We start from the raw sequence: 72,089 nt of genomic DNA on the forward strand, positions 1-72,089 counted from the left end.
TTTAGATTCATTGCACACCAACTGAAATATTTCAGGTCTTTTGTTTTAATACTGATGATTTTTGCATACAGCTCATGAAAACACAATATTCCGAGAAAATACAACATTTTGAGGAAAATCTAATTTTTTTTTTTTTTTTTTTGCATATTCCATCCGGCCAATAAAATAAAATTGTTTTTAATACAAAAAAGTCAACCTTCAAATAATTATGTTCAGTTATGCACTCAATACTTGGTCGGGAATCTTTTTGCAGAAATGACTGCTTCAATGCGGCGTGGCATGGAGGCGATCAGCCTGTGGCACTGCTGAGGTGTTATGGGGGCCCAGGATGCTTCGATAGCGGTCTTAAGCTCATCCAGAGTGTTGGGTCTTGTGTCTCTCAACTTTCTCTTCACAATATCCCACAGATTCTCTATGGGGTTCAGGTCAGGAGAGTTGGCAGGCCAATTGAGCACAGTAATACCATGGTCAGTAAACCATTTACCAGTGGTTTTGGCACTGAGCAGGTGCCAGGTCGTGCTGAAAAACAAAATCTTCATCTCCATAAAGCTTTTCAGCAGATGGAAGCATGAAGTGCTCCAAAAATCTCCTGAAAGCTAGCTGCATTGACCCTGCCCTTGATAAAACACAGTGGACCAACACCAGCAACTGACATGGCACCCCAGACCATCACTGACTGTGGGTACTTGACACTGGACTTCAGGCATTTTGGCATTTCCTTCTCCCCAGTCTTCCTCCAGACTCTGGCAATGCAAAATTTGCTTTCATCCAATAAAAGTACTTTGGACCACTGAGCAACAGTCCAGTGCTGCTTCTCTGTAGCCCAAAAGTGGCTTGACCTGGGGAATGCGGCACCTGTAGCCCATTTCCTGCACACGCCTGTGCACGGTGGCTCTGGATGTTTCTACTCCAGACTCAGTCCACTGCTTCCGCAGGTCCCCCAAGGTCTGGAATCGGTCCTTCTCCACAATCTTCCTCAGGATCCGGTCACCTCTTCTCGTTGTGCAGCGTTTTTTGCCACACCTTTTTTTTGCCACACCTTCCCACAGAGGTGCCTTGATACAGCACTCTGGGAACAGCCTATTTCTTTCTGTGTCTTACCCTCTCGCTTGAGGGTGTCAATGATGGCCTTCTGGACAGCAGTCAGGTCGGCAGTCTTTACCCATGATTGCAGTTTTGAGTAATGAACCAGGCTGGGAGTTTTTAAAAGCCTCAGGAATCTTTTGCAGGTGTTTAGAGTTAATTAGTTGATTCAGATGATTAGGTTAATAGCTTGTTTAGAGAAACTTTTCATGATATGCTAATTTTTTGAGACAGGAATTTTGGGTTTTCATGAGCTGCATGCCAAAATCATCCATATTAAAACAATAAAAGACCTGAAATATTTCAGTTGGTGTGCAATGAATGTATGAAAGTTTAATTTTTATCATTAAATTATGGAAAATAATGAACTTTATCACATTATGCTAATTTTTTGAGAAGGACCTGTATTTCCGTTTCGATTGTTAGAAGTTGTTAAGGGTACCAAAATCCTGTACCATACCACTTTTTTGTCACTTTTCTGTTGGGGTACCTAGCATAGTAGTGGGGAACCTAATGGGTTGAGCTAGAATCACTGCAGAACTTTGGTTGAGAGAGAATTTGTGCATGTGCTTTTTTGGCTGTTTTTCAATGCAGCCTGCAGCCTTGGCTCAAACAAAGCTTGTCTTCTTGTGACAAACAGCCACAAGCCAAGAAGCAAGAACAAGATACACCCTGCCTATCAAGAAAGGGTATTGTTGGTTTGGAAACACAAGCCAGATCAGGGTTTACCGTCCCAAATCATATCATACTGTACTGTACCATACCGCTCTGTGGAAACGAGTCATTAGATTGGCAGATAGCCCTTTAACCCACACTGTTCCACCGAAGGGCAATCATTTATTTTATATCTATTGTTTAATTAATCTTCATAAATTATATAACATTTGAAATGCCTTTAAGGGTTAGGTTACCCAAAAAAAACTTATAAGAACTTTCTTCATCTTTGGAACACAAATTAAGATATTTTTGATTAAAGCAAAGCTCTCTGAATCCTCCATAGACTTAAGTTACGAAGTAACAAGAATATTTTTGTGTGCAAAATGGCAAGCATCATTTCTCATCATTTCATCATTTTTTTTTGTACACATGGTATTCTTTTTTCTCATGCATATGTTACTACTATTTTAATTAATTTCTATGTAAAGCACTTTGAATTGCTATTGGGTATGACGTGATATACAAATAAACTTGCCTTGCCTTGGAGGAAACCAGGCACTGCTTTTCACCTGGCCAATACCATCCCTACAGTGAAGCATGGTGGAGGCAGCATCATGCTGTGGGGATTTTTTTCAGCTGCAGGAACTGGGAGACCAGTCAGCATTGAGGGAAAGATGAATGCAGCAATGTACAGAGACATCCTTGATGAAAACCGGGTCCAGACCACTCTAAACCTCAGACTAGGGCCATGGTTCCTCTTCCAACAGGACAATGACCCTAAGCACAGCCAAGATAATAAAGGAGTGGCCGAGCCAGAGCCCAGACTTCAACCCGATTTAAAGGGGGGGGGGGGGGGGGTGAAATGCTGTTTCATGCATACTGAGCTTTTCACACTGTAAAAGACTTGGATTCCCATCCTAAACATAGACAAAGTTTCAAAAAAATAAGTTGGACGTTTGACGGAGTATTCCGCTCGTTTTTTTTTCCGGAAAGACTCGGTACAGCCTATCTTTCTTTTATAAATATAATAAAACTAAAGATTTTTCTATAAGATATGAAGGATGCAATACTATAGGTACTCAAGATTGGCATGAGATTGACTGAAACTGAGTGTTTCACCCCCCCTTTAACATCACTGGAGAGATATGAAAATGGCTGTGCATGGATGGTCCCCATCCAACCTGATTGAGCATGAGAGGTCCTGCTAAGAAGAATGGGAGAAACTGCCCCAAAATAGGTAGGCGGGATAATTTTTTATATTGAGGGGGATTAATGTATTATATTACAACTAACAAACCAAAAGTCCTGACAAATCAATAATACAAAAAAACATTGCATTGTATTTTTTTCAGTTTATTGATCTAAGATGATTTTTGCAATAATACATGTTCTTGCAACTGCACAAATAAAGATAATCAAACATTTATGAAATAATTTTAACTCCAGGCACAGTAATTTGAATTGTGTTACAGCCATAGAAGAACATATCAGCAGTGTAATTCACACAATTCACCACACTAGAACCATATTACGATTAGGACAAAATATTTCTACTCTACATAACAGTCAAGAAGAATAAATAATAGATTACACAAAAATAGGATGTCTTTTATTTTATATTTTATTTGTGCGTTTTAACAGTTTTTGCTATGGTTCTATAAAAAAACACATCAAATATTTGTAAATGTGGTTTCTGCATTCAATCGTGATTTGTTTGCCTTTTAGACAGAATTTCACATATTACTGTTATTGCTAGTTATTTCAGTAATTCACTGTACATCATGTATATTTAACTATATATTTCACCACTGAATACCTCGAATATTATTTGTTTAGTTTTTTTTATTTAGTTTTGTTTTCTGTATGCACATATGTTTAATTTCTATCCAATTAAATTTCCATGCACTAAACGGGACTTTTATTTTGGTGTGATGTCATAAGGCTGCGCCACGCTTCAGTATCTGTGATTTGGCTGAAGAAAGGCTTGTGTTTTAAACATTTAAATCGATACAAAGCATTTAGTCTATTTTACAAGTGGTGTAAAATAATTAAATATTAATTCATGTAACACTGTAATGAATAAATTAAACATTAATTAACTTATTTTTTGAGGATAGCACATTCACAAAAGTAACAGAAAAAGTGCCTCTTTCTCTCCCTGTATCATGAATCAGTTTATCATAAACACGAATTTGGTCAGTGGAAAGTAGCGGAGAAACAACTTTTCATAACTCTTGAATCAACTAAAACAATTGTTTCCCAAAATTATTCAGTGATTCGAATTGCTTGAATCAGCGCTTGGTGATGAGACATGTGGCCTGTTGCACAAAGCTGATTGCAGTTACTACCCAGGTAAGTTCAAGATTAGTTTGAGCAAACTTCTGTTTTTTCGGGCTCAAGAAGGTGGATTGTTTTTTTTAGAAATGTTCATTACCATGGTAACTTGCACTAAATAGCTAACCTTCTCTGGAGTAAGTTTTGTTCTGGTTTGGAGAATGCAAACCCAAACTGGACCAATCAGCTGCAAAAGATGCAATGAAGCCACAACCTTTATCTCTCGTTTCAAATTAAAGCAGTTTATAGTGAAAATAAACTTTTGGTGCTAATTTTTTACTATATTATCTGAATTATAATTACCTTCAATTCATATAATATATTCATATAATTATATTAAGTGACAAGTAGCCTAATATTAATATAAATATAATACATGCATAGATAGTTCATTTAAACTTTAATATTATCTGAATTATAATTACCTTCAATTCATATAATATATTCATATAATTATATTAAGTGACAAGTAGCCTAATATTAATATAAATATAATACATGCATTGATAGTTCTTTTAAACAATGTGTATTCATTTGAGCTCTTTGCGAACTTCTAATTATTAGGCATAATTATTTGATTCATATCATGCATTGATCTAGTCAAATAATTCTTTCAGCTGCCTTCTCAAACTGTCGTTGCAGCAGCAGTGTTTTTCCCGACCTTGTAAACGCATTTATTTTTACATTCTCAATCTTCAGAAGTGAAGTGATTTGCGCCGTCTCTCTTGCCAGAAGTGAATCAAACGGACACTGTGATTGGCTGTTTGCAGCACGCATCACACTTTCAGGTGCATGCGCTTCAGAGTTGATCACAAACTCTGGATTAAACCTGAGTTGACAGAGATTGTTTATACCAAGCTTTGAGAGATCGTTCAACTTGATCTAAACCAGGTTGGATTTATCTGGATTTGTCAACTCTAAACCTACTCTGAAACTCAGAGTTTGGTCAACTACCTTCATGCAACAGGCCTCTGCTGGTCAAAACAGTGTAAATGCAAGGAGAACAACAAACAAAAATGACAACTTTCACAAACAAATAGCAAATGTTTTCATGAATGGCTGTTAAATGTGATATGGGCCATTCTACAGAATTGGTGCAAACTGCTGTCCTACATCCAAAAAACACATTTTAAAAGCATTTAATTACTCAAATCTTAGATGTTTACTAAGATCCTTCAATTATCTATTTAAACCATCAAAATTAGGCTCAAAATTATCTAAAATTGTCACAACCAAAACAAATCTTGACGTTTCGGTTGTGACATCATTGTTTTGGTAGTGACAAAAGGGAACGAATAATCCTTTATTTTGAGAATTAAACTACATTTTAGTACAGTTATGCATGCAGTTATTGTACTATGTTTTAGTAGTGGTTTAGTATGCAAGTTTTAATTCTGTAACCTCATCACATTACAATTACTTAAAGGTGCAGTCCATGATACTAGCGAAGGGTTGTTAGGTTGTTGTCAGTAATGTTAATATATATAATTAACTTGACAGGGAGAATTACATTTCTCACTCACTCACTCACTCACTCAATCACTCACTCATACACTTACACATACACTCACTCACTTACTTACTCACACACACAATCAATCACTCACTCACTCATACACTTACACATACACTCACTCACTCACACACACTCATACACTTACTCTCTCTCACACTCATACACTTACACACACACGAGCGGCTCCCGTTCGGAGACGAAAGGTCGCGCAGACCTCGAGCTCGCGGAATGCGACTCTGCGGGGGCCCCCGACTCATGGCCCCGAAGTGTGAAAAGCTAGGTCCTCCTGGGAAAAAGCTGGCCCTTCGCAACTAAAAAAGCCTCTCTCAAAAGCCTCTGAAGTCACAAGAGAATTAGAGGACCTTGTAAGAAAATGGAGTTAAAGGGTCAATTTAGTCCTGCTCCGTTCTAGAGCCAGGCGCTGTTAGTATGTCGCTCGGGGGGCCCCCAGGAGCCACCGTGCGAAATCTGGGGCCCCGGGACCCCTGTAGCAAAATCCAACTCGGCTATTTTCCCAATACGTTTGCCATAGCGGTTTCGCGAACGGCGCTTCGAATGGTCCGATCGGGTGGGGGGCGACGTTTTTCTTCTCGCCGCGGCCCCCCGAGTCAGACGGAAAAGTTTGGTGGGCCTTCGGCCTCTTTCAGGGGTCAAAAGGTCAAAAAAGGGAGCGAGCGCATGTTTTTGGAATATTCTGTGAATATCATACCTGCAAACTTGTCGCTATGTCGCTACGTCTCAGCGGCTCCTATCTGAATCCAGAGTTTCGAGAAGATCGGAGAAACTTGATTTTCCACCCCAAAAAATCTTTTTGGAGGGAAATTTTCAAGTTTCTCCAATCTTCTCGGAACTTTGGATTCCGATAGGAGCCGCTGAGACGTAGATAGGAACGCAAGCCTGGTGGCCCTAGGGCTTTCTGGGGGCGAACGGGAGTCGAAAACACAATGATTCCCAATTACGTAATGGCGTTCAAATAACTGACTCCAGGTCTCAGTGTTTATGGGTGATATTTCACATTTAATATACATTTTATGGATGGCCCTGGAGCCTTCCATAGCTGAACGGGAGCCCCGAACATAAAAACGTCCATTTTCAAATTTGCCTTCTCTATGCAAATTAAGCACTCAAATCACCTGAAAGTTAGATGAGTGTGTTTGTTTGAGTGTGCCCTGTACAGTAGAGGTGTTTTCATCCATAAAATGTATATTAAATCTGAAATATCATCTATGAACACTCTGACCTGGAGTCAGTTATTTGGCAGCCATTACGTAATTGGGAATCTGTACATCTTTGTGTTTAAAAAAAAAAAAAATTACTAAAAGTGGGAGGGGCAATTTGGATTAGTGGGCATTATTTGTTGTTCGGTGTCATGGCAATCAAGGGGGGCTTCTCATGTGCTCATTACTCACGCAGATTCATCCAATCAGGTAAAACAATCGATCATTTTAATATGAATTGCTTACAAATGTGTTATTATAAATGCCATCTTTGTAAATTTTTCAAAATCTGACTTTACAGTTTGGTTTAATTCACCAATATATGATGCTCATAAAGCTTTATCGTAAAATTATGAGTTATAAACCATGTATAAATATCTCGGCCTAATTGAGCCCACCCATCCAGGGGCCTTATTTAAGACCATTGTCACAGAATGTCATCCTTCCTTTGTTGACATTTCATACATTTATTTTCATTTAAATTGCACGCCTTTCTGCACGAACTTTCGCCAACCTTTATTAAAATTAATGTAATGTATTAGTACTGTGTGTGTGTGTGTGTGTGAGAGTGATTGTGTATATATATATATATATAATATATATATATATATATATATATATATATATATATATATATATATATATATATATATATATTCATGAGAATTTTTTTCATCTAATATAATCATCATCTTCTTCTTCTTTTTCATAGAAAATGCCATATCGAGACAATAATGCTGGTAAGTTGATCTATTCAGTGATTGTTTATTAAATCATTTTGTCTCATATACACTGTGTGTTCGAACAATTACTATCGTTTATCTTTTCATACAGCAGTCCGATGCCCCCTCTGCATGTCGTAGATCGTTGATGTCAACAGGCATTTGATTATCGTCCACGACATGGCAAACAGGGAGCAGAGACTCCTCCTCCTCCATTATGCGCGCCACAGAGTCAGGCTGTCCAGTTTGGACTGCCCACTCTGTGGCCGCTCATATAAGTATCCAGAAAAGCTCCTGGAGAGGGCTCATGGGGACTTGTCGGTAAGTCAGGATTAAAAACTGAAAGGATTGACAGAGTTGTTTAACATTAATGTATGAAACTGCTTATGTAAAAAATATTGAAGTGTTGATTTTATAATTTTGAAGGAGAAGGCGCGGTTAAAGGTGGTGAGGTCGCTGGGGAAGATCAGTGACCATAGGGAAGCTCCGGCTTCTTAGGGATTCGGAGCCAGCTGTCCCTATGGTCCCTGACTTTTCCCTGGCAGAGGCCCCACCTGATCAACCGGCAAGTCACCAGCTGGCGGTAGTCCGACCGCCAGACGGCGAGCCGGCGGAAGTCCGACCGCCGGACGATGAGCCCTATCAGGTGCCGGATGGGGAGGAGGGGGTGTTTCTCACTGCGGCAGAAGAGGAGGAGCTGTTTCAGTTGTTGAGTACGTTGATCATCATAATCCTATCTGTGCTGCAGTTACTCAATAAGTGAAACTAAACCAATTCTTTGTTTGTTTTTTCAGATGAGACTTCTTCATCAACAATACATTTTTTAGATTTTTTTTAAGTTTCCTTTTATTCTCTTTTTTCTAAATAAAAAAAACGTAAAATTTCTGAGCTGGTGTGCTTGTGTTCTTTGTTTGACTGCAAAACAAATTGCATAAACACAGTGTTCTGAGTCTAATGCATCCCAATGAGTGCACCGAGCATGAGGTGCACGGGTGGCCTAATCCATAAACGTTGAAACAGCATCTATAAACACTGTGGTAAGGGACAAATTCTAGTACCACAATAGACGGTTCCAACGGAGACGAGTGCTGCCAGGATAGCTTTATGGGGCCCAGAGACAGAGCCCCTTTTCTGGGTAAAGTTTAAAAATGTATTTCTCTGTAACGCAAAGGCCCCCTCGTTGGAAAGGTCTCGGTGTCCTCTAACGAACGCGACGCTCTGGGACTCTCGGTTCGGGAGCTAGAGCACTCGGAAGTTCAAAATTCGCGATCCGCCAGGGGGCACCCCAGAGGCCCGCGACTGTCACATTAAGGTCGTGGGGCAGCGGGGAGTTTTTGACTTAAATTTGAGCCCGATTGGGCTTCGCGTTCTCGAGCAATGAGCAAAAGTTGGCCGAGAATGGAGACCTGCATGGTCGCCGCCATTTGGAAACGCGCCGCGTGCTTTTTTTGGAGCTCAATCTCGGCTTGCCTTCCGAGATAATCCAGGTTATACATATGGGATTTTTGGACAAAAGGCCCTATATCTCGGTATGGGCGGGTCCCAGCGGCTTGTCCTTGGGGGTGGTGAGGGCTGCCCAGGGGCCCTCTAGGACCCTGGAGGCCTGAGCCTCTGGGACCCTTCCTTCCGATGCGCACCCTTTCCTGTTGGGCCCCGTGTCTCCGCCAGTGGGGGCGCTAGAAGCTCGCAACTTTGGATTCCGATAGGGGGCGCTGAGACGTAGAAAGGCACGTTGGTCTAGTGGCCCCAGAGCCTACCACGGCTGAACGGGAGCCCAAAACAAACATACATATTCCGGCTGTAATTAAATCAGAAAGTGTACCTTTTGGGTTTTCCGGCTCCCGTTGCCACCGGGAGGCCCCGAATGACTTGACCTCTTGCAAGGTGGCTCCTGCCCCCACCCCCCGCACGACATACTGAAGGTGCCTGCCACTAGGGGGCGTGTAAAAAAAAAAAAAAAAACACCTCTGTAAAATTTTGCGCTTCAGGGTCCCGTGACCTGTCTCAGCCTGTGGGGGCGCTAGAAGCTCGAAACGTTGGATGCCTATAGGGGGGTCTCCCCCCGTGTCGAACAAGCCCACCCCCGAGGTCAAGGGCCTCCCGGTTCAGGAGCTAGAAATCGCGCAATTTCTGGATACTGCCATAGCTTTGCCATATGTGGTAAAATCAACCCCATGTATTGGCCAAAAATTCACCCAAATGTTGGCCAAGAGTTCACCAGAAAGTTAGATGGGTGTGTTTGTTTGAGTGTGCCCTGTACAGTAGAGGTGTTTTCATCCATAAAATGTATATTAAATGTGAAGAATAATCTATGAACACTATGTCCAATGAGATTAGTTATTTGGCAGCCACTACGTAATTGGGAATCTGTACGTCTTTGTGTTTTCAACTCCTTTGATAAACGGCCCCTCAAAGCTGGACCGGAAGTGACCGTATCTCGGAAACTGAAGGTCCCATGAGCTGGGAACGGTGGGGTAGGAAGGGGTCCTATGGCTTCTCCAAGCACCAGAAATTTGGAGCTCCAACTCGGTTTGGTTTCCGAAAAACAGCCCCTCAAATCTGGACCGGAAGTGACCGTATCTCATAAACCGAAGGTCTCGGGAGCTGGGGACGGTGGGGTTGGAAGGGCCCCTATGGCTTCTCCCAGCACCTGTAATTTGGAGCGGTAACTCGGTTTGGTTTTTGTTGAACTGTTTTCTCCTGTTTTGGGGCTAGTAAGAGAGCTAGAGTACAATTGTTATTTTATTTTTTCTAGTAGTTTAGTTAGCGGTTTAATTAAATATCCCAGTAAGGCTGGAGACACACTGCAAGCGTGGTTTAAGCGTGGCATTTCTGTTGCGGGCGGCTGCCTGGCGTTTTCTCTGTCTTTGCACACCAGAAGCGTCTCTGACACGGCGCTGCTGCTGTTATTGATGTACAGGGAAGCCCTATACTTCATGATAAACATATTGCCTATTGATACAGCAACGACAACGTCGGCAGTGGTCTATTGACCATACATATCTATGGTATTGACGGCAAAATAGGCTACAGAATATTTTGTTCTGTATTGACAGGTTTAATATTTCAAAATCGATAATTGTTTTTTTTAAATTACAATTAGGCCTATATCTGAATTTATTCAAACATGAAAATGTCATTTATTAATATGTATTCGTGTCAAAATCACATATAAACATCTTTCCCTATTCTATTTTGCCAGGAAACGCTTTGAACACGCTCGCGTGTCGCGTGGATAATAGGCGTCTCTTCAATTTGAAGTATGCACGCGTTTTCCATGCAGGCAGTGTGCAAGCTCTAACCGGTTAACACAGGAGCCGAAATAAACACAGACACACCATGCAGCCGAGACGCTCATGGCACGCTTGCAGTGTGTCCCCGGCCTAAGACTGCTTTTTGTTTATTTTGGCCTTGCTCTCTCCTTAAGTCAGTGCCTCCCCCCCTTTTTTTTTTTCTATTTTGTTTTTGTTACAATACCTTGTTTGTTTGATCAATGAGCTGTAAAAATAAAAATCTTTACAGTTATCCAGTTGCTGGTGCTGTTGTAGGGCTCAGCTCAAAACTCTGAATTTTTTATTTGTTTCGTCAACTTATACACTTAGACTTATGTGGGAAATAACAAATTGTGGGTTTGTCTACTCGTTCAATTATTTTGTGAAATATAGTAGTTATTTCTTTGTTTAAAAACCTGGTACCAGTTGCATGAAACCTCTTTAAGAACCTTGCAACAAACGTCTTGACCACCCTTACCTAAATGTTTACACTAAGCATTTCACAATGGTTTCTGGACACATACAGCAGTGGAAGCTGCGGTTGCTATAATTACTACACCTCAAACCATAAACAGAATATAACAACGCAGACCAAATATTTGCTACAACCGCAGCTACACCAAATATTTGAGTTATGGACAATATTACATTAGGAAACAAAAAACGTAAACCAAACTGGACTGAGGACAAACAGGCCATTCTTTTAGAAGAATACTGTAAAAGGAAAAAACACTTTCTAAAAGTCGATATAATCCATCAGTCACTCGTACATAAGGTGAAAGCCTGGCAGGAGATAACTGAAAAAAATTTACTCAAGCAATATTGCTGTCTAGCCCACAGTAGATGTCATGAAGAAGTATGTAAATGTAGTTTTGAGCTCAAGAAAAGAATTAACAATTATAAAAAGGAATCTGGGAAAATCGGTGAGTTATATTCTGGCTAAATTGACTGAATGGATATTCTAAAAAGTAGCAAGCTTGGTTTAATGCAGTTTTAACACGTGTTTTATTGTGTAATGGAGAAGGCCCACCCCCACAAAATCTTTCTGAGACATCGAAATTGGTACAAGAAATATTAGGGAAAGACTCTAGTCGGTATTGCTGAGGTGCCTCAAAGCAGCTCAGGAAGCAGGTAAAATAATGCAGATAAACACGCCAACGCATTTTGTATATATTATATATATTTTTCAGCCTACCCAACCCAAACTGGAAAAAAATTCCAGGAGCGACAAGCCCCACTTCCAGCTTTTCTGCGAGGTAAGCAACATTATTACTGACAGCTGTGTCACATTCGATAATGAGTAAAAACAAAACTGCATCTTTAATATAATTTATTTAGTTTTAGCCTATTTGTTCTGTATTCACACATCATAGGAGAGAGGGCAGTGTAACATCTGGCTCACTGAACTTCAAAGACAAGTTCTTTTGCTGCTGAAGAGGAAAGCAGAGTTGGAGATTTCTAAATTAGGAATGGAATTATATTATTAACATATTCCTTTTCTACAGCATCTAATTAAAAAAACACAAAGCAATTAACTTGAAGCAGTCCCGGGAGTGCTCGACTTGGTCGTGTTTGGTGCTCAATGTCAGGCTCTTGCATTGTGGTGAGACAAAGGACTGGCTGACGGTCAAACCTATATTCCCTCAATAATTCGGTATCGTTCATAGTCTCCAATGGACTATTTCAATAATTAAAAATGCACATAAGTACTTCTTCCTCTTCAATGAGCATGAAATCAGCCATCGCACTTGAAATTTAAAGGAGCTGTTTTGGTTCCTTATATTTTTTTAAGGTGTAATGGTTACTGAGGACTTTGTTACAATGCATAACAGAACTTAAGGGAAACTTAAGCATTTAAGGGAAATACTGATGGGGTGTTTACACCAGATATAAATAAGTACGATTAAATTGCACTATTCGTGCAAAGTTGGGCACTTAAACATTTTTAGTTTATGCGCTTCATTCACGTGTGACTTTCACTACACAACAGATGTGAATTTGCACCATGGGAGTGGCTTCTGCCAGATGGCTCGTCTCATTGCGAAATGGAAATGGCTGACATGGATTTTGTTGAGAAGGTAGCTGTGTTTTATTTTCTATGGAAATTTGTAAAAATGGTGTAGACTTGTTTGGTGCTGGGCCTGGGTCCATCAGATCCTTCAGAGTCGCACCCAGCTTGGTGAGTTTCATCAACTCCTCCAGAACCTGCGCCTGGATGACGGCTGCTTTCAGCGGTACTTCAGACTGAGGGGGTCCCAGTTCGATGACCTGTTGTCCCGTGTCGGTGGGAGGATTTCCCTCCAGGACGCTAATTACAGGCGTGTATTCAACCTGCAGAGCGCCTGTCCATCTTTCTCCGGTCAGTAAATAATTTAATATTCTGTGTGATTACAAGTAATTGTGAACATATAGTTATATAATATTTAGAACTATATAGTCTTCTCACTTTCACTCTTCTGAACACACAGTTACAATACAGCACTTTAATGAAATGGATGTTTAATGATTATTGTTGTAATTATTATTATTCATGTGTTTATTGAAATGGAAAATGTATGAAATTTGGAAATGTTGCAATACAAAGTGGGGTTTGAATTGTGCAGGTAAGTGCCATATTATAATATTTAAATATATATATATATATATATGTATCAGAACAAATACTTAAATAAAGGTAAAGTATTAAGGGCATTTTATCAAGCTTTTTGTTATTTAACTATAAATAAAACAAAAACAGATTGCCAGGCTGTTGTTGAAAATAAGAACTTGTTCTTAAGTAACTTGCCTGGTTAATTAAAGGTTAAAAAAAATCTCACAAACACCAGTATTATATATATATATATATATATATATATATATATATATATATATATATATATATATATATATTTCTCTTTCAGATATCTTGCCACTGGAGACTTCTTCCGAAACATTGCCAACAGCTTCCGTGTTGGTGTCTCCACAGTCTGCAAGGTTGTCCCAGACGTGGTGACTGCAATCTGGGACTGCTCAGTGGATGAATTCATGGCTGTGCCCTCCACTGATGAATGGAGGTCCATTGCAGAGGGTTTTGAGGAGAGGTGGAGCACTAGACAGCAAGCAAATCCTGATAAAGGCATCCCCAGACACTGGATCCCAGTTCCACAACTACAAGGGAACTTTTTCTTTAGTTCTCCTTGCTGTTGTGGATGCAAGGTATTGCTTCCGGGTAATTGATGTCGGGGGAAACAAACAGATCAAAAAATATATATATATACAAAGAACTATATACACTAACAAATCTTTACATGGAGGAATACATTTACATTTTATCATTTAGCAGATGCTTTTATCCGAAGCGACTTACAAAAAAGAGAGAGCACTAGAAGCAACGAAACATGCAATGGCAAAAACGTGAAAGTGCTGTAAGAAGTCTCAGTTAATTGCACCATGCACCATGTAGTATTTTTGCAGTAAACTATCCAAAAACCACTAGGTCAGTGATATATATTTTGTTCATTTGAGTTCTTACAATATCCCAAATGTTTCCAACTATTTGTAAATTGTGAGAAAATTGCTATTTTAACCAAGGAGCCGGGACGTCTGAGTGAGTCGCCTGTCAATTGCGTCATATCTGCGTTACCCTTGGTTTCTGATTTTATTCTGCAAGAAACGCTTTACTCTTAGCAGTGTTAGGGGTTAACAGCTTATGACCCAGGACCAGTAGTGAAGAAATGAAGACAAAGTGTCAGGAGTGTAATTAATTGAAAGAAAAATTTATTTAAGAATAGTTTGCCATTTCAAAAGCAAAAACCAGCTTCAAGTCTCACAAGGAGTTCGTATGCCGCACTCCCTCTCACACCTCTCGTTGCCCCACCCTATCGTACATAGAATTGTCCCAACAGTTATACTGTTTTTAAGGTCTTATCCACGTCATTACTGCAATGTGGATGGTTCTGATTGGCTCAGAGATAATGCACAGTCATGGTAAATTTCCACATATGTCAGTTAATCTGATGCACGTTTCTATAGACGTGTCACTTGTTGACGCTGTCATACTACAGTAACATTAATAATTATTTTCTACTGGCTTTGAAGTGAAGACCACATGTCCCAAGATTCTGCTCTCAAACTTGGCATCATCAAACTATGCCTTTGTTTTGAATGGGCGATCTCTAGCAAACGGAAAAAATACATAGTGCAGCTTTAAAGGGTTAGTTCACCCAAAAATGAAAATGTTGATGTTTATCCCAAGGCATCTTAGATGTAGGTGTGATTGTTTCTTCAGTAGAACACAAATGATGATTTTTAACTCCAACTGTTGCCGTATAATGCATGTCAATGGGGTTTTCAATGCCAGTAACTGAGAGTAAAAAATACATAGACATACAAATCCATATGAAACCCTGTGGCTCGTGGCGACACATTGATGTCTTAAGACATAAAACGATCAGTATTTGTATTTTTTTACCTCATATCAGACGAATCTAATCTGGTATTCCCAATGCCATTACTTTCAAAATAACACATACCATTCAGTTTCTCGCAGAAACCTATTGTTTCATATCTTAAGACATCACTGTGTCGTCATGAGCAACAGGGTTTAATATGGATTCGTATGTCTGTATTATAGGGACTGTCATAGAAAACACCCCATTGACATCCATTATACAAGCAACTGTTGGAGTTAAAAATATTAATTTGTGTTCTACTGAAGAAACAAACACACCTACATCTTGGATGCCCTGGGGGTAAGCAGAAAAACATAACATTTTCATTTTTGGGTGAGCTAACTGTTTAAGGCCTGGGACATAAGGACAGTTTCAACTGATTTTTAGCATTAAAATCGTCTGAAAGCACACACTAGAAAATTTGTCCAGACTGTGAGACCACACACCTCTAGACAGTTTTACAGTGAGACGAGATCTCACGGAGACTCATAAGACTAATGTCATCAGCTGGTTCTCCTGGCAGAAGTTTGTTTATATATTTATATATATATATATATATATATATATATATATATATATATATATATATATATATATATATATATTCTAAAAAAGAATATATCCGACGCAATCGGGAGCAGTAAAATAATCCAGTAATGACACCACACAGTTGAGGATTATTTGGACAAAAAGTCGTTTGCAAGAAGCTTCCAATCAATCTCCCTTGAAACACTCAGTTTCAGTCAATCTCATGTCAATCTTGAGTACCTATAGAGTAGTATTGCATCCTTCATATCTTTATTATACTTATAAAAGAAATATAGGCTGTACCGAGTCTTTCCGAAAAAAACGAGCGGCTGGAGGCGTATCGTGTGGGCGGAGCTAAAGAATGATGAGCGCGCACAAAGCGGTGACGTCCTCAAGCACGGAGAAGAAAACGTTACTCTAATAAACCATGGCTATCAATCAGATTCAACTAATACATATATGATCCAAATTCAGATATGTAGGCTGAAATAAATTGATCAGGAGAAGCAACAATAGCAGGACGTCCGTCTATGTGGTATGTACTGTATTTAGTGGCCTGTCAACATTTGCGCTTGTTTACTTGCAGTTTATGAGGACATGATTCGGTTTATGGACTATTGAATGTGACTAAACCTTAGCAGTAGCAAGCAAAACATTTTTGCACGTCAGACTAGTGTAACGTTATACATAGAACAACAATGGAGTCCGTTAGCGCGTTTGAATGAAGAAGCACGCTTTGTGAGAACGACCACTAGGTTTATGTTTGGGGTGGTTTTACAATAAAAATGCTGACACATATATTGGTCAGCTAAACAAATGTATTTAAACACACACCATAGATCGCATGCTCCATTGATAAATTAACTAACGTTATACACGATCGTGTTGTTTACTGATGTTTACTTACGCGACGATAGCCAACAACAGACATTTGAAGCATTTTACTCACCGCCTGCTTCCAAAGCACAATCGGGAACCTTTATCGTTGGGACCGCTCCATCAAAAAACACACTTCTTTGGTAACAGTGTTGATTTCGTGAAGTCCTGTGACGGCAGTGACCGTGGAGATCCACTTTTGAGACACGACTGAAGTGTGATGTTGTGACGCTTTTCGTCATTTCTGCGTTCAAATCGGTTCAAATGCAGCGCTGCCTTCCCGGAATGCTATGCGGACGCATTGAAGTCGCTTGACGTCAGCCATAGGAGTAAAGTGGAGCGCGGCGCGACAGAAGTGTCGCTCAGACGAGTGGATCTGCAGCTTGAGTGCAGTGTTTATGGGCGTGCATTTGCTCTCTCGCATCCTTCAAGAAGAATAGCCCGTACGGCCCATACAAGGACCTTCCGCTCTGTCGACGTCAAGCGGACCCATACTCGAAAAAAACTCAGAAACTTGAGAAACCGGAAGGAGTATTTTTGACACAGAAATACACCATATTAAACAATGTTATTCCCTTAACTAAAACGAGTTGACACATACCTCTCTCGTCTCAATGCCTACACTTACTCGCTCTGACGCACAGTGACATTCTGACAGCATTTAGTTTAACCCACTAAACCCAGTTCATTCACTTTGGTACCAAACAGAGATCAAGTTGGAAGCAACCAAACACTTCCACATTTTCCCTTTTTAAATACAGTTACACGAATAGTTGAACGACCTAGTATGGTGACATAAAATATAACATGGCGCTTTTCTAAGCGGATTAAAAAGGAGTCCTATAATGTATGGCGGAATAGCACTTCTGAGAGTACTTCGACTCGGCGCAGTAAAAACAGCAACACAAAAACATCAGATGGGAGGATGTTTCAGGCGTGACTATTTACTGCTGCGAGTCATCATTTATAACGCAGCCACTTACCCTCGGCTGTAGATGTCCGTGGTGCTGAAGTGCTTGACGTGTCAGGAGAGTGTGTGGCTTCAAAAGACACAGGGTACATGAGGTTGCCAATGATTCTGTGGAGATTTTTTTCTTTCAGTCTCGGCCATTTTTTTGAGACTTTTGTAGTGGGGGCAGAGGAAGAGGGCAATTTTGTGCGTGTCTGTGAGGATTAACTTTTGATGGAGTAGTGCAAGTGCACGCGTACGGAGCAAAGCCATGTACTCAGGGTCTCCAAAAACTGGTTGGCAGTGTGCGCCCAGATTGTAAAACCACAGCATCACTAAATGTACTGTCAGGTAGTCCTCTCCCTGCAACTCTTCAGATGCTTTCTTGAAAGCAAGGCTGGCTCCAAGAAATCTATCATGGTTGTGAGCGTGTTTTAAAATAGGTCTTCCATGCGCTCTGACTGCCCCCTACTTTCGAGTAGCTCGTTAATTTCCCTGTATTGCTTGCTCAGATTTGAGCATGTCAATTTTGCTATTCCAAAGAGTCTCACACTCTTGGACTAAGCCATCTGGGAACTGTGCTTGCACTGGCTTTTTTAAAGATATTTGACAATGCCCTTGCACGCGTCAATCATCTCTGTTACCTCCTTAATGTCAGATCCACTGAACGTATATTTCAGAATTGTGTTCAGAACATGGGCTGCACATGGTTTTCAGTGATAATTTTTGAACAATGTTTTTGTTTTGGGAAAGTCGGGGGAGAGACGCACACTTCAATTAGACTAGATTAACACATACAGCATCTTAATTGTTAAGAAAATGAAACGAAATAAATGAATAAATCAAGCCTTTATAACATAACACTAGGCTATAACATACAGCATTCAGAAAAATAACCTTTTGCGACTTTGCTTTCACACTCTTCCAAAAGTGGGCTTTCTCTCAGTTTACCTGCTGATGAATTCTCCAAGCAGGGTCGCAACATAAACATCGCGTTCATCAATAATATGTGTAAATACATTTTAGTACGCTTTGAAAGGTTGCCTAAACCAGAAGAAACGTGCAAGATTGTAACCAATTAAATCAGGACAGGATTGGTTTTGAGTGTCGATGTTTGTCTGGAGCTGCTGTGCTGTTGGCAACTAACAACAAACTCTTGCTTGGAGCAAGGTGGTTAATACTGGAGAGTGAGCTTTGGCGGCAGAGCAATGAAGAAAGGGGCGTGTTTATTTAGGTTGATTTCAAATATCAACAATGTTCAGCAATGACTTAGAGATATCGCTTATCCCACCTTTAATATGTTCCACGCTGCACGTTGATATAAATGCTTTTCAACAAGAGATGAAATGAGATATAAATCAGCATTAAACTACCAGTAGAGAATACAATTTGGCACCACTCTGGCTGGACTTCTGGGGGTACAAATTATACTGGTGTTTTGGTTTAACTGATGACAATGTTAAAAGGAACACGCCACTAGTTTGAAAATAGGCTAATTTTTAATTCCCTGCTTTTAAATTCATACAGCCAATCCCCGGGTCTGGCCCACGGTACAGCAGTAAAATTCCTTGATTATTACGCAAGAATGAGAGTATAGTTCCTTGCCAGATCGGTCTAGAAAATCACAAAATTTTCATTGTCCATCGGTCTTAGTACACAATGTAACCACAGAAGTGTCAAGTCTTAAATAGGAAAAATATCAAAAGTCTTCAGCCTATTAGCATCTCGGAAAAAAAAGACAAATCAGAATCAACAAACTATGCGAAGCTATTCTAAATGTGCTACCGCCAGATCCAGAGTCAATTCTGAAAGCCTTTGCGATATCTATTGTAATTAAACGTTCGCACTACATGATGTAGGTATTATTGTAAAAATAACAAAAGGGATTTCGTTACTTGTAATGACAGAAATATGTTTAACGAAAATGCCTATAAAGTAATACTCATGGTATGTAGTCAAAAATGTAGTAAATTCAAGGGTCTCACAACTGCATGACTTTTTATTATAAGTGCGATGAAAAAATATGTATTTCCAGAATGAATTTGTTTCAGGTCTCTTCAGTGTGCACTCTCATGTGAACCTCTTTCCACAGTGAAGTCACATTAAATGCTTCTCTCTGGTGTGCGTTGTCATTACATGATTCTTAAGACGATTTTGGTCTGGGAAAATCCTATCACACTGATGACACGTAAAACGTCTCTCTCTTAAGTGAATCTTCACGTGCCGATTGAGGTTTACTTTACATCTGAAACTCTTTCCACACTGATCACATATGAATGGCTTCTTTCCCATGTGAACTCTCATGTGAGTATTAAGACATTCTTTTCGTGAATAGCTCCTCCCACAAAGTTTGCAGATGTGAGGCTTCTCTCCACTGTGAGCTCTCATGTGAGCCTTAAGATATGCTTTTCGTGAATAGCTCCTCCCACAAAGTTTGCAGATGTGAGGCTTCTCCCCAGTGTGACCTCTCATGTGAGCATTAAGACATTCTTTTCGTGAATAGCTCCTTCCACAAAGTTTGCAGGTGTGAGGCTTCTCTCCTGTGTGAACTCTCATGTGAGCATTAAGGTTACTTTTATGTGCAAAACTCTGTTCACACTGAGAGCAGGTGTAAGGCTTCTCTCCAGTGTGAACTCTCATGTGACAAATGAGACTTTCTTTACGTATAAAACTCTGTTCACACTGTTGGCAGTTGAAAGGCTTCTCTCCGCTGTGAGTTCTGATGTGAACCTTAAGGTTTTGTTTTTGAGTTAAACTCTTTCCACACAGATGGCAGATGAAAATATCGTTAGATGTGGTTTTCAGAGATGTTATGTTTTGTGACGAAGTCTTTTCAGTTTGTGTGGATTTTTTTCCAGTCATGAAATCATGATGTTTATCATACTGATCTTTCTCTTCCATTTCATTCAATTCTTCACTTTTTTCTTTCAGTTGAATCATGTCTAAAAAAAGAAGAGATTAATGCAAATTAACACTAGTTTAATGACAAAGAAAGACATCACAATACTTAATTAAATCCAACATGTATCCTAAATCCTATACCCAAATAAGAGTTACCTATTATTTCAGAATCTATTCTCAAGGTTGTTAACCATTTGCTTTTATTAGGACACATCTAAAGAAAAGAAAAAAACACAAAAAACAAGACAGTCCAAGAAAGCTGGCAGTTACAAAAACCCTTATCATTTCGTCCGAGAAATTTATTATTTTAGACCGATCGCTAATAATTTGGGACTGGTTCATAATAAACCATTTCTCTTGGTCTGGAAACTGCCAACTTTCATGGGACTGTCTTGTTTTTTTGACAACATAATTCCTATTTGTACGGAACTAGGTTTCTAAGCAAGTTTGAGTTAAAATTCTTATGACCCGACATCTGTGATTTCATGTACCAACTCGGACTGGACTAATATCTCTGTGTTCATTACATAGGTGGGAGAGTGTTTTCTAGACTCATTTAACACAGTTTAAGTTCAGGTCTGTTTATATTTAGTTTGATATAGATAAGAAGAAAAAATAAATCCCTTATAGTATACTTTATTCAAAATAAATGTTCAAAGGAGAACCAACCTGTTTGTTCCTCCGTTTCTTCAGTTTCCACTCGAAATGTTTCTTCAATCTTCATGTCTTCAGTCTCCTCTATGATAAACGCCATCTTTATAGTGTCACAGGATCTCAGTTGCTTCAACAAAAGTTTTCCTGTGTGTCCTGTTTAAGATAAGGATAATTAACAGAAAGAAAACTAAATCTCTGAGAGTCTCAGTCAGCTCTAGTTCAGAAGTTCAGTCACCGGTAAGAGTCAGAGAGTTAATGGGCTTAAATAATCTGATTAGACTAAAAACACTCAAATCTAAATCTCTGAGTCTCAATTAGGGGTGTCACGATTCTCCAAATCCCCAAAGGTCACAGTTCAATTCGATTATCGATTTTTACATGTATTTTTTTAAAGCACAGGTTGCTATGCCATTTTTAGACTAGACTTTTATGCAAAATAATATATGACCTTTCTTCGCAATGTACCACATATTGTCAAATTTAAAACATTTATTAACAACATAATGTAACAATAACTTATATCCTCAGTCGTTTGAAAACATAGGCAAAATAACCTGTCATCTATTTTAAGCCTAGTTCAGACAGCACGATTTTCAAACTCGTCGGGTCACTGCTCTTTTCACACTGCATGACCAGCTGGGGTATAATTCATTAACTGCTGTGTTCACACTGACCGATGGATCGACGACAGATGAGTTCACACTGCATTCAGTAGGAACAATCGCCGACAACTCTCTCTCTCTCTCTCTCTCTCTCTCTCTCTCTCTCTCTCTCTCTCTCTCTCTCTCTCTCTCTCTCTCTCTCTCTCCGGTGTGCAAACTATGTTTCCCAACTACACGTGCGACGTGACAAGTAAACAACGCGAGATCACACGTGTGTCAGACCAGAGTTCTCACGCGACACTTGGAATTGTTATTAAAAATGATAAACTGCACAAAGTTTGCTCCAAATTGTCGGTGCGCTGATTTGTGGAGAAAAAGATTATGGTGGAGTAAATTGTTGGAGAGACCGAGGGAGCAAGGATTGTGTTCTGCAAAGAGAGTTTGAGGCAAATAAATTTTGCCTAATAAGCACCAATTAGGCAGCTTTAAAATGACTGTGATACTCAGCTCCTTCTAGACATTTACTGGTGTGGTTACAAACATGGTGAAGTCAAGAGAATGGTCCAGGAATTCAAGAGAAGAGGTGATTACTCTTCACAGGAAGGGCAATGGCTATAAGAAGATTGCAAAGATGTTAAACATACCAAGAGACACCATAGGAAGCATCATTCGCAAATTCAAGGCAAAGGGCACTGTTGAAACGCTACCTGGTCGTGACAGAAAGATGCTGACTTCGACTGCTGTGTGCTACCTGAAGCGTTGAATGGAGAAATGTCCCCGTGTGACTGCTGAGGAACTGAGAAAAGATTTGTGAGATGTGGGTACTGAAGTTTCTGCTCAGACAATATGGCGCAACCCTGCGTAATGAAGGCCTCCATGCCAGAACTCCCTTGCAGTCTCCAAAGAATAAGAAGAGTCGACTGCAGTATGCCAAAAGTCATGTGGACAAACCACAGACGTTTTGGGACAGTGTTCTGTGGACTGATGAAACAAAATTAGAACTGTTTGGGCCCATGGATCAACGCTATGTTTGGAGGAGGAAGAACAAGGCCTATGAAGAAAAGAACACCTTGCCTACTGTGAAGCATGGCGGGGGGTCAATCATACTTTAGGGCTGTTTTGCTTCTGCAGGTACTGGGAAGCTTCAGCGTGTGAAAGGTACCATGAATTCTCTTCAGTACCAGGAGATAATGGATGACAATGTGATGCAGTCTGTCACAAACCTGAGGTTGAACCTTTCAACAGGACAATGATCCCAAGCATACCTCCAAGTCCACTAGAGCATTGGTTGCAGATTAAAGGCTGGAACATTTTTAAGTAGCCATCGCAGTCACCAGACTTAAATCCGACTGAGAACCTCTGGTAGCCTGGATGCCAGCCGAACTTAGCCCCGCCCTAAGGCTGGACAATAATTCAATATCAATATATATCGCGATATAATTTTTTTCAATAACGGTGATATGATTTTTAAACCCATTTCCGATATTTCGACATATACATTACAGCATTCCTCACTGACTGACGTTCAGGGCGCAGCCGTCAGAAAGAGCAGATTGGCTACTTGCGCGATGACGTGGACCACAGACACGCAGCCAGTGCTCGGCAAGTTTTAGCTACAAAAAGAGTTTCCCTGACTAATACAAATGTGACTGGACGAGCTTCCACAAGTAAGGAGAAAGAAATAGTTGATAAGAGAAGAAAGACTAACTTTCTTTAGTGGCGTGGAAGTGGTTCGGCTACCTATAGCACTATTCACACGGGATTAGTATTATCTAAGGACCTCTGTGATTTAGAAATGACTCCTCCACATCTGAGTTTTGCGTGGCGCATTCGCACGGGATAAGCAAAGCCTGTGATTTTACTTGAATTTACTGACTGCTCCCGGATATGATAGACTTCGTTATAGATATAGCTGTATGAAATCATAAACAAGAATCGATATTGTTTTGATTATTTTACAGTAGCCTAATAAATAAACATAATTTCGTTCAGTTAGCGAACAGACGCCATGAACTGAGCTCAGACCAGCGGCAGGAATCAGATTTAATTTATCACGAGTGAGAAGCTGACGATATACGGCAGAAGATTCAGTTTCAAATGCAAAAGTGGCTATTTAAACAAGCTTGTCATTGTACTGTAGGCTACTGTTCTGTTTTTCATTAAGAACAGTATTGGTGTTAATATTAAACACACCATTCAATCAGATTACTCCCAAATTGATACTCATTCTAAAGTGAAAGTATAATCTGTGTGGGCGCGGCTGCACGGGAATTCATAACGGTGCATTATGAATGCAGACTTTATTATTCGTGAAAGATAAAGATAGAAATGCTCACAGGAAGAAAAAAAAGCTTGCAAAAATTATATACAATCCGCCTAATCCTGGCCAAATCACAGAGATGTCAATTCGCGCGGGACTAATATTATCACAGGACCTCGGTGTTTGGCGAAATATGGTAGGTAATTAATTTGCGGGGGAATTTTTACTTTACAAATTACAGACATGGCCGATTCGCACGGGATTAAGATCACAGACATTCTCTGCAATTATTACAAATCACCAGAGGTCCCCAGATAATACTAGTCCCGTGCGAATGGGGCTTAAGATCTGATATTAAACTTCAGGTTTCAGTGTGTGTGCTGCAAAATGTGCTGGAGAGGTGCTGACTAGAGTGCGGATCGGGCCGCATTTTTCTGTCCGAGCCCGACCCGCGTCCGACAGACAAGTAACCGAACCCGACCCGAGCCCGACAGGCATTAAAATATTTATGTCCGAGCCCGACCCGAGCCCGACAGTTAAAATCTATTTTTTCCCCCCTCATATACTAATGACACGCACGTTTGTTTGTGTGGAAAGTCCGCTTTTATTAAGCAACTGTAAGGAAGGCATTCTGAAATGTTTAACGTTACAGACGAGCGCATCAGCACGCGCATGGGGCATCAAACCTCACACAGAGCCCAATCAAATAGCCAACTGAAATTAAATGAACAAAGGTCTGCTAAAAATGGCCCAAGCTAACAGAACAAAACATTAACGTAACACAATTGACATGCTTATTGAAATGAAAGTCATCTTACCAATTTTCTCAAACTGTATGGTTCCTAAACTGCAACATGGGATCTATTTACATAATCTATCCATCAAAGTTTAGGCTAATCGAGGTTTTATGCAGAAAAAGGATTGCATCAACTGTGGATGGCTTCAAGGCTGTCCTGCTGCCAGCAGCGCTGAAGTTGCGCTCACTGGAATGACAGGGATGCCGCGGGCGATATGCACGCACGTGTTGCGCGTTGTTGTCACGGCGACATAAACACATTTCTGCATGCTGGAAGACGGATGTTAGGGTAATATTTTACATTTATTTTAGTCACAGAAACAAACCATTGCATCAAGTTTAACAGGCCCATTGGCTACTTGCATAATAAGCAGTTTTAAATTTAAAAGGTTCAATGCCTTATCGCGCTGACGTGACCGAGCCCGACCCGAACCCGAACGTCATTTCTAAATATCTGTCCGAACCCGGCCCGACCCGTCGGGTACCGTCGGAACCCGTCGGGCTCGGGTCGGGTATCCATCCTCTAGTGCTGACTAGGGGTGTAACAATACATCGACATAGATGCATCAATCTAATGTCTAACAATACGATGACAAGCGTTACAAATATTCCATGTAGACTATTGTGTAAGAGGCAAGTGGCACATTTGTTTTAATACTTTCCACATTTGCACACAATGACATGTAGGGCCTATTAACACCAACGCGTTCATTCTCGTTTAAATTACCTTTCAAAGCTTGTGAAAGACGGTCAGACATGGCTTCACGAAAATGTATCATTTGCTCGTGTTTAAAGCCTTGCAAAAAGCAGCGTGCACTCATCTCAAACAGAGCACAAATAGGCCACTGAATTGAGTCTTCTTTTATTTATTTTTTGTGCATCAGTAGATAAAGGTCTATAGTTTTGCATAAAAGGAGAATATAGCGCTATGAATCGTTCTTCACTGAAATTTAAAACTTAAAAGAAAATGCTCAATTAACTGCGTCTGCGAAGTGAGAGTTATGTTTATTTGACGGTGATTTCACATTTCTTATTCGTATAAAGGCTAAATGCAAATAAAAGGTGAACATTAATTTATTTGTACCGTTTTTATTTCTAAAATATTATATAGTTTTATAGGAGGAGGTTTCATAGACTTGGCAAATTATTTTTTCAGAAGTTTGTAGGTACAGACATCCTTTGTGGCGGTTCTTGGTAGTTTTTCTAAAGCTTTTATATAGTTCATATCGATATCGAAATTATATTGTATCGACCGAAATTACGAAATATATCGTGATATAAATTTTGGCCATATCGTCCAGCCCTACCCCGCCCACAACATTTTTAGGTCAGGCAATTCGGTCTGGCATCGCTCCATAGAGGAGTAATTATCTTACAGTTTCTGTTCGGACCAATGAAATCAGGGCGGGCTTTAGACGATGACGGACAGATGATCAACAGTAACGTAATCATGCACGTCATCAAAGGAGCTTGGATTATATTTACTCGAATCCTAAACGGAGAGCTTGTTTGTATGCATTCACCTTCATAATTTCTCTCAAAGATGATGATCATGTTGGGTAAGTACTCTGTGTATCAATAAATTCTTTTATTTTTTTTACAACACTGGCAAAGTTTGTTTATTCCAGCGCGTGTGCAGACAGGGTTGCCAAGTTTTTACAACAAAATCCGCCAACTACTAGCCCTAAACAATAGCTTCTCGGGGGGTTCTCTGGGGGAAAAAATGGTGTTTGGGGGGTAAAATGTGTGTTATTTTGGCAAGGTTGCCTGCTAAAATTCGCACTTATGGGTCTAAATATCACATAATAGTCGCTTCAACCCTTGGACATAGAAAACAACCGCAGAAAAAAAGTGTAGTTGAGCTCTGTCTGTTGACATTTGACAATGCGTCGCTTCGTTGCTCTGATTGGTTTGCTCCATTGGGCTGCGATTATGAGGCGTGTTTCAATAATCGCAGCCCAATGGAGCGGTTTCAGACCCATATTCTGACTAGAATTGAGTATGACCACGTCAGGCTAAACCTCTGGTGGGACTTAAAGAAAGCAGTTGCAGTGCGCAAGCCTAAGAATGTGACTGAACTGGAGGCTTTTGCCCATGATGAATGGGCGAAGATACCCGTAGATCGCTGCAAGACACTTGTGTCAAGCTATGCTTCACGTTTAAAAGCCGTTATAACTTTAAAAGGATGTTGTACTAAGTACTAAGATTGAATGTCACTTGGGGGTTGAATAAAACTGATAATGATGTGAGCTCAGAAAAGACATTTGTGATTATTTCATTATAAATGTTTTGTTATATTTGTCTGACCTACACGTGCCTAGTTGATTTAATAATTTAATTGCAGGATGACTGAATAATCAAAATCAATGTCAAACCGACCAAAACAATCAATTTCAGTGGGGGTTGAATAATTTTTAACACAACTGTATATATAAGAAAGATAGATAGATAGATAGATGGATAGATAGATAGATAGATAGATAGATAGATAGATAGATAGATAGATAGATAGATAGATAGATGGATGGATGGATGGATGGATGGATGGATGGATGGATGGATGGATGGATGGATGGATGGATGGATGGATGGATGGATGGATGGATGGATGGATGGATGGATGGATGGATGGATGGATGGATGGATGGATGGATAGATAGATAGATAGATAGATAGATAGATAGATAGATAGATAGATAGATAGATAGATAGATAGATAGATAGATAGATAGATAGATAGATAGATAGATAGATGGATAGATAGATAGATAGATAGATAGATAGATAGATAGATAGATAGATAGATAGATAGATAGATAGAAAGAATATTGTGAGGTAACAGTATTACCCACTAAGCCACTGTTTTTTCACAAATACTTTTTTTCATAATAATAACAAAATATATACTTTTTCATAAAACTGCACACAAAATATATATCCTATCAATCTTAAACTTAATCTTTCAAATTTTCATTAGTTTCAGCAATTTAATCAAACTGCTTATTTGCTGAAATCATTCAACTGTTGCCCAAAGCATGATTTAAACCAATTTGTTTTATACATTATAACATTTTCCCTATCGGCTTTCGAGATAAACCAAAAAAAACGTTCATCAATAATCAAAGCTAATGTGTTAGCTTATATATCTATATTATATATCTAAAAATATGACATAATTAATCAAATCGCCGTTTGCCCTGTATAATAATGTTACACCAACTAATCGCGATCTGGCAAAACAAGTTTAAATTTCAATGGCCAATGTAAAGTGGAGCAGTAATTTTCTGTTCTAAATCATAAATCGGTTAAAAATTACATGGACAGACGGACAAACGTTTCCTGCGGTTTGTCAATTTTTTTATTTATCAAATTGCATCGCTGACAAAATGAAGGTTAACTGACAAACAAAGAACTGCACAAAACCATGCAGCACCAAAAGTCGCATTATTGGCAAGTAACGTTAGTGTTACTTGTATTTATGTATATTGATATACTGTTTACTATTTGATAAGTTTGTCATCGGTACCTACAGGAGTATTATATGAAGTGTAGGCAGGTGAAATAGTTACGCGAAAGGACTTTATTTACCATTTTTGATAAGTATGCAGCATTATGAAAGAAATCTCTTATGCTCATCAAGCCTGCATGTATTTGATCAAAAACAGCAATATTGTGAAATATTATTAAAATAATGGCTTTCTATTTTAATATTCTTTAAAATATAATTCATTTCTCTGATCGAAGCTGAATTTATCATTATTACTCCAGTCTTCAGTGTCATATGATCCTCACAAATCATTCTAAAATTATGTCAATGTTGGAATCAGTTGGGCTGTTTAATATTTTTTATAATCTGCTGTGATACTCTTCTCAAGATTATTTTCATAAACAAACAGTTAAAAATAACACAATGTAATATTATTTCACATTATTAGGCTACTACTTTTTAATGTATTTATTATTAAATAAATGCAGGCTTGATGAGCATAAGAGACACATACATACACATACATATTTTTACATATTGCGCCTTTTTTTATTTTGAAGAACTCTCTGCACGTCCCTGCTAATGAGGCATCTACGTACGCTTTGCAAAACATTTGGTTCAATCCATGGATTATCTCTATGGTTCAATTGACTCGGGAGTTTCAAAAGGCTCAACTGTTTCTCCATCACTACTTGGCTTTGAGAGAATTCGTGTTTACCATAAACTCACCGAGCATATTTTCAGTTACTCGTGTGGGTTCGCTTTACTCATGATGACGTTCATGGTAGATAAAGTGTTACACTCTTACATTAAACGAATATGAAGTTATTTTACATTGCTTTTAAAATCTAAAATTCGTTAATCTGCCCGAACAGTTTGCATTGATTTAAACACTTTAAATATTTAGGAACACAAACCTTTCTTCACCCGAATCACAACAGATGCAGAAGCGCGTCGCACCCTTGTGGCGTCATATCGACAAAATAAAAGTCCCGTTCAGCCGTCCCCGTCCAAAATAACACGCATAGAAATGTACAATATAAAAATAATTGAAGAGATGTCAGAATAAATCAGTTTAATTATTGGTATGAAATACATATATACATTAATGTTATCTAATTATGTGTTGAGAACTTATAATTAAAAATATAATGAAAAGTATGAGATTTGTCTAAAAAGCAAAACTAAATATGTTACAATATAGACACTGTAGCTAATGTATATTTAGTCTATAATTTAATATTTATATCACAGTTTTTGTCTGTGCAGCATAAAAGAATGAGCCCAGACAAAAACATTTACTGTATTATTTTAATCGACAATCATTACAATATCACCACCAGCAATAAACGACAATGCTGTTTTTGAGTTACAAGAAAGTTGCTGCAATAATAACAACAGCTTCAATCTTTCAGTAAATTGAGTCTTTCATAATGACTGCTAGATGTATGCATTATCTTGTGTGTCAGATTCTTACATTTAATCAATAAATTAAATTGAGCTGATGAATTAATCAAAATTCATCTTTGGAATGCTGAGGAAATACAGAAGCAGTGTCTGAACTAGTTTAATCCAGCTCACAGGGGATTAATAATAACTTAATTAATAGCTAATTAATATTTTTTTGTTTTAAACATGACATTTTTTTTGTATGTGTGTATATATGATTCCCTGTTGCTTAAAGGAATACGTCACCATTTACCTGCCCTGATGTCTTTTCAAACCTGTAAGACTTTGGTTAATCTTAAAAGTGACATCTGAAGATATGGATGTTAGAGGAAGGATGGATGAGATATGGATGCTGGAGAAGACAACACTTTCAAACATATATTGGTGTTTTCTTAACAAGTTATTGTTGTTTGGAATAAACTATATATAAACTAAACAAGAACAAAAGTCTTAGAACAACATTAAATATTAAAAAGTGGGGGTGGGGGGAATGTAGAAAATGGGACGAGGAACTGAGTAAACAACACACACGAGCAAAGGGCTTAGAAAAAAAAGCAAAGTTAAAAAAGTGTGACTAAAAAGGAAAGATGAGCTGCAATCTATATATCTAAGTTTTATTTTATTGGATTTCCATTTATGCATTTCATCAACAGGAATAATGTACACAACCAGGCCACTGCTGAGGAAGTGGAAGGTGTCGTTGACCTCATACACACCGCTAACCTCTGTCTCCTGGACCTGATCCTCAGCGATCTGAAAATCAGAAATCAGGCAGTAGGCAATTGCACCAAGTGAAAATACCATTTTCTTAGCGATAGATACAATTACTAAAGGGTTAGTTCACCCAAAAATGAAATTTATGTCATTAATGACTCACTCTAATGCCGTTCCACACCTGTAAGACCTCCGTTCATCTTCAGAACACAGTTTAAGATATTTCATATTTTAGTCCCAGAGCATGCAGTCAATGCACACTTTACTGTCCATGTCCAGAAAGCTAATAAAAACATCATCAGAGTAGTCCATATGTGACAACAGTTAGTTAATTAGAATCTCTTGAAGCATCGAAAATACATATTGGTCCAAAAATAACAAAAACTACAACTTTATTCAGCATTGTCTTCTTTTACGTGTTCCTCAAATAAAGAGTCAAACGGTCATGAATCAGTTTGACAGTTTGACACGCAATCCAAGCTGCATGATCCAAAATTCATGACCGTTTGACTCTTTATTTGAGGAACACGGAAGAGAAGACAATAAATTGATGTCACATATGGACTACTTCGATGATGTTTTTATTAGCTTTCTGGACATGGACAGTAAAGTGTGCATAGATTGCATATGCTCTGGGACTAAAATATTAAATATCTTAAACTGTGTTCCGAAGATGAACGGAGGTCTTACGGGTGAGGAACAACATTAGTGACATAAATTTCATTTTTGGGTGAACTAACCCTTAAGCGAAAAGAGTGATGTATTCTATTTACACCATGTAAATGTAGCAGTTATTTGCAATAAGTGTAAATAGTAATTACATGTAATTTATACTTTATTTTGTAAGATACATACTATTTTCACCTCAGTGTTGTACACTAACAGGATGCAATAACAACAGAGTGTAAATTATTATATTTATTAAAATTATTAAATGTGATTAAAACTTAATAAATGTGACCCGTCACGGAAACCAGGGACACAAGTCGGCAGCTCTACTTTTGAGCAAAATGAGAAAAAAAAAGTTTTTTTTTTTTTTTTAAATTATGCGATTTTCGCTTTTTTGCAGAATCTGTTAGTTGAAATCACGAAGAAGCCTCTCCGTGTTTGAGATGGCATTAATGGTATATTTAGTGTACATTTTGAGGTTGAAATCGCCTTGTTTTGTCTGTGTGTATTTTCATACTGGCTTTTGTTATTGCCCCACCCTCCAAGGGGCTAATTATTTATGCAGCGCTCTGGGCGGCTGTAGAGATAATCTGAGCGACGATGAAAGCAGCATAATAAGACTGAATAATACCCTAATCTACAACTGAGCAAAGATGAAGAAGAGGAAGAATGGCGTCAGACGAGTTGGACCGTAAGAAATCAGAGGCTATATCGATAGTAACATTTGACGGGGATAAAGACAGAGAAATGGGTCAAATCTGTAACCGTGGCTGTAGTGTAGAGGTAAGGTGCATGTCATCAAGTTTTGAGACACTCGATCAGAGTTTCGAATCTGCCTTTTGCCACACTCTCTCTACTCCCTTTTCCCATCACATATCAGATCAGAAAGGCATTTATTTTTAAAAATAATTGAGAAAATATTAGAAAAGTGGAAATAAAACGTGTTTATTAATAAGTGTTTCTCGGTTAGAGAGTGTGGCAAAAGGTGGATTCGAACCGCTGATCGATTTGCGTCAAAACTTATGCATCCCTGGGGACGTTTTCATCCACTATGGGGTGTTTTTGAGTCTTAATTTGGCCATAACTTTCTCTGTGTTTCAGCAAATGGAATGATTTTTGGTGACAAATCTTATTTGTACACATATTTTGGGAAAATGTATTGAAAATTTTCACAAACTCAACAATACACTGTGGGCAAATTCACTACCCTTTCGTTACCCTCATGGATGAAAACAGCCACTATATTAAAGTGCTATAAAAATGTAACAGATAAATATCAGTCCTGACCTCAGTCCTGATCAAAACTACTAAATGTAAAAAAAAAATATTATATATATATATATATATATATATATATATATATATATATATATATTTTTTTTTTTTTTTTTTTTTTTTAACTGCCAATTTAATAAATTATGTCATTGATTTGGGGGAAAACACAATGACTGATTTTCATTATAAAGTTATCCCTGGTTTCATGTCTCTTTGGTTTGTCGGAATTATTGCCTGTGTCCTGGAATACCCTTTTGCCTCTGTCCCTTGTTTTGTTTGCCTGATCGGACTGCCTACCTGTTATGACCTCTTGCCGGTTGGTTGACTAGGAGTGTGGACTACCGTTTTAATAAAGCTGTGTTTAGATCTCCAACCCAAAGTCTCAGAGCGGTACGTTACAGAAGACTTCACCTCTCATGGATCCAGCAGTAAGCCTCATTCGACTCCGTCAAGGTAATCGACCAGTTGATGATCACACCAAAGATTTTCTGGAACTTGCATACCTTATAGATTTTCCAGATTGTGCTCTTATTGACTTTTATTGTTATGGACTTAATGATTATTATCAATCGAAACTCATCCGTGATGGTCCTCAAGGGGTCGCTGATCGAGTTTCTGGACTATGCCCTATGGTTGAGTGGCATAAATTCACGTGGGAGTTGCAGAGAAGGAACACTTCACTCCCGCTCTACCCGCCAGTCCAAAGTCTCCTGCCATCACAGTCACTATCCAGAGCCCAGTGATAGCTCCTGACCAGCGTCCAGAAATGGTCAACAACCTTGTGTCCTCGGACAAGATGGCCGCCGAACCTGTCTTTGGACAAAATGGCTGCCAGTCCAGAGCTTTTTGTCTTCTCAGCAGACATTCCAGAGCCTCGTCTCGTCTCAGCAGACCTTCCAGAGCCTCGTGCCATCTCAGCAGACCTTCAGAGCCCTCTCTGTCATCTCAGCAGACCTTCCAGAGCCTTTTGTCGTCTCAGCAGACCTTTCAGAGCCTCGTGTCGTCTCACCAGACCTTCCAGAGCCTCGTGCCATCTCAGCAGACCTTCCAGACCCTCATGCCATCTCAGCAGACCTTCAAGAGCCTTGTGTCGTCTCAGCAGACCTTCCAGAGCCTCGAGTCGGCTAAGCAGATCTTCCAGAACCTCCGGCCCACGTCCTGAGTCCAGAGAGGTCTTCGGCCCGTGTCCCGAGAGGTCTTCTCGGGACACGGGACATAAAAAAAGTAAAATAATATAATATAATTCAGTAATATAATTCAGAGTAAAAAACAAAAAACTATTATTCAAAATTTCAAAATATGGAGTTATATGGTTCTTCATCTCAAGCCCTCAATTACTCACCCTCATGCTGATCCCAAACCTTAAATTGTGTTCACCATTGATGTTTCACGGCAGTTGGAGTGATACCAGAGGAGACAGAGAAGACCATCTGTGGAGAAATCCAATGAAACAGTCCTTAGAGGTCACCCATGCTGTCCTTGAAGAAGGATGCACTGCTGTAGGTACAGATCTGCTGTTTGGCAGGGTGTCTGATTCTATTTTAAATTATGACAAGCACAATCATTTGTACACTGGGGCCTATTGCACAAAACTAGGATAAAGGATTAAGCCGAGATATCTTGGAGATCTTGTCATCTGTATGCAAAATTTAGTTCACCGCTGTCATGTAAACGTACCCTGAAGGCACATTCACACCAAGAATGATAAAGATAAAGAAAAATAACTGTATATTTGTGGATAAACCGAGCCATGATCACCAAGATATCCCGGCTTAATCCCTTATCCAAGTTTTGTGCAATAGGCCCCTGGTTTACCATCTGATCCTCTGTTTTTCACCCTCCTCACTTACCTGACAACAATATGGAATCATCAACCATACTCACCCTTCACAAGTAGGTTCTTGTGGTCCTGATGAAACTTCGTCTAGGCTTAACTCATCAAGACCTGGCTTTTGCTTCAGAGTTAGTTGTGGAACGGTCTAAAACATCTTTCATGAATGGCTCGATGTAATGGCTAAAGAGCTACAATGCTTTGTCCGATGGCCATCCAGAAAAGATATCAGAAGAAATATCCCTACCCCTCTTCAAGACTACAGGTTTCCAACAATTTAGATGTATAATAGACTGTACTGAAATGTTTGTTGAAAGGCCAACTTCTTTGCAAACACGAGCAATCAAATGTAGACCATAATTTTGTCTAAAATGTAAGTGACTTAATATTATTAACTTGTTTGTTGAACTGTCATATGAAATCAGTCACATTTTCAATTTCATGGTCATAAGGTTGTGCGACGTTTGTCGCTGAACTGTATTCAAGTGTTATAAATATAAAAACAACATTTTGAAATTTAACTGCAGTATGTCAATTTTGTTTATTTGTTTGTGCTGCGCTCATAGAAAATGCCGCTCATTTTTATTTGTTTGATTTCTCCTCGAGAAGCTGTGCAAGCCTCAAAGGTTTAAGGTCCGTGCATCCTGACTTAGTTTTCATATTCGTCATTTGGTGGCTCTCAATTGTCAAAAAACTCCTCACAATTTTTGAAACGGATACAAAAAATGCAGAAAATTGAACCATCCAAATCAATTACGGCGGATAGATGTTTCAGAGGCTGCAAATGTATAAAATGTGAGGACGTATATAGTTTTATATATATTATATATAAATACTTCTCAAAAAAATAGCATATTGTGATAAAGTTATTTATTATTTTCCATAATGTAATGATAAAAAATTTAACTTTCATATATTTTAGATTCATTGCACACCAACTGAAATATTTCAGGTCTTTTATTGTTTTAATACTGATGATTTTGGCATACAGCTCATGAAAACCTAAAATTCCTATCTCAAAAAATTAGCATATCATGAAAAGGTTCTCTAAACAAGCTATTAACCTAATCATCTGAATCAACTAATTAACTCTAAACACCTGCAAAGGATTTCTGGTGCTTTTAAAGGGATCCCATGGTGTTGAGACTTGTATGGCTTAATATAACATAAATGATGTCTCTTACTGAATTATGTAGTAGAAAACCCATGAAAGATCTACGTTATTTTAAAAAACCGATTTTATATTTGGACCATGGGCGGCGCCATTTTGTTTGCGTTCTAGGTTGATGACGTAGAGTGGTTGAACTCCTCAATCAGCTGGCGCTACCCGTAGCTATTTTTACCACAACGCAACTCGAAAATTGTTTCAGAGTTAAACAAAACCAATGAATTGCTTTGTAATTGTACTTAAAACACACTCAAACATACATGTGCACACAAACTCACCTACACAAACAGATCGGCGGCCGGGCACACACACCTGACAGACTGCGTTGTGTCTCAATCGAGATGTTGGGCTGCTCAGTCTCCATGACAGGGGCTGAATCCGAAATCGACCCCCATTCTTTTCACCATTTTTCTCTCTCACTGAGCTCATTAATACTCTTCTTTCCAGTCTCTGCCTTTTTTCCAATTGTCCCTCTCTTTTCCAAGGTACTTTGTTCCTTCTTGCTGGGACAGTATCGCAACATTCCCTATATTTCCTTGCCATCTCAACTTAAGCTGCCTTCATATTCTTTCGGAATTATCATAAAAATAAAAGTTTTATAGTTTAAAATTGAGCATGGACACCCTCTTAAGTTGTATTTACTACTGGGAATCTCTGGGATAATTTTGATACCCAAGTTAGATGGGTGTGCCATAAACTTTAAACATGGTGGAGAGGAGAATATTGACCGCTGTGACTGCTATTCTTTATTAGATTTTTTTCACAACAGGTATATCACATTGTCTTGTTAATGTAGTTCATATTTACATACATAAATAAGCATTTGAAGCAATGCTTGTAATCTTTATACACAGCCTGTATGACCAAATTCCAGAATTATTCCAAAATGCATCTGAATTCCTAAAGAAGCCACAGTAAAATGTACCGAACAAACAAATAATACTCAACTAAGAGATTCACATAGTTGAAAACAAATAACTTTCCCAGCAGTAGAATCCTTTGAAAGGTAATATCAATATAGGATCACTAGACTTAAAATAACCTTTTTTCATCTCACTAACGCACTAGTGGGCAGGGCCAAAGACTGTCTTTCGTCGCATTATTACGTAATGTGACAACGATTCGTTCTCTGAGCTTGGATTATATAAAATTTTACTAACAAGGAAGTTGAGTTCTAAAAGTTACGGAATGTTTTTAATAGTACAATGACCTCTTAAATGTGAACAGATCAAGGATCATTTTGATTTCTCAATTCATGACCCCTATAATAAATTCACTGTCTTCCCGTCTTGTGACGGATTACTCAATGTATTCAATCAAAATTGAAAAGTACAATGGTAAGAGTGTTATAGTGCATTTTTTTGTAATTGTGAGTTAGAGATCAGACCACATTTTATGAGTAATCGATGCAGAAATCCAGATATATTGAAAGGGTTCAGCTTATTTTCATAATATAGGAATGATGACATTATAATCACAATTAATTTGACAAAGATACATTTTTCTTGTGGCATTTTAGATTTCCAAGCCATTTAAAACTGTAAATGGCAAAAGACAATATTTTGTTAGATCACAATTAAATTGTCTGCGTTTGTGATTTTTGAAATTGCTCCTTTTCCTGCAATTCCTTTCCAAAATGAGTTTGCATATGGCGTTTCAGGTCCACTCGATATGCGAAACGCTTTTCACACTGGAGACATGTAAAAGGCTTCTCTCCAGTGTGAGATCTTATGTGCGTCCTAAGGCTTTCTTTAAGTGTGAAACTCTTTCCACACTGAGGACAGCTGAAAGGCTTCTCTCCAGTGTGAACTCTCATGTGAACATTAAGGTTTGTGTTGTTTGAGCAAGTCTTTCCACAGTGATGGCACATGAAAGGCTTCTCTCCGGTGTGAGTTATTACATGATTCTTAAGGTGCTCGCTGTCTGTAAAACTCATTCCACACTGATGACATGTAAAACTGTTCTCTCTTGAGTGAACCCTCATGTGGTAATTAAGGTTTACTTTATGTCTGAAAGCCTTTCCACACTGATCACATGAGAATGGCTTTTCTCCAGTGTGAATTTTCATGTGGGAATTAATTGTTGCTCTATGTTTAAAACTTTTTCCACATTGAGGACAAGTAAATGGTTTCTCTCCAGTGTGAACTCTTATGTGGCTTTCAAGGCATCCTTTTCGAATGAATTTTTTTCCACACTGTTGACAGGTGAAAAGATTCTCTCCATTATGAATTTTCATGTGGACTTTAAGACTATCTTTTTGAGTGAAGCCTTTTCCACATTGTTGACATGTGTATGGCTTCTCTCCAGTGTGAATTCTCATGTGGGCTTTAAGGCTGTCGTTTTGAGTGAAACTCTTCCCACACTGTTCGCAGCTGAAAGGGCTCTCTCCAGTGTGAATTCTCATGTGTTTTTTGAGGTTTCCTTTTTCATTGAAACTTTTTCCACAATGTTGGCAGGTGTAAGGCTTCTCTCCAGTGTGAATTCTCATGTGGACTTTAAGGTTTCCAAGTTGTTTGAAACCCTTTCCACACTCAAAGCAAGAGAAATAACTTGAAGTTGCCGTCTTCTGACCCTTTCTTTGTGAGGAAGTCTTTTCAGTCTGTGAGCAACTAATCGATTTTTCTCTTATTATGAAATCATTATGACTATTATCCTCATCTTTTTCTTCATCTTTTTCTTCATTTTCATTCAATTCTTGACTCTCTTCTTTCAGCACCATCATGTCTAAGGTGGAAAAAAACAAACCCCAGTTTAATGGCATAAAGGCATCAAACAATAGCATGCATGCTGTTTCATGAAATCTTGGAACAATTTCTGAATATTGTCAGCCTCCACTTTCAATCTAGCAGTTATAAAACCCCTTATCAAAAAAAAAAAAAACTTTATACCCAGGAAAACTGCTTAGTTATAGATTAAAGGGGGGGTGAAATGCTGTTTCATGCATACTGAGCTTTTTACACTGTTAAAGACTTGGATTCCCATCCTAAACATAAGCCCCGTTTCCACCACAGGAACTTTACCCAGGAACTAGGAACTTTGGGTGGTACTTCGTGTGTTTAGACCGCAGGAACCAGGGTATAAATGAAGTTCCGGGTAAATATTTCCCCCTCCAAACGGCCCTGCTCGAGAGGTAGTACTTTTTCAAAGTTCAGGAACTTTCGAGGGCGGGACTTGGGCGCTGAACATGCTGATTGGTTGAGCTCACGCAGCATTTAGGTCCAACTCGGCATTTTTAAAAGTCTTACACGCCGCGCTCATGTTGACAAGAGAGGAAAGTTAATTTTTCTGAGGGGTTAACTTTTTATTTCGTAAGTTATAAGATAATGAAGATAATGTTGGAGTAATGACACAGCGTATATTGCTCCAGGCAGTTTTTTACTTGCGCGCCTGACAGAAGACTTATTATTTTTTCTGAGATGATTATTTAAACAAATAAATAGCTTATAATAACTAAATCCACTAAATCTTTCAATCGGTACACACAAAAATGATTACTGTCCGCTAGGGCTGTCATTTTTGAAAAAAATCTAATTCGAACGGATATCAAATATCAAGCAAGGCATTCGAATATATTCAATTATCTACAACGCCGTCATCCCCAGCGCCTGGAATGTGTTTACGGATGCCATAGCAACTCTCAACGGCCACCAGGACTTTACGGTTTTATAAAAGCTATTCATTTGTTGTAAAGTGTAATAATCATCTCAGAAAAAATTAATTCTAATGTCAGGCGCAGTTGAAGAAGTTGATTGTTTGCTTACATAGGCTTAGGGACAGTGTCATTATGCCAACATTATCTTCATAACTTCTTATGAAATAAAAAGATTATCCCTCAGAAAAATGTATTTTCCTCTCTTGTCAACATGCTTGGAGCATGAGCGCGACGTGTGCTCTTCAGTGGGGCGCGCGCTGTTATCACATAAGGACGCACACTCAAAAGTAATCTGGTCAGGTCGTGTACATGGTGAAATGTTTTGTTTGATCGATTCATGAAAAGATTTATCCACCCATCTCAAAACGATTACAATTTCATTCAGTTTGGGCATTTTTATTACGATTGAGGTGTTTATATGGAGCATTTTCCTTCAGATTGGACTTTTAAACTGATTACAGTGCTCCATGTAAACGCACCGACAGTAAAAAAAAAAAAAAAATTGCGCTACATGGCACTTTAAAAACCGGATAGTTTATTTATAGTTCGATTACGGATATTTCACGTCATCTTCGAATGCATATTCGAATATCGAATAAAAAGTGACAGCCCTTGTCCGTCACTGGCTTGGAGGATCAGTCGCGCGCAGTCCTACATCACCGGACTAATTTGCCTAATCTTCTCGGAACTTTATCGCGGTCGAAACGCAGACAGCTGCAGGTCTGGGGGGGAGAAAAGTTCCTGTAAAAAAGTTCCTGGTACAAATTGTTCCGGGTAATTTTGGTGGAAACGGGGCTTTAGACAAAGTTTCAAAAACTAATGTTGGACGTTTGATGGAGTATTTCTGTGTCAAAAATACTCCTTCCGGTTTCTCACAAGTTTCGGCGAGTTTTTTTCGAGTATGGGTCTACTTGACGTTAATAAGAGCGGAAGGTCCTTGTATGGGCTGTACGGGCTCTTCTCCCGGTAGGGTGCGCGCGCGCGTGACTAGAGCACGCTGTAAACAGTCTCTCAGATGCAGATCCAGTCGTCCGTGAACACTTATGACGCGCCGCGCTCCACTTTATTCCTATGGGTGACGTCGAGCGACTTCAACGCTTCAGCACAGCATTCCGGGAAGGCAGCGCTGCATTTGAACCGATTTGAACGCAGAAATGACGGAAAGCTTCACAACATCGTTTCAGTTGCGTCTCAAAATGGATTTACACGCCACTGCTGTCACAGGACTTTACCAAATCATACCAAAGAAGTGTGTTTTTGACGGAGCGGTCCCAGCGATAAAGCTTCGCCGGTGAGTTAACTTAAACTGCTTCAAATGTCTCTGCTATTGGCTACCGTCGCATGAGTAAACATCAGTAAACGACACGATCGCGTGCTTCGTCATTCAAATGCGCTAACGGTGACTCCATTGTTGTTCTCTGTATAACGTTACAGTATTCTGACGTGCAAAACCGTTTTGCTTGCTACTTCTAAGGTCTAGTCGCATACAATAGTCCATAAACCGAATCATGTCCTCATACACTGCGAGTAAAAACACACAGAAATGTGGAGAGGCCATTAAATACAGTAACTTACATACCACAGAGACGGACGTCCTGCTGTTGCCGTTTCTCCTGTTCAATTTATTTCTCCCTCAGATTTGATTGTGGATCATATCTATTAGCTGAGATAGATGGGTTTCTCCACGCTTGAGGACGTCACCGCTTTGCGCGCTTGTCATTCTTTAGCTCCGCCCACACGATACGCCTCCAGGCGCTCGGTTTTTTCCGGAAAGACTCGGTACAGCCTATATTTCTTTTATAAATATGATAAAACTAAAGACTTTTCGGAGATATGAAGGATGCAATACTACTCTATAGGTACTCAAGATTGACATGAGATTGACTGAAACTGAGTGTTTCACCCCCCCTTTAATTATTATCTCAATTCTCCCATTTATTTGCAAAATATTAGAAAAAGTCTCCTCTCAACTGTTCAGATTTGCAGAGAAACAGTTTGGATAATAGTGGTGAATCATTAAAATCCAACCTTAGTACTGAACCTGTGCTTATTAAAGGTTACAAATGACAGGCTTTTGGCATCTGATCGCAGCTACATCTCTCTTCTAGTGCTTTTAGATCTTTCGATAACAGGCAAAATAATATGCTTATTGAGAATATTTCATTTGAGAGTTATGTTGGCATTTGTGGACAAGCATTAGGATGGATTATCTCCCATCTACTGCTACCTATATAAATGGAGTGCCACAGGGCTCAGTATTAATTCCTCTACTTTTTTAAAATTTTTATATATGTATGTGTCCTTGTAGACCTTGCAATATAATATATTATTAAAGATTTATCAGGTTTTATATTTCTCTATAACCTCTACAATCTTTCTGGGCCTTCTGGAAAAACTACACTTTTCTGGGAAAGTGTTAATTAAAATTGCTGTCTATGTGGGTCAGAGAGCTCTCGGATTTCATCAAAAAGTTCTTCATTTGTGTTCTGAAGATGAATGAAGGTCTTACAGGTTTGGAATAACACTGTTTACATTTTTGAGTGAACTATCACTTTAATTGTTAGCTAGTTATGTTGTATTTAATGTTGATCAGAGTAGCCTATTTATAAAATATCCTTTAACTTCATAATTATGATTTTTGTCACTTAATAGAACACCTGAAATATACTTATAGACAACAAATATAAAGTTAATCACTCACTCTTCGGTTTGCTTTATGTAAAATAAATGTTTTGTTATATGCTGTTGAAAACCATTTCTATCAGTTAGTTATTATTTACAAGTAATTCATGTAATAACCGTTTCGTTTAGATAGCTTCTGTACTTTTCCAACTTGAAAGTTTTTCTTTCATGTTATGATAAATAGAAAAATGGCCAACTTGGAAGTAGGATCTTCTCAGTTTCATTTAAAGGCAGTATTCAGTATTAGTCTGGTCATGTGATTTCAACATCAATTTCTGCAGAGCTGGACATTTTAAAGTCCCAGTGAAACGGAAGTAGAAAGTGAGTTTTCTTCAGTGCTGTGACGTATTTCCAAGTGAAAGGCTAATGAAGCCTTGTTTATACTCAACAGGTCCACTTGAGCGCGAGGGTGCGTGCTGCAAAAATAACGTCAACGCGGAGTGGGCGGTCGTGCGTGTTGGGTCCGCAAGACCCCATTTCGCCTGGCGGCGTGCTGCGCATTTTTTGTAACAGCTGCTCCGCATCCGAGGATGAACGAGTTCTCGGCAAATCTCGCCGAGCATGACGTCTCATCACACCGGCCCCCAGTTTGAACACAAATTAGGTGCTTCTATTTACAAAATAGATGAGCCTACAAAAGTACAAATAAGCCCTTTTAAATAAAGATCCATATTTAATCAAATAAATAAATAAATCACAACACTAAAATGTTTAGTGACATTAGGAATTAGGGGCGCAACGATTCATTTAACAACGATTCGAATCACGATTTGAGGTTGTCAATACGATTTAAGGACGATATTGGTTAATTTAGAACGATATGATCCTAAATGATTAAGTGACTTGAAATCGATTCAGTAACTTTGTAGCCACAAATTTTAATCAGTGTGACTGTTTTATTTCAGTCGAATCGATTTGTTGTTAAAAGGAATCGTTAAACCCCTAGGAAATATTTAAGAGATTGTTGATTTAGTTGCATACATATATTTTGTTCTCATGTCACAAGTAATAATATCAAGCCAAGGTTTACTGAGTTTTACACAGTTCTTTAGAAGTGTGGTTTTTGTTGAGATGTACTAAAATAAATATCATCACCTGTGTACATTAGCCTACTTCTTCTCGACGCTTTTTCCTGTTGGTTTATAGAACAATTACTCCCGAGGTGCCCTCTGTCGTTTCAAAGAATAGTACAACGGCGAGAGCATCAAGTATAAATGTCTTGTCCATTTGGGGAGGAGCGCGAGCTGTCAGCGGAGACTCGTGTTGCAGAGCCAGGCGAAAGTATAAATAAGGCTTGAGGCGGCGCGTTTCGCACGAATGACGCGGTAAGGATCACGCAAATTGAGCGTTTTGAATCGCTCAAGTTGAAAAATCTGAACTTTTGCGTATATTCACGCCGCGTTCACCTATGAGGAGCCTTTTGACTGCTGTCACGTGGTGAAGTGGCGGATGGGAAACCCAGAGGCCAGAGTAATTTAAAAAATACTACTGTAAATGTCTTCACAAAATGTAGTTTTAACAGTTTTTCAGGCGAGAATGTAGTTGTTTAATGCTCAAATATGTGATTCATTTATTAAGAGAGTTCCTCATCTGAGAAGGAATGCCGTTTCCAGACCGGAAGTTACTTTTTAGATTTTGATTAAAGATTACCGTGACAAACAATTTTTTTTGACCTGTAATATCTGCTAACAAAGTAAATAGGTTCAGTTTTGATTTCACAAGGACTTTAATAAGAATCAAATTACTGAGTTCAGCTTTGAGAATGAAAACAACCTGTTTGTTCCTCAGTTTCTTCATGTTTCACTCTGGATGCTTCTTCAGACATGTCTTCATGTTTCAATATGAATGTTTCTTCAATCTTCATGTCTTCACTCTCAACTTTAATAAAGGCCATCTTTATAATAGTGTGTCACGTGGATCTCAGTCGCTTCGCCAAGAGTTTTTTCTGTGAGTTTGTCCTGTTTAAGATGAAAATGAATAACAGAGAAAAATGAATTGAAACTAAACCTCTGAGTGCTTCAAGTTCAGTCGTTCAGTGCACTAGCAAGAAATAGAGTCATTGTGAGAGTTATAAGACTTAAATGACCTTTAGACAATAAAAGCACTTATTTAAAAAAAAAGTATACATATTTTGTTCATATTTATAACTTACTGTTGTTGGGTTATATTAAATAGATTACACTTTTATCCAAACAGCTGCCTTTTTTAAAAGTTAGCATTTTAGAGTTAGTTTTTGGATGTGTTCTCGTATTTACATTGGTTTGACCAGCATGTGTCGTCATCGTGCGTTGATTCGAGCGTGTCGAATCAGTGAATCGTTTTACGTAGCAATTGATTCAGTTGAACTTTGAGTTTTAAAAAGCTCAATTTATCTCATGACTACATGCCAGTGACTGAATTCGTTTTTACGAGATACATATTCACGATGTACAGAGAGAAATGAGAAGAACTTTTTCCTCACGTGTGGTTGAGCTTTACTTACGGAAAACAATGCTCAAAAATGTGTTATTTAAGCATTGCAAATGTTACATTCAATAATAAAATATAAATACAAATATAATATACAATTAAACGATCTGCATTGACTAAAACACTTTAAATGGTTTGAAAACATACCTTTCTCCAGCCGAATCCCAACAAATAAAGGAGCTCAGCAACTTTATGACGCCATATCGCCACTCCAAAATAAAAGTCCTGTTCACACGCAAATTTTTTTTTTTACAGTTTATGATTCAAATATGCATAGAAATTCACATACAAATATGTGAATTTAAATATATTTAAATTATTGTTAAAATAGATATTTAAATGCATTTTGTTCAATGATATGCTGAAAATAACTATGAACCACATGATGTGAGTGTTTATGTTCTTTTTAACCTTTTCCTTTTTATTCAGTAGTTTTTTTAAGGTAATGATATGTTCAAATTATTCTTAAACATGTTTATTCATACTGCCTCAGAGGTAACATCCCGCCTTATCAAAATACAACAGCCAACCTATCCAATGGTTGAAAAGAAATAAGTAATCACAGTCACTAGGATGTTGTGATGCCTGTCAATCAGAATGTGGAGTGATTTTTTTCCATGTATTCCATTCGGTAAATTGGTTTAATATATTCTCTATATATATTATATAAATTAATTTACAAGACTAAACAATTTCATATTGTTTTATATTTTATTTGCTCATTTATTTTGTTGGATTTTAGTAGGAATTGATCAGAACAGTTTCAAAAATAGTTATCTGCATGATGCCTGCTGCCTTTGGGCTCAGTGATGTTGAACTTAAATGGCATGTGAAAAAGACGTTATGTAATGTTACATTGTGATGTAATGGTGTTTTCTGGAAGGGACTAAAAGAACAAAATATGTTTATCAGCTGAAAGGCAGAATACAATGTTTTTAAGTTAGATAGACATTATAGAACAGTTTCAGGTAATGTTTTATTGATCACTGAGATAGCATTGATTGGTTCAATATAAAATTAAATAAATAAAAAGTAGCTTAGTTGTAGTAAACTACATTTGCCAAGTACCAATCAATATAAAATTAAATAAATAAAAAGTAGCTTAGTTGTAGTAAACTACATTTGCCAAGTTGCTGTAGCTTAGCTAGCTACATTTCCCAGGAGGGTAGCTTCAGTGAAGCTTAATTTAACGTAGAGTAACTGCTAGCTTAGCTCACAACAATATCCAAGTAGCTAGCCCAACACTGCATAAACAGTAGCGTCTCATAACTGAAACATGTTATTTGTGCATATCTCATTTGTGCATTACTTTTATATTAGATAGAGTTAATTAATTAAGGGATGAAGTTTATTTTACCTTTGAACACCGTTGTTGACTCATCTCCCCTCAGACGCAGTCCTTCAATGGCACGCTTGTACGCATGTCTTAAAACGCCCACAAGATGGCGCCATTTATCACTGAATCTGATATTAAAAAAACAATATTCAATTATGGGAAAATGTTTAAATATATGGAAAACGATATATCAGTCGATCACTTATTTAAATGTGTTTTTGGCGTGCTGTCCGGGGGGAGGGCTTCAAGCTCTGACTTGCCCCGAACCCAAAGTATGAATTAACATTTACAATGGATATATGTTTTTTTTTTGCCTATCCTGACCCCTGAGGGCCGCTGTGTAATTCGCACCCTGACTAAGACACATTGGGGGACACGCATTTTGATAATCCTATGAATGCATATAAAAAAAAATGCAGAATCAAATTCAATCAAATCACATCGAATTTTAATGTGAATCGGCTCGAATCAAGTTCTGATTTTGCAAAACATCGTTCTTGATTCGAAAAACTAGGAATCATGATCATTCGCTGCCTACCCGAAGATTCACAGCCCTAACGATTATGTATCGTGCTCCACCTTATATAAATATCATTCAGCTTCTCCCCTCTCCTCTGTATCGTCTCTCAAAATGGACAGACCAAAGCGCAAAGATGGTGCTGAAAATCTTCAGGATAAACAGGTGACGGGCAATGAAGAAAAAGGCTTGTTCTGTCAATGATGAGGGACAGGAAGGAGGAGGATAAAAAGATGGTAGTTGAATCAGTAAGTTGTTTTGTGTTGTTTTAAGACAATTCTGGAGAAAATGGCCCTGCTAGGGAAGGTCAGGCCAAACAAATTAAAAATAGGAGGACCTACAAAATAATTACAAAGCAAGGTAATTAATTGACAAATATTTGCTAAAATTCATTGTTCTGTTGCTGTTAACAGGCATGGTTTATTTGCTCTGCCTTAGGTTTCTTAGTGTCCTGGGACCGGTGAAGGAGTTAGTAGAAAACCTTGCTGCAACTTGGTCATGGTTGTCCTCATGAGGTGTTAGGACAGAGGCTTTCAAACAACTTCCCTGTCCCAATTGCCTCCATCCTCGAGGAAACACCTGGGCCAGCAGCAGCTTCTCAGGGAAGATATTAAATGTCAGAGAGAGACAGAGAGAAGAGCACAGGAGAGCACTTTGAGAATGGAGAGACTTTTTTCTTCAAAGGGTGCATCCTTCACTTTAGGACACACTTAATGTCTGCAAAATAGAGGTGTTATGACAGAAGCCTTCAAACAATCTCCCTGTCCTAATTGCCTCCATCCCTGAGGAAGAGCCAGGGCCAAGTTTCAGCAGTAAGTGAGCAGGATGAGGAGCCAGCATCAGCACCAACTTCTCAGGGAGGATATCAAATTTCAGAGAGAGACAGAGAAGAGCACTTTGAGAATGGACACTTTTCTTCAAAGGGTGCATCCTCCAGTTTAGGATGCACCTAATGTTTAGCGGTAATCGAGTAAAATACAAGAAGATGGAGAAGAAGAAAAAATGTGGTGGTCCTGCACCCCCATGTTATACCCCGGCTGAAGAGCTGGCCTTTGGGTTGAATGTGAGCAGACCCATTGTGGAGGGCTTTCCTGGGGGCAGATCTTTCTTAGACCTATTGTAATTGCATTGTGTTTTTAAATACTACACCAACACTTTTACCTGTTCTCAAGCAAGTATTGGCTGAAGCGTGCAGTAAGCGGACTTTATCTTTGTTAGAGGTTGCGGTACCTTTTGAAGGCATGGGATTTAGCCTTTAGGACAGGATATGCACTTCACTGAGAGCAGCAGGGAGAAAACTAGAGGTTGTGATCAAGAGGGCAAAAAGCAAAGGCTTTTAATAAAGTGGTTTATTTTCTCTTGTACATTGCAGGTGAATGTGAAAGTGCAAGTACTCAAAACACAAAGCTGTGGACAATTTTTAGAGATGGCACCTTCTTCAAAAACACAACATTCACAATTGCAGACCAAACTGCTGCAATGGAGTTGACAGTGTGGGGCGAGGAGAACATTGGAATTCAATTTCAAACGTTTCAGTACATCAGGTTCTGGGCAAAACTTTACCCACAACTAAAGCTATACCTTTCAGTAAACAGACCTGCTAGGACACCACATGCCCTATAGAAAACATCTCCCAGAGCCTCCTCACAGCAGACATCATTGGAGCAACCATACTCATCATCCACATCTGTCCATGAGAACACAAAATTATCAGCCATCACAACGTATACACATGGTGACATTACAATTCAAACAACCAGTGAAAATCTAAGTGTTAACTGATAAAAATTGTAAACAATTTGCTGATGACGGTTGATTCCGGACTGGTAGTTGTCTCAATTATGTTGGATCTCAGTGCCGCATTTGACATTATTGGTCAGCCGATCCTCTTGGAACATTTGGAGTGTTATGTAAGCAATTGTGGGACAGCTCTAAAATGGTTTTATTCATATCTACAGGATAGAAAATTGTTAATTTTGCAAAAAATGAGCAGTCTTTGTAGTCCCTGTTGGTCTGTCTGAATGAGGTCAAAGTCTGGCTGTGTTATAATTTTCTTCAAATGTCACAAATTCAAGATGAGATTACATAAAAATAGCTTGAGATATTGTTTTTATATTATAGCATAGGATATAATTAAGCAATTTCACAAGAGACGTTTTCACGAATATGAGCATGATTGCAATTTAAGTTTTTGGCATTCAGCATTGAAAATAGTTCCAAACAAATTCAATTCATAGCAGAAAGATTGTTTCCAAGCAACACGCTGCAGTCAGTTAAATAAATGATCCCATTATTCACTCATTAAGTGTTTTGTTGCGGTTTCAATTTTATATACAAAAGTGGGCCTATCATTTTTTGGGCACTATCTTTAAAGGCCAGCAAAACATTGCTCTCGTAAGGCATAGAGAAAAGGAGAGCCCTTGATCGCAGTTCGCGTCCACCTGAGTTGACGTCATTCGCCTCCGTCCCTTTTTCAATGACGTATGACTCGCATTTACTGGGGAATATCCGATTTGAACGCTTACATGGCAGACGCAAATGCACATATCCGAATCATATCAGATTTATTACCACATATGAGTGAAGTCTGAATTCGATGTGAGGATATCGGAATCCATGCGTTTTTTCCATGTTCCAACATATCCGATCTGTGCCACATGAGAGAGGGAAAAAAATGAAACTAATTTCGGAATTGGATCACTTGAACCATGCAGTGTAAATGGGGCCATAGATCACACCGAACGCGAATAGAGTGTCTGCAGCGAATGATTTCCATGTTAAGTCAATGGAAAAGTGCGTTGACAGTACGTCTGGAGGTCCTGCGCGTTCGTGCGAATTAGTGCTTTTTGTGCATTCACGCGTTTGAATCGAATTCGCGTCTACGTCCGAGTTGAAAATGTTTAACTTTGGCGTCAATTCGCTAAAACGGATAGCATTTCTTTGTTATTGAAAGAAAGACTAAAATATAGACTAAGTGATCAACATCAATATGCCATGAACATGACACTGATTGGGCGCATATATTCTCAACATTTTATTTCAACTTTTTTCCCTCGAAGTGTGACAAGTTTAATAGCATTATAATGACTTTAACCTAGTCTATTTTTTTAAATTATTTTTTTATTGCTTTTCCGTAGTTGCGAGAGAGTGTGCACTTTCTCAATAAAGTTAATTTATGAGCAGGCTAAAGAGGTAATCCGGTTTTTGGTTGTTGTTTTTTTGTTTGTTGAGGGGGTGGTCCATAGACATAATATAGGTAGATGCCCTACTGGCTGCTGGGCGCCGAGATTTGCGGCGGCCATTTTGAACCGGTCGTATTCCTAGTTTCGTTGCACAGCAGCAGTTAAGATGCCAAAGCACTGTGGAGCATTTTTCTGTTCTAATCCGCGGACCATCGCAGGTAGGGCTCGGGGGATTACTTTTCACAATTAAGATTTAACATTGCTATCGTACTAATGGTTGTATTTTGTCCTATCCAGATAATTGAGAAGGAGCAAGTATCTTTGATAGTACTGTACTGAAATCGTAGCTTGCTAATGTTAGCCAAGCTATGTATCTCCCTCAACTCAAGTGTTTTCCACATAAGTTACTATTCAGATCAGAAAGATGTTCGAAAGCACTTGTTAGATGCACGAAACTTACTTTTAGCGTTTGGTAACGTTAAGTGCCTATTACCAACACAATCCAATCTGAAGTTAATACATACATTGCTGACTGAGCATAATAATTGTCGTTGTGTTGCAGATGAAGGTGAACAGAACAATCCCAATCCCAAAGGCTGATGCTGGAACTTTATCAGATATATAGTGTGTGTTTTAGAGAGAGAGAGAGAGAGAGAGAGAGAGAGAGATGTCACAAATCATTATAAATTGTTTCAACTTATTAAAAGATCATATTTTACTTCAACTATCTGTTTCTGCTTCTTTATCATATTTATAGTGTGTGTTTTTTATAAATCACGTTATATCCTACATCACATATTTTGATTTTGGACGTCTGGTCACTTTATATCTTATATCAGAATATTATGTAACCGTTAAGCCTACTATAGCCCTATTCAGACAGTAATTGTTTCCCATGTGGACGTCTGTAAAAATACATTTGCATGCCACCTCATTGATAAAACTCGTGTATTCGGATGACGATTTATTCCCGGTGGAGGAGCGAGTTTTGTGGTCATCTACACCTGGGAACACTGCTCACGTGGTAAGTCAAATGATTGTCTGCTGGAAAAATGTCATGCGTGGAATAAAAAGAATTAAAAAAATAATTTAATAATAGGACATTATTAATTATTTAAATGTCCTGTTAAAAAAAAAGTAATTTTAAAAGAGCGGAAATAACGGCTCATTTCAAATGTTTACTTTTTTTCCCTCTTTTTCTTTTGAGCGGTGATTAAATATTATTCTTGTAAATACTTTCCAGCATTTTAGTAATAAAAGTGTAAGAATATTAAAATAGGCTGAACCATGTAGCCTGTATCATAGCTACATTAATGACCTTGGCAGCAAAAAAACCCACATTAAAATCGGTTAGGTATTCAGTGATATATGATTAATTAAACGCGCTGACAGCTCACTGCACCCGGCAAACAAGTTACACTGAGTAGAGCTGGCGACCGGTCCAAGATGGCGGCTCCACGGCTCAACCGTGCCAATAGGCAGTAGTGCTCGATAGGGCGTCTATCTATATGATGTCTATGGGGTGGTCTACTAATCCAACTAGTAATGTAACTAATTTCTTTTGAAATAAAGTAATCAGAACAGTAACTCTATTACTTAAAAAATCAATAATTACATTTAAGGTTCCTAAGAAATCAATAATTACATTTTCAGAGTAACTTGCACAACACTGACGATAAATAAAATTAAGCTCATCTTGCTTTCTTTGACGTGAACTCTGTTATATTTGCATACAGCATGGGAATTAAAGATTAATATTTGTGTTGCGAAGTAGCAATTCGTGTAGTCAAGTCCTGCTCTATAACATCTCACAGTTACTGATTTATCATGCACCTCAAAGCATTATGGGTAGAATCTCTCTAAAGTCTATTCTGATTCATCAACACTTACTAATTTTTACTGATGATTTATAATAAACCCTAAACCCAGGATAGAGCGGTTGAGTGAATGTGGTCTGGACTGTGTGGATGAGGCTCGTTGTGTCAGAGACGCTGTAGAAGGACAGAGTTCCTGCACTGGGATCCACATACACTCCTATACTACGGCTAATGGGCTTTACAGGGAGAACAGTCTTTATGTTATTGTGTATGAATGAGTAACTTGAGGAAGTGCAGATAAAACTCCAGGACTTATCATTACGTCCAAACCAACACTCATCACTCCGTCCCTTCCTGCTGATGCTCTTATATGACACCGATATAGACACATCAATCCCACTCCACTCAATCTCCCAGTAACTGCGTCCACACACACACTCTTTACACAACACCTGGCGACACACATCAAATCTGTCTGGATGATCAGGATACGGCTGCTCTGTGCCAGTGTTAGTAATAACTGTGTTCTTCTCAGACAGACAGAGGAGTTTATTCACTGTGTTTAGGTCCAGAGTGAACTGTTGAGAATCTAATCGAGAGAACACATCAGAATTAGAAATTATGAATCTGTCTGATCTTTTAAATGTAGCTGAACTCTTAACACAGCTGACCAAGATATCATATGCAAATCATAATTTGCTAGATCAACTATATGTTGAGTGTATACAGTGAGTTTTGCTGGTTTTTTTAGTGACTTACGTTGTAGGAAAACATTCCTGGTTCTGGAAACAGTGTTGGTGACAGTGACTGTGGAAATAAACAGACGTGAAGAGTCTGATTATCATCTCAAGAAAAAATTATCCCTGCATCCGTTCCTAATGGGTCCTGCACACTGTGCCATTTTTCAAAATCCTTTGTGAATGTTGCTTGTCAGACTGTACGAACATGATCCCAGATGTAAGCCATGTCACACTGTAAGATCTCAGTTGACATTAATGTCAGAATAGTCGATGCGCGCAAGAAAACTCGTCGGGAGTTTTATATCATCAATGAATGACGCATTCGGTAACTGAGCTGAAGAAAAGCTGGCTACAAAGAAATCTCTAGATCTCGTTTTGGTCATAGTTTGTCTTGAAAAACCGAGATATTTGACTGTTGTCGTAAGAGAAGTCACACTGCAGGATTGTGTGGCAAATCTTCTGACACTGCCAGAATTTCGTCTGAGGTAAAATTGGCTGCCAGTGAACATGTCAAACTAACGACCAAAGACGTCAGATTTTAGCCTAGGATCAGAGGAAACTTTTAGGATTTGCTAAATTTGTCTCAGACGGCCAAATCGTGGGCAAAATCTCACAGTGTGTACCCTGCTTTAGACATTTCTAATATGATCTTCTACATGATATGAGATGATAGAGGACCATTTCTGATAGCAGATGAATCTCCAGGACTTTACCTCTGTCAGAGATCTTCTTCAGCTCCTCTTTGCAGAAATCCTCCAATTTGTCTTTCAGCTGACGGACAGATTCTCTCATGCAATCAAAAGAGGAGAGAGAACTGAAGGGATTGTCATTTACGTCTGTAGATTCAGGAGGAGCTGAGAGAGACTGGAAACTCTACATAAAACAGAAATCAAGCTCATCACCTCCACACTTCGGCTTTTATGAAATGTTTCTCTGTGAGTCTCTTGTTCTTCTAGATCTCCGTTACCTGCAGGAAATGGATGTGATCCTGTGTGTGTGAAAGCTGCTCCAGCTCAGCATCTCTCCTCCTCAGATCATTGATCTCCTGCTCCATTCTCTCCATTCGTCCTTCAGCTCGACTTACTCCAGTCTTTTCCTGATCTCTGATCCGCTGTGTGGACTCAGAGCGGCTTCTCTCAATGGAGCGGGTGAACTCAGTGAAGATCCTCTCACTGTCCTCCACTGCTGTCTGTGCAGAGAGCTGTTAGGACACACATCACAATCACACAGTGGCTTCAGTGAGTCCTGACTGAGACTTCTCTTCTTCTCCAGACTCACCTTATGAGACTCCAAAGCCTCTCTCAACTGCTGAAGATCTTTCTCTCTCTACCCGATTCTCTGCTGGAACAACCTCTGCGTCTCCTTCAGCTGGTGCTAAATTAAAAACCAATAACACAAGAAACATCACATAAAATTTCTAGTTAACATATTAATCCAGTATCAGTGAAGTGGTGAGACTGAGAGGTTTAAGATTATTTCATAATTTTTCTTCGCTTCAGAAGACTTGGATTTTTTATGGATTTTCTTTATGCTACCTTAATGTCCTTTTTGAAGATTGAAACTTTTAGACCCTATTGACTTTTGTGGAAGAAATTTGTATTAACATGCTTATTCTGTATTTCTTACTTCGAAATGCTTAGAGCAGCGGTTCCCAAACTTTTTTACCTGCGCACCCCCTTCTATGTCCCGAACGGGTTGGCGCACCCCCAATACCCACTTAAAAAAAAAAACGAAACAAAAAACCAACAAAGCTTTGTTTTATCGCCATATAAAGACTCATGTTTAATCATGCGCAAATAACCAGAACACGAATGACAATAACAAAGTCCCACTTGACTGTTTCCCTGATTTCAGCCATGTTTATAATATATATAATATGGAATGAATGAAACGAGTTGGCACGCATAGAGATGTGACAGTGTGGAAATTACCACCGGTTAATTAACGTGTTGACACCAGCATCACCGACTGGGCTTTTAAATCACTAATTCTATCTAACTGAAAGGAACATATGCACACAGCTGCTCCGACATTAATAACGGAGCGGAGCAAAGCGAGTACTTTCAATGAATTCCTATGAAAGTTAAGCTTCCATGAACTGAAACCGCGCCAGTGCGCGCACACTGTGAATGACAGCTCGTCAGTAAGTGCGCACTCTGTGCAGCCAAGCTGATTTTAGTTTCGAATTAGCGCCGATTCGGGGGCGGGTTGCTTGAACTGTGGGTTCATTAGCCTATTATTCTTAATGAAAAACACAACATCGCACAATGACAAACTCACTTAAATAGGCACTTTTGCATTTCACTTTGAAACCAAATCTTCCGCGATCATCTTGTCTTTTTTTTGTTGTATGGAAAATCTCATTAAAAAAACAGACCGCCATTACATTTTTCCTCTCGCACACCCCCTGGTGGCAGCTCGCGTACTTTGGGAATCCCTGGCTTAGAGATTCAGTAACAGGGAAAGAAGAAATCAAGGTTCACATGCTACATTGTACATTGTGTCAAATGCTTCTTTATTTAACAGAGCAGCTGTTATATTGGATTGAATACAGAACAGCTTTTGATATTTAAGATGCATGTGAAAGAAAAGAGCACACTCAAAGTATAAAAAGTGGTAAACGTTCCTAATATGGAGAGGAAAACTACAATTGGGTAGAGGCTTCAGACATATACAGTGGGTACGGAAAGTATTCAGACCCCCTTAAAATGTTCACTCTGTTATATTGCAGCCATTTGCCAAAATATTTTAAGCTCATTTGTTTTCTCATTAATGAACACACATCATCCCATATTGACAGAAAAACCTGTCAGGTTACACTGAAAGAGGACTCAAATGCAGGAATGAGCAATCAGGAGGTTTATTAAATAAAATAAAACAAGACAAACAAAACAACCCCGAGGGGGAAAAACAAGACTTGACTTCTCTTGGCTTGACTTGACGAGCAGGACAACACAAGGAATGTTTGAGGACGATCCAGCACATAACTGCAAACACAAGGAGATTAAATTGGGAGCAAACAAACGAGGGTAACGAGAGAAGACAGGTCGGGCAAATGAACCAATAATCAGGAAACAAGGTGGGTGGGGTAGACATTTGACGAGAGCACATGGGACAAAGAAACACATGAACATGTGCTCACACCAAACGTGACATGAACATGCAGCTAATGAAGACTCATAAACTGCATGTTCACATGAAACATGACAACATGAAAGCATGCAGCAAGTGAAACACCAGCTGCATGTTACACAACACAAAACACACGCGCACACTCACATGACAAGACAGTGCACAAGAATGAGCAAATGCTCATTCTGTGCACTCACAACAGAACACAAAACACGAGGAGCATGAATGTCCGAATCCCAACACAAAACCAAAACCCAACTAGACAGAAGTGCCAGGACCCGAACACCACGCCCCACACAGAAAACTACAAGGACAGAAGAGCACACAGCTCGAGCATGCTCAAAGCTGCGCGCTCACACAAGACAAAATACAGGAGTGTCAGGACTCTGTCACAAAACCAAGAGCAAGCTAGACCGAAGTGACAGAACCCTGACAAAACCTGTCTTCATTTTTCCCTCGATTACAACCAGTCGTCCTGTCCCTGCAGCTAAAAAACACCCCCACAGCATGGTGGTGGCAGTACCATGCTTCACTGTTGGGACTGTATTGGACAGGTGATGAGCAGTGCCTGGTTTCCTCCACACATACCGCTTAGAATTAAGGCCAAAAAGTTGATGATGCACAGCGTCAGATCTTCTCTCAGCGCGCGCGAGTCTCACAGCACGTCTTCACGCGAGTGATGACGGAGAAAACGACAGCACTCGCATGCATTGAACAAAGTTTACAGAGAGGTGAAACAGCTCAGTAGGTGAAGCGAGTTTACCCGCCACAGCTCAAAATCAGCCGCATTTGGCTGGTGGCAGTGCTAATTTCCATCCCTGGCGCGCGCGCTCCGAGCCGATCTCAGACTGAGTGCCCCGTTGTTTTTTAATACTTATGGGGATGAAAAGAAATATATTCATAAATACTTTTTGGAGTCAAACTCTTTTGACAAAGCTTGAACAAAATACTTTCAAAATTTAAGACTTTATAAAGCTGTGATAAATCAATTTTGGGAAAATAAAGACCCTTATAAAGTATTAAAAAGTCTTATCACCTTTTAAGACTTTTCAAGACCCCGCGGATACCCTGAGACGGGCACCGGTACCATGGTGGCAGTGACAGTGGGAGGATCCAGGGCGGAGTCCAGACTGCCAGGGCAGACAGACCTGGAGTGACGAGTGACCTGGAGCAGAGTTTCTGGGCCGACGGGCAGTGGAGGCGATGAAGGAGTGGTGAGCCGAGGCGATGGTGACGGGCTGACCGGCCGAGATGGAGAGATGGGCCTGGAGGCCTGAGGTGTAGCCAGGGACTCCACCTCTAACTGAGCTGGTGGCAGGAAAGTCCGAGGTGCGCATGAGCCCCACTGAATGAGTGGCGGTGGCAGAGCCAAGGAGCTGAATGACACCAGTGGTGTCGACGGATCCAGAGGGCTGGCCACAGCCAGCGATGGAGACAGGATGAGGACAGACGAGGATACAGGCAGAAGATTACCAGACGGGACTGGCGAAGAAGACGCTACTGATGATAGGGTGGGAAAAGGATTCGCGGACCACAGATCAATCAGATTTACGTCCGCTCCTGGCTCTGCGTTGGACTGACTAGCCTGCGTCAACTCCAGGGCCTCCATGTCCTTCAGCTCTCGAAGGACCTCGCTGGCCTTCGGGAAGAGGCCCTCTCACTTCGAGCTCGCTGGCCTTAGAGAAGAGGCTCTCGCTCCGGATCATCCAGGCCAGGTAGTCCAAAAACGTCCGGCTCTCTGGACAGAGACGGAGTTTCAGCAGAGGTGAGTCCATCTTCTTTACTCACTTGGAGGGTCAGTTATTCTGTCAGGGTTGTTGTGGCAGAGGTAAATACACAACGCAGGAGATGAGGGTTCAACACAGATTTTACTTCAAAAGTACGAAGAATGGTCACTACAGAGATGATAACAACCAACACTAGCATTCACATTGACACCAACATCAACAATAACCGACAAAGGACTGAACAGAATGGGGAGTATAAATACACAGAATGGATGAGGGAACTTATAAGGTGGAGGAGGTGGAGATAAACTAATCAGTGACAAACGAGCACAGGTAAAGAACAGAACAGAACATAATTGTGACAATAGCTGTGTCTCATTTCAGAAGGCTGCGTCCTCCAGAGGTCGCATTCGAAGGGTGCATACGTCATAAGGCCGTCTCATTTCAAAAAAGTGAGTAGGACACCCAAATGCGACCTTCGAATGCGTCCTTCTTTCACAGGATTTCGGAGTGTGCATGAGGTGTATCCTTCACGGCTAGAGATAACCCACAATTCTTTGCGTCTCCGTTAACAACCGTCATATTTTTTTTAATATTATATGAAAAAACGGCACCACCGCCAGATATACATGCGAGCGTAGGTGTGGTGTTTAAATTAAGTAGTTCAAGCTTTCTTTCTTTTTTTTTAAGCTCTATTACCTCAAACAGATGGTTGTGGTAAACAGGATTACAACTGTTTAGTGCTTTTTAAACGTTTAGAACAGTACATTGCTGTCAAGACAAGAAACATTCCAGTCATTTTCAAGTTATAAATAATTTTCATTCATATAACTGGCGTGAGAGCGCAACGTGGCTGAACTTGTTGGCATAGCAACGTGATACTTTCTGCCTGTGTGTCCTACGAAGGACGTCTTGTTTAAGTCTGATTGAGGACACTCTGTATACTGCATCCTACACAGGATGTGTCCTCCGGAGGACGCAGCCTTCGAAATTTAACGAAATGAGACACAGCTAATGCCTCCATTGTAGTCTTGAGTTTTCTTCCGGGAACGAACACGCTACACTATTCCTCATTAAAAAAAAATCCCGTCCAAGGTACACTATATTGCCAAAAGTTTTGGGACGCCTGCCTTTATATGTACATGAACTTTAACGTCCCATTCTTAATCCAAAGGGTTTAATGTGGAGTTGGTCCACCCTTTGCAGCTACAACAGCTACAACTCTTCTGGGATATCTTTCCACAAGGTTTAGAAGTGTTTATGGGAATATTTGACCATTACTCTAGAAGCGCATTTGTGAGCTCAGGCACTGATGTTGGACAAGAAAACCTGTCTCAGTCTCTGCTCTAATTCATCCCAAAGGTGTTCTATTGGGTTGAGGTCAGGACTCTGTGCACTGTAGGCCAGTCAAGTTCCGCCACACCAAACTCGCTCATTCATGTCTTTATGGACCGACACTTTGTGCAGTGGTTCATGTTGGAACAGGAAGGTGCCAACCACAAAATGTTCCCACAAAATTTGAAGAGAGAGAATGAAGAATGGAGAATAAAAGCTTGGTATGCTGAAGTATTAAGAGTTCCTTTCACTGGAACTAAGGGGCCAAGCCCAACCCCTTAAAAACAACACCACAACATAATCCCCCCTCCACAAAACTTTACACTTAGCACAATGCAGTCAAGCAAGCAACGTTCTCTTGGCTAACGCCAAACCCAGACTCATCCATCGGATTGACAGAAAAGTGATTTCTCACTCCAGAGAACACGTCTCCACTGCTCTAGAGTTCATCTTTGATATATGTATGTACATAATAGTTACTTCAGATGTTATCTGTAATGTTTATGGTATTTTCAGAGAGTAAGAGTCCTATATAAAAATCGCTGATGTCGGTGTGTGTACTGCACACTGTTGACAAAGGAAACTGACCAAACAAAAGTATACTTTATGTATAGAATTACGGAGGAAATATTAAACATTTATTTGAATAGACTATACAATAAATATTAATACAAACCTCTTACTATATTGCATTAAAATTTAAATTGTTAAATTGATTTCAATCTTGGAAATAAAGCATTCAGCATTATCTGAATAAGTTGTGATTTTTTTCTCCATCATGCCCCGATGGAGTTTTGGTTCCTTGCCACTGTCGCCTTTGGCTTGGCTTGCTCAGTTGGGGACACTAAAAATATGATTAAAGTTATTCAACTTATTATACAAATAAAATATATGAATTAGGTCTTATTTAATTCTATAAACTATAATACTGATCTGCCAACATTGTCGCTATATGATAAATTAAAATAAGCTGATAACATCACTGTTTTCTCCAGTACGGCTGTACAGCCAAATCTAATTTTGTCGCAATATTACCCTGTTTGACACTGTGAAGCTGCTTTGACACAATCGTGATTGTAAAAGCGCTATATAAATAAAGTTGATTGATTGATTGATTGATTGATTCGGGTATTTTATTTCCTGATTGAGCAACATGTATTTCAGACTCTTAAAATGTATGGCATTTACAGTTTCCATTTGAGTAAATTATGTATGCCATATTGTTGATTTAATTATTAATTTAACCATAATTTCAATTATTAGCTGCTTCGAAATGCATACTGTTGACAATTTGCTAAACATTTGCAGTTAGCCTAATATATGAATAATAACAATACTACAACACAACATAAATACATAAACACAACAGTACAAGGCGATTTCAGCAAACAAGGCAAAAATCTTTGTTCCAATTTCAGAAAGCACACTTTTGTAATATATATGCTGTCTCGTCCACTCAACGAGCTGTTGTTCACAACTATAATTAATATGAATGTACCTTTTTAATAAGCAGGGGGTATTTCTGACTTTAAACAAATAACCATTTAAATGTTTAGAATGTTTGTGTTGTAGGAATGTTCAGGGAGACTTCAGATATTAAAAACAATGTCTCTTTAGGCAATGTTTTATCAGAAAAATTATTTAATTTCCTTTAATTTTGGGAATACCAATATGGCGTCGCGGTGGTTTCACCTTTTACGACATCTTGGGCATTCCAGTTCTCTATATAGATCACTGATAAAACCTCAATCTTTTGTTGTAATCTCTGCACTTTAATAACTTCTGCTTTCTGAACCGTGCTGTTCGATGCAGGTCAGATATTATAGATTAAGTTATAAATGTAGTTTCAGGAGGAGCTTAAAGGGGGGGTGAAACACTCAGTTTCAGTCAGTGTCATGTCAATTTTGAGTACCTATAGAGTAGCATTGCATCCTGCATATCTCCGAAAAGTCTTAATTTTTTTTATAATTATATAAGAAAGATGCGCTGTTCCGAGTCTTTCCGAAAAAAGCTGAGCGGGTGGGGGCGTATCGTGTGAGCGGAGCTAAATAATGACATGTGCGAGCCACTGTTATTGTGTTGAGTGCGTAGTAAAGCTGTGTCATCCCTAACAGCGGGAAAAAACTTTATTCAAAATAAAAATATGGCTTTTAATCAGATACAGCCATACATCTATGATCCGGAATCAGACCCAGAGGCTGCAGTTGAACAGGAGCAGCAGCAAAAAACGACTAGAGCAGGATGTCTCTATGTGGTACAAGTTATACATTAACTATATAATATGCTTAGCGACTTGTGTTATTTACATATTTATACTTGAATTATATCGTCATATTTTTGTCTTTGAAGGTGTACATGTGGGAAGTGCAGTTGTGCACGTGTGTGTGTGTGTTTACGCGTGGTTTGTGTAGACAATTGTAACGTTAGTAAGCGGACTGGTTTTGCACGGCAGGCTAAGTTAGTGTTTACAAAGAAAGACATGGAATAGTAGCGCATTTGAATGAAGAAGCGCGCTTATTTAGTTCAACATATTTCCCCACTCTTTGTGTATTGTTGTTTGGAGTGCTTTTACAATACACAAACATAAAGTTACACATATAGTGGCCAGCTAAACAAATGTACACGCACTACACATCGCATGCTCCATTGATCAATTAACTATACGTGATCATGTTTGGGCTACTTGATGAGCATAGGCAAAAACACAGACATTTGAAGCAGTCTTAGGGTGCGTTCACACTTGTCATGTTTGGTTCGATTAAAACGAACCCTGGTGCGGTTGCTCGGTTAGTGCGGTTCATTTGAACATGTGAACGCTGCCACCCGAACCCTGGTGCGCACCAAACAAGCGGACCGAGACCGCTAAAAAGATGGGTCTCGGTCCGCTTCCAAACGAACTCTGGTGCGGTTCGATTGATATATGAACGCAACACGGACCAAAGACATGTAAACGGACCAAAAACCGGACGTATAATGTCACAAGATGCCACGCATAATGCAGCTGATTTGACGACGCGGAAAGATCGGTGTACGTTATCCAAAATGAGTAACTTTAACGTTAGAGGGCAAACGTAGAGCAACGAGGAAGAGCCTCATCAATATTTGGTCTGACGAGCATGTTTCGAAAATGCTAGAAAAAACACACAAAAAGCATACCTGGCTCTTCTCATCAAAGTTCCTGTGTTTCCCATTATTAGCAGGTACAGACGACAGAACGGCCGTCTCTTTTGCATAAGAGACGCCCGACTCTTTTCTGCACAACGGAGGAAATCCTGCTGCTGTTTTGAATGTTTTGAACATTTTATGAGCTCTTCATGTGTTCTCAGCGGGTAAAAATAATGCCACATGTACACGCATTAAATGATCGCGTTTAATCCAGCACACAGCGTTGTTTTGAACATTTCATGAGCCCTTCATGAGTTCTCTGGTAAAAAATAATGCCATATGTGTTACACACATAAAATGAGCGCGTTTAATTCAGCACACAGCGTTGTTTTGAATGTTGTGAACATTTCATGAGGTCTTCATGAGTTCTCTAGTAAAAAATAATGCCATATGTACACGCATAAAATGCCCGCGCGTGTAATCCGCACACAGCATTGTTTTGAATGTTCGGTAAACGAGCTCCTACGTCATATAAGCCGACCAATCAGGTTGTGAGCGTCTCCCTGTGCCTTTGGTTCGGTAACTTTAGGTGCGCTGTTAAAAATGCCCGTGTGAACGCTAAGCGGACTAGGACTATTATGGTTGTTTTTGTTTTTTGGTCCGGACCAAACTAACCAAACGAACTGAACTACAAGTGTGAACGCACCCTTACTCACCGCCTGCGGTTCTAACATTGGGACTGCTCCATCCTTTAGCAATAGGCGATTGGAAAATCCGGCGTCGAACTGGGCCTTGTTTATGAAACAGTCGGCATCGAAATGCAGCGAACAGATATAAACATTCGCGCAACTCAGTTGCTGATCCGGAAAAGCAAATTACATCCACTGTTGCCTTACCGCGGGGTTTTTGGGGAATCTGTGCAGGACTGTCTTGGTCTGGCAACCAAAAACTCACTTTTTTGGTGACATTTTTAATTGTGCACATCACCTGTCCAGCATCCTACAAGCCAGCGCTTTGATGGGCGTAGCCTGTTACTTTCGCTCTCTCCCTCTCTCTCTCTCTCTCTCTCTCCCTCTCTCTCACGCTCTTCAGGTAGAATTGCCCGTAAGGCCCATACAAGGAAATTCCGCCCCCATTAACGTCAAGTGGACGCATGATCGCAAAAAACTTGCCGAAACTTATGACTAACCGGAAGTAGTATTTTTGACAAAGAAATACTCCCATCAAACGTCCACCTTAACTTTTGAAACTTTGTCTATGTTTAGTATGGGATTCCATGTCTTTAACAGTGTAAAAAGATCAGTATGCATGAAACAGCATTTCACCCCCCCTTTAATCATTCAGTCCTGTCAATCATAATTACAAGCATATAAAAACAGCAGTCATTGTGCCGTCCGACCGACAATTCTTCCAGCATCACTCCATCACCGTTTATGGTAAAGTGCGTTACATTTCCAACACACATGCTAAGCACATAAGACTGGGGCTGGCTGTCAGAGCAGAGCAGATCGTGAGACCTCTTTCCCACAGAGAGTGAAAACAGATATTAAATGATGTAAATGTATTCTAATAGACCACATAAACAAAATGATGAGCCTGTAAATGAGCACAACTGGACTCTTAAAGTTCATACCTGTTTCTCTGTCCTCTGAGCTGCAGCTGATACAGTGTCATGGTTTTTATGTTCATCCATCATACACAGCACACATATACACGTCTGATCAGTGCAGCAGAAAACCTCAAGGAGCTTGTCGTGTTTCTGGTAGATCATCTCCTGGAGTCGTCCAGTGGCTTCAGTCACTTTGTGTCTCTTTACTTTAAATAAACTCTCATGTTGTTCAAGGTGATTCTGACAGTAAGAATTCAGACACACCAGACAGGACTTGACGGCTTTTTGTTTACTTCCAGTACAGACGTCACACTGCACATTTCCATCTCCAGCTCCAGCATAACAGTCAGCAGGACGTTTACGCTTCTCCAGTTTCTCCACCATTTCAGCCAGAATGGTGTTTTTAGCTAAAGTAGGTTTTGGACTGAAGGTCTGTCTGCACTGAGGGCAGCTGTAGACACTCTTCTGATCCTCCTGATTCCAGTGGTCAGTAATACAGCTCTTACAGTAACTGTGTCCACAGGAAGTGGTCACTGGATCCTTTAGGAGATCTAGACACACCGAACACATGAACTCATCCTGAGAAATTTTGGCTTCTGCCATTTTACTGCATAAAAACGGAGACACAAACACACAACTGCTTAACTACACTTCAGTTTCACTTTCACTGAACTCAAATGATTCCTGTTTCCTGGTTCTGTGCTTGAGTGTCGTGTGCAAAACAGGTGTGTCTTTAAAGCAGTGTGACTAGGCTTTGTGTTGTTTTTTTTTAACTCTTTTGTGATCCAGTATTCCCAAAATTGTGCACAAAACATATACAATGCAATTGTGCGTGTGTGATGGTTCTAAACCAAAATAATATTTTTACTGAGGGATATGTTTCCTGCCTTTTACAGCTAAGTGGCGCAATAATCACAGACTTAAAAAGTTAGAAAGTGAACGTGTGAGAAATTCATAAGTAACATTCAAGTAAAAATATAAATTCAACTTTAAATTCATAAACTGTACATTCAGTACATCGAATTTAAGCAAAATAAGCATTAACACTGTGAGCCCTTAGTTTTTCATGAATAATTAGAAAGGCTATGCATGTCAGTGTGTCTTTTTATTTGTGTTTTTATTTTTAATACATTACTTTGATATTTAAGAATGAAATACAGTAAGCTGTTGTGATCAGCATAAATGTCTCTAATAAATACTGAAAGCAATATAAAATTATAAAACAGCTGCATGAAGTCGAACAAGCCTTAGGGAAGCACAAGACATGATGGCAAGGTAATTACATGACAAAACATGTCTACAAAATAAAAGAAATTAAAAAATAAACGTAAATCAAAACCAATGCGATAAACTTGATCTGACTACAATTCACAAAATCAAGTAGGATGAACACAGTTGTCTTTCCATTCTTCTTTGTATGCCCAATTTTCGCTATCGACTTTCCTCTTTAGACTCTTTGATATGTAGATATCTCATCTCTGCTCGTCTTCGGCGTTCTTTAGAGCATTTGCAGTGCATTTGCGGCAGAAGTTCCATTACGTACTGAAGCTTCGATAACAAAACCAACGGTTCAAAAACTAAAATATAAAGGTGGTTTCGTATGCCACCTAGGTTAGAGGTATTTCCATCTATCTTTTTATTGCACAAATTTCGTCTTGTCTGTATATTTACCGCCTTTCCCTTCTCGTTCAGTTGAAACTTGAAATACTTCCAAACTGCTGAAGTTTTGTTCTTTTTCGAGACCAAATCTTTCTCCTCCACGCTTTCACAACAACCACACATACTCCTTTTTAGGCATTAAATAAATTATATTTAATATTTAATCCTCATCTCCTATATAAGTCCATTGGTTTTTTTTTTGTGACGGTATTGAAACTGATACTGTTGCTATTTTTAGATCCCGCGTATACCATATTAACGTATTACTGCCCAAGCTTAATCTGAATAGTTTCCTATTATAGCACCTATATAGTGTGCTATGTGCTTTTCACCATGCAAAAATGAATAAATGTGTTAACAACAGACTGATTTCAGCCACAACTTCAGCAGTGTAGGCTTTAGATTTTAGAGAGCATTTGATTCGACAGAAGATTTGATGAGAAGGTGAAGTCTGCGATGATGTCATCAAAATTTGTGATTCATTTTAGCGGAAGTGAAAGACTGTAAGTTTTGAATGCTTATATCTCCTAAATGCAAATTGTGTCATTGTTTTGGAACACACCAGCTTATTCATATCTTTAAAGCCTAGCTCAGACTGCACGATTTTCAAACTCGTCGGGTCACTGCTCTTTTCACACTGCATGACTATCTGGGGTATCATTCAGTCACTGCTGTGTTCACACTGCATGATGGTTTGACGATAGGAGTTCACACTGCATGACTGGAGATAGCTTGGAGGTTTTTTAAGGAAAGTTTTATGAAAATTGTAAATAAACATGCCCCTTTTAGGAAATGCAGAGTGAAGGGGCGAGAAAATCCTTGGTTTTCACCAGAAATTGCAGTAACCATATATGAGCGTAACAGAGCATGGAAAAGGCAAGAAAAACGGATTCTTCCACTGATTGGTCGGTTTTCTAACAACTTAGAAATAAATGCACTTCACTTGTTAAAAAGGCTGAATATTTTTTTTTCTGTCACCACTGAGAACCTAAATGAACCACAGAAATTCTGGAAAGTGATTAAGTCTCTTTCTATGAACAAAATCTCTCAGGCTCTTCCTACATTTGTTTTTAAAGACTCAGTCCCAGTTTATAACAGAACTGAAGTCTTAAATTGCTTTAATGAGCACTTTTTATCATCTGGTTCCTTATTTGACTCTTCACGAACTGCCTCGATGAATCCCTGCACAGAATTCACAATGTTTTCTGGAGACTCTTTTTATTTTACACCTTTTACTACACTGTAAAAATTTATTTAGAAAAAAAGATACCTGGTTGCCTTAAAATTTTGAGTTCATTGAAATTAAAATTTTGAGTTAATACAATGAACATTTTTGGAGATTCGACAACCTTTATTAAAATATTATTAAAAGATTTTGTAAGCATATTGGGTAATTGTGTGTGTTTTATTTCTGATGACGCAGTGAAACATGCCAAATAGTGATATTTTGATTATTTATCAAATTTTTTATGTGGTTCAGATCCAAAATGTTTTGAGTTTGAACAAATTTCCTTCATTGTATCAAATTTTTAAGTTCAATAAACACAACATATTAAGGCAAGCAGGTTACTTACTTTTTTAAGTTAAACCAACAAAAATCAACAATTTTTTTTTTTACAGTGTATAGATGAAGTGTGTAAGGCTCTAAAAACATTAGATCACAGAAAACCCCCTGGACCAGATTTTATGGAGCCTTATTTTTTAAAGTTGGCAACAGATTTTGTAGCAGAGCCACTCTCAATTCTTTTTAATCTTTCAATCACAACTAAATAACTCTTATCAGTTTGGAAATTAGCTTTTGTTGTACCTTTATTAAAGGGAGGAGATCCTGCAGTTCTGACTCATTATAGGCCAATATTAAATTTATGTGTTCTTTCAAAAGTTTTGGAATCTCTTATTTGCAATCAGTTGAAAGAATTATTGTACTCTAATGACATCCTCTCCAAATTTCAATCAGGCTTTAGAAAAAAACACAGTACAATTACCGCTACTATGAAGGGTGGTAAATTATATTATTGTGGCACTTGATAGGAAACAGCACTGTGCCTCACTTTTTATTGATCTGTCAAAAGCTTTTAAAACCGTTGACCATGCTGTTTTAAAAAAACAGACTACTTAGCCTTGGATTGTCAGAGCATGCAGTTGAATGGTTCTCAAATTATCTGAATAACAGGACTCAATGCATTAAATATGAAGGTGTCTGTTCTGAATTTGTTGTTGTCAACAAAGGAGTGCCACAAGGTTCACTTTTGGGGCCCCTCTTATTTGTTTTGTACATCAATGACTTGGGTCAAAATGTCACCAATGCTAACATGCATTTTTATGCTGATGACAGTTATTTACAGCTTTGGAGCATCTCTTTCTCAGGCAATTGAAAAACTGCAGAAGGCTTTTGTTACCATCCAGCAATCACTTTGTCCTGTTAATTAGTAATGTCTATCACCTGTGTCTTGTCAATTACCTAATTTTCCCCTGTGTATTTAGTTCTCAGTTCTCCCTCAGTGTTTTCGGTTCTCGTACATGTAATCTGGTGTTTTGAGTGGTTCTGGAGTCATTTGTTTATTAAAAGTTCCTGATCTGAGTTCTCCTTTGTCTTCGTGAGTTTTGATGAACCTAGTTTGTAACAGTTGCAAAGTCCATGAACACGTGAGGAACAGCTTCATGATAAGGTGTACATTCAAGCAGCTGGTCGTTGTGGCTACTTTTTTTATTGGTGATGCCTGCAATTCATTGGAGCCACTCGTTACGTCTGGAAAAACAAGTTACTGCAACGCGTTTAATAGATGATATCAGTATGTAAAATTTACCTTCAACCCACTGGTCCTCGGATTCCTGGATGGTTTCCAACAACGCAGCACGCAAGTCTTTTGTTACCGCTGCACCAGAAAAGGCCAGTCTGTGTCCCAACAACGCGTCCAGGCGTTTATACGCCTATCGAAACCGCTCCAGTTGTTGTAATCCTTTAATTTCTTGCAATCTTGTTTTAATTTCTTTAACTTCTCTCTGCACTGTTTTTCAGTGTGAATAATGCCGAGCTCGCATAACTGACTCTATCTTCAGGGCCCAGTTTTTCAAAGGGTTTAATCTGGATAAAATTGATCAGGATTTAGTAATCCTTTTTGTGTGATCCGTGATCACGTAATCCAGTTTACTTTTGGAGCCAGTTTTTTAAAGCAACATCGGATTGGATCAATCTGATCTGGATAGGAATTTTTCAGGATCACTAAATCTGAATAACCAGTGCTGGATAACCAGTGCTCAAACATGATAGGAAATCACAATGTAGATCTATATGTAAAGAGCAACGAGTAGAATAGCCAGCGTGAGGTCAATATAAGTTTAATTTTATTTGAAATGAAAACACACATATAAAAAAATAATAATAATAAAAACAAGAAAAAGCCCACCCCATCCTCTTCCAGCAGTCCAGCTCATCTGAGCCCTACAACACAAACACAGGAGAGATTTGTGGATTTATAACAAGTATCAAGTATAGATGTACTGTAATTATTGCATGCATCACTAATAAATATTCTAAAAACAATAATATTTTCGATTGTGATGAATATATATATCAATTAGTGACATAATAAAATGTATTGTTTTTGGTCAATTTTGACTGCTGTTTGGGGGATTATTTTATGAGGCCAAACTCTTTCTACTTTGCTGTAGGCCTATACTGAAAGGCTGAATACGTTAAAGCCTACCTAATCACTGTAGCCTGCGGATGAACAAATCAAATTAAAACCTTATGAATAAATAGGATATCTTGTAAGATACTGCATGATCCAAATATAGTATTATTTGATACATTTTTAAAGTTTTCATTACATTTTGGCCATGAAATCCACGCTGAATCCACCCTTCTGATGGGATCAGTTTAATCCAGATTTTTTGGATCAAAGTGATCCAAATCCTACAAAAAAGTTCTGAAAAACCCAAACTAAGGGTGCGTTCACACTTGTCATGTTTGGTTCGATTAAAACGAACCCTGGTGCGGTTGCTCGGTTAGTGCGGTTCATTTGAACATATGTGAACGCTGCCATCCGAACCCTGGTGCGCACCAAACAAGCGGACCGAGACCGCTAAAAAGATGGGTCTCGGTCCGCTTCCAAACGAACTCTGGTGCGGTTCGATTGATATATGAACGCAACACGGACCAAAGACATGTAAACGGACCAAAAACTGGACGTAATGTCACAAGATGCCACGCATAATGCAGCTGATTTGACGACGCGGAAAGATCGGTGTACGTTATCCAAAATGAGTAACTTTAACGTTAGAGGGCAAACGTAGAGCAACGAGGAAGAGCCTCATCAATATTTGGTCAGACGAGCATGTTTCGAAAATGCTAGAAAAAACACACAAAAAGCAAACCTGGCTCTTCTCATCAAAGTTCCTGTGTTGCCCATTATTAGCAGGTACAGACAACAGCGGCCGTCTCTGTTCTGCACAACGGAGCAAATCCTGCTGCTGTTTTGAATGTTTTGAACATTTTATGAGCTCTTCATGAGTTCTCAGCGGGTAAAAATAATGCCACATGTACACGCATAAAATGATCGCGTTTAATCCAGCACACAGCGTTGTTTTGAACATTTCATGAGCTCTTCATGAGTTCTCTGGTAAAAAATAATGCCATATGTGTTACACACATAAAATGATCGCGTTTAATCCAGCACACAGCGTTGTTTTGAATGTTGTGAACATTTCATGAGCTCTTCATGAGTTCTCTGGTAAAAAATAATGCCATATGTATACGCATAAAATGCCCGCGCGTGTAATCCGCACTTTGCATGTTCGGTAAATGAGCTCCTACGTCATATAAACCGACCAATCAGGTTGTGAGCGTCTCCCTGTGCCTTTGGTTCGGTAACTTTAGGTGCGCTGTTAAAAATGCCCGTGTGAACGCTAAGCGGACCTGGGGCCTGTACCATGATGGTAGTTTAACAAACTCAGGGTTAAAGGATTAGTTTCGAGTTGACAAAACCAAACCATTGTATTAAGGCTTTGTTGGTCCCATGATGCTGATCATCAGCTTTCTTTGTCAACATCAGCAGTGAACAGCCAATCACACGCTGTGGAACTGAGATTCACTTCTCGCGAGACAATCAGTGAGATTAATTTCTCTCTTCTGCAGAATATTGCATGATTGAAAAATATTAAGAATAAAAAATAAAAAAATACACAGCAAGAAGAAAAGCTGTTTATGAAAGAGGACAACTTTAAGAAAAATTTGTATACGTCAATGCAAGTAAAAGTTATGAAGTTAGTTTAGTTGATATAGAGAAAATAAAACATTTAAGCTCAGTGAGCATCTTTTTTTTATAGGCTATTTTTATTTATTGATTTTAAAACTTTGTCCATATGACTTTATGCAGGTGATGTTATTTATATGACTTATGTATTAATTTTAACAAAGTGCCTATTAATGATTGATTAACTAAAATGATAAATGTGTAATTGATTTAAGGTATAATAATTACATAAATTATAAGTAAATCATTCAAAATTAATATTATTATAAATAAGCATTGTTAAAAGCAAGACGCTTTAGTCTTTAAAACCATTTGCTATGTAATGACCTTTAATTTGGAGCAGAAACAGGGGGAGTGGCTTTACTGCATCAGAGGTGTGTCACTTTACTCACAGCTGATTGGCCCAATTTCAGTTTGAGATCTCTAATCCAGAACATAACCTGCCCTGGAGCAGGTTAGCCGTAGAGCATAAGTTACTATGGCGATGAACACAGCTAAAAGCCAAACCCCTTTAATGGTACCTAAAACCCAGGATTGGCACAAACTAAGCTTAAACAAATCAGGCTAGCCAGCTAAACCAGCTTCATGGTACAGGCCCCAGGACTATTATGTTTGTTTTTGTTTTTTGGTCCGGACCAAACTAACCAAACGAACCGAACTACAAGTGTGAACGCACCCTAAATGTTTGATCCGGATCAAAACCAAGATTGGATTACGTGATCTAATCCGATTATGTAATCCGTTTTTTTTTTGAAAAACACATTTTCAAGATTTGATCCAATCCGTTATCCAAAATCCTAGTGGATTACTTTTGAAAAACTGGGCCCAGGTATACCTTTTCATTGCGTATCGCAGTGTGCAGTTCCCGCTGGATGTCCTCCTCCACATATACGCTCAATAAAGCCTGAACCTCGTCGTCGGTCCAGGGGTCGTATTTTTTTTATTAAAGCTATACTGTGTAACTTTTTTAGTTTATTCTTAGCTTAAATCACTTAGTTCTTTCAAAAATATATGTGCTCATTAATGTATATTTACTTCTTTCAAGTAATAAAGTATTCTCGTAAATTTACAATATGCCATTGAAAATACATACGGGTGAGAGGTCAAGCGGTCGCCATGTTGCTCCTCCATCTTGAAAGTACATTTGCCAAAGAGGGACATACCCGTAAATTCAAGCTTCGCTTTTCGTGTTTTAACACTCGATGGCACTGTGTCGAATGTGAAGAGGGGGATTGCTTGAGGCTGCTATATGATAATGGAGGATCACTCTTATTCTCGAGGATATTTGCCTGAGTCGCCAAGGAAGCGGAAAAGAGAATTAAGACGGCAACGCGATAGACAAATCAACAAGACAAAAGTAAATATTGGAGTGGCCTTTCCAAGATGGAAAGAGCTCATGAGGAGCAGCGATTTTAAAAAGAACGCCGACGTTGCCTGCTTTGTTCTCGACAGGTAACATTAATTCAGCCTATTTGTGTATATTGGAAGTTTTATTGTTGCTTGGCTAATTATATCATGGTGTGCTGTGCATAACACTAGAACGACGTCTAGGATAGTTTTCCTCGCGTCAATGATGAAAAAGTATTTTACCTTGTAACATAAATCCGTGTTCTATGACGGATAACATGAGATTAATATTTTAATTGCATTATAATTTGTAGGCTATATATACAGGCACTTTAAATTTGAAATATTTTTCATTTATTTTACTGTATACACAATTAATGTAGTCTAATCTGATAATGCTAGTGTAAGTTAGCTGTTTCTAAGCAAGACTTTCACCTTTACTTTTACATCTGTCCTGTAATCTTATTAATTTAAGACGTATTATTGTACGATGTAAATATATTTCACACTATGACAACTTATTATGACTAGCCTACACCTATGAATGGGGCACTGGTAGGTCATTAGAGAAAATGATATAGCCTACAATGTAAACTTTGCCTTACGCTAGTGATGTCGTACAATATACAGAATAACGATAGCACTGATATAAGTTACTTTACTAAGATTAGCTTGCATTTGTCTGGGAACCTGATAGCTGATGTTAGCAATGAAATGGTAAAAAAAAAAAAAATGAAAACGTAAAACTATTATTCATTTTACATAGATTAATTTGATCATAGATCATTTGGCAAATTAACTAACTGCAAATTATAATAGTTTTCAAAAGTAACCTCATCACTTGAAGCAACACTCATCGAAGAGGTCGAACTGGAAGCCATAATCTTGGACTAAATCGGCCACCGTAGGAGTTGAAACGAAATCGAAATTGAGAGGAACAGAAACTATTATTCACTGGATGGTCATATACCTTTACACCGCTAGATGGGGGAAAATATCACACATATTTTCTTATGTGTAGCTTTAAAGTCCATTGTTGCAAAAAAAATTTTTTTACTAAACGCAGAAGACACCTCGGAAAAGACTTTTAAAAATGGAGGTAGAAATAAAATGCTGCGTGAGCTCAACCAAACAG

The 72,089-nt window shown here is 38.9% G+C and overlaps 1 protein-coding gene, 1 long non-coding RNA gene and 1 pseudogene across 2 annotated transcripts; 1 reads left to right on the plus strand and 2 right to left on the minus strand.

Annotated features, from left to right (window-relative positions):
* The first annotated feature begins 3,785 nt into the window (after nucleotides 1-3,785).
* LOC137049435 (uncharacterized) lies at nucleotides 3,786-8,422 on the plus strand. Its single transcript, XR_010899596.1, has 5 exons — nucleotides 3,786-4,092; nucleotides 7,520-7,547; nucleotides 7,642-7,850; nucleotides 7,956-8,242; nucleotides 8,324-8,422. It is a non-coding gene; the product is annotated as an uncharacterized lncRNA (long non-coding RNA).
* An 11,211-nt stretch (nucleotides 8,423-19,633) lies between these two features.
* Nucleotides 19,634-43,757, minus strand: LOC137049071 (zinc finger protein 271-like). The gene is made up of 5 exons (XM_067427459.1): nucleotides 43,498-43,757; nucleotides 36,972-38,114; nucleotides 33,496-33,588; nucleotides 21,155-21,292; nucleotides 19,634-20,526 (listed from the first exon to the last, which is right to left on the minus strand). Exons 1-5 carry the CDS (start codon nucleotides 43,616-43,618, stop codon nucleotides 19,682-19,684), a joined length of 2,340 nt encoding a protein of 779 aa, XP_067283560.1. The 5' UTR covers nucleotides 43,619-43,757; the 3' UTR covers nucleotides 19,634-19,681.
* Nucleotides 43,758-50,353: 6,596 nt separating this feature from the next.
* On the minus strand, nucleotides 50,354-63,355 carry LOC137049408 (E3 ubiquitin/ISG15 ligase TRIM25-like; annotated as a pseudogene).
* Between the last annotated feature and the right edge of the window lie 8,734 nt (nucleotides 63,356-72,089).

This window comes from Pseudorasbora parva, chromosome 20 (assembly GCF_024679245.1).
Source record: "Pseudorasbora parva isolate DD20220531a chromosome 20, ASM2467924v1, whole genome shotgun sequence".
NCBI classification, from domain to species: Eukaryota; Metazoa; Chordata; class Actinopteri; order Cypriniformes; family Gobionidae; genus Pseudorasbora; species Pseudorasbora parva.

Coding starts and splice junctions, on each gene's coding strand:
- LOC137049071 (XM_067427459.1), bottom strand. CDS start 43,618: ATGGCCTTTATTAAAGTTGAGAGTGAAGACATGAAGATTGAAGAAACA. Junction 38,115..43,497: donor AGAAACTGAGGAACAAACAG/GTTGTTTTCATT, acceptor TTTCCACCTTAG/ACATGATGGTGCTGAAAGAA. Junction 33,589..36,971: donor AAAATCACAAACGCAGACAA/TTTAATTGTGAT, acceptor TGTCCCGAGAAG/ACCTCTCGGGACACGGGCCG.